Source organism: Neolamprologus brichardi, chromosome 8 (genome assembly GCF_056152115.1).
Source record: "Neolamprologus brichardi isolate AB-2024 chromosome 8, ASM5615211v1, whole genome shotgun sequence".
NCBI lineage: Eukaryota > Metazoa > Chordata > Actinopteri > Cichliformes > Cichlidae > Neolamprologus > Neolamprologus brichardi.
Window position 1 is genome coordinate 17,376,824 of NC_142111.1, and position 60,948 is coordinate 17,437,771.

A 60,948-nucleotide genomic window follows, 5' to 3' on the forward strand; every position below is an offset into this window, starting at 1 on the left:
TAATAAAAACAAAGGTTGATCAAATGGACCAATACGGCAATGCCATGATGATCCATTTGGCAAAATAAATCCATTGGGTATCCTTGTTGGTCTTCAGACAACAATTCTGACGGCTAAAGAACCAAATGGGACAGGCCAAAAAAGAAAAGAAAAAAAAAAAAAAAAAAAAAAAGGATACCAAATATTTGGAGGGGAAAGTTAGTGTAGTTTTATTACATAATAGACATTTGACAGTCAGCCACATACTAGTCTACATATGAATTGTACCTACAAGCAAAAGAATTAATGGTGTTATGTTGCATTATAAAAATAACATATTATTAAACTGGTTTGCAGCATGTTTGTGGGTTTGTGTAACATAATTGGGCCATGATCATTTACAGAAAAGCCTATGCAGATCTATAAAGCTTATACTCAGTAAAATATAATATTCTAAATCCAGTATAAGGTAACTATTCATGACTAAACAAGCAGGAAATGTTTAGGAGTTGAACACAGATCAGGTAAGTCACATCCAAATCAGGCCACTGGGAATATAATGAGGATGTCACGTGAAATTGGATCGTATTAGTCATATTAAGATGCTGATTGAGAAAATAGCTTTCCAGAGCCTTCAAGAATGAATAGTGGAGGTCATAGAAAGCCAAACTTCGACAGTGCAGTCATTTAATCCCCCATTAGAGTTTCCAAACTTGTGTCTAACTATAGCTCTGCATGTGTTGCAGAATATGTGGAGAGCAAAAGTGAACTGTTCATAAAGTTTCCCACTGTGCATTATCACCTACTGCCTGGAAGAGTTTTTCAGTGTACAGTAAAAAAAAAAAAAATGTCCACAGAGAGACATAATGCAAAACCGTCCTGCTCTACTGCTCATGTTTTATTCATGCTTTGGATGTGCAGCGCCTGATTGGGTGTCCTCCACTTTTTTTTCCCCTTCTTCTTCCTCACATTGTTTGTTGTTTTTCATTTGAACAGAATAATGCATTACAGTGTTTTCCATCAAACATGTACCGTGGCGCTGACAGGGGTGCAGATGCTCATTAGGGAAGGAGTTCAGCCCTGCTGGGCCATTTAGAGTGAAATCTAATGTGACACCTTAATGACCTGAAGTCAGCACAGAGGTCTGAGCCAGACACTTTTATGCTGTCTCTGTGTCGTGCATCGTTTCGAAGGAAATTCACTGGGCACCTTCCTCAAATGTGCGAATGTACATACATGCATCTTCCTTGTCATTTGTGAGCTGCTGTGAGTTGATAATCCACAGTTTGCCTTGTGATGGCTCTGCTCTTCACAGAGTCCCTCCTTCATTATTGACACAGGAAAGCTGCTTGCCCACCACCTCACCACCCATGATGACTCATACTGAGCTGAACTCTCCTCTGTTCATCACTTTGCACCAGCCACCCTCCCTAACTCTCCTATTCATTTTCTCCTGACCTACTTAGACATACAGTGTTAGAATTTGGACAGGAACAAATTTTCTGTATATCTGGCTCCGTAATCTACCATACAGGGCAGAAAATATAACAGTGATCTAGTTGATGGAACTGGTCAAGAAGCTGATACTTGTAGATTCAGCTGCATTACCTTTTCTACTCGCTTTTTTATGCTGTTATTCATATTGCAATTTCATGTGGTATTGAAAGTGAAATTCCCGACTTCAGATTCCACTGTGAGGCATCCAAGATTTGATGGCGATATCTAAGCAGATAATAACAGTTGTTGGAAATTCTCACACGCATTTTTGTGTTTTTATTAGTACTGGTAATTGGTAATTCCAAAATGCAGTGATATGAAAATGTTTTAAAGGAACATTAAACATAAAAAATGCTTGGGGTTAGAAATGGTGGCGTTACATTGTTTTTCCAGTAGACCGGCTCTAAATTTACAAAGTTTCCACTTATTTTGTGTTGCCCAGTTTTTGTGTAATTTTGCATACCTCAGCATACCTTTCTCCCTGCTTTCCTTCCTTAATAATGACTTCTTGACAGCCACCGAAACCATTTCTTAAGACACTTCAGTGAACAGTAGATGAACCTCTCAGGTCCTGTGGGACTTTCAGATAATGTCCATCTGCTGTAGATAGTTTCACACCTGCCACTTCTCTTGTCTTCCACTTATCCAGTTTTCTCAATTCTTTTTAACGCCACACTGCACCTCATGCAGCATTATACCAAGTTTAAGCTAATAGCTCTTTGCAAATCACCTTAGTGGTGGAAAAATACATTTTTTTATGCCTGTTAAGCTGTGTTATCCTTTGGAAATTTTCATAGATTTGCCTAAAGAGTGCTAGTAATAAATAGTAACTGCTAGTAAAAAAAAATTATGTAACATGTAGACACAACATGAGCTTCTCACACTTTTGCACAATATTGTATCAGTCAAACATGTAGCAGTAGCAGCAATACAGGGGAGCTGTCTTCAGAGTCAAGCAAGCCATTTGTTAATGAATTTGTGTAATAAACTACTGGAATCCCTTTTCTGTGCATATCTTATTGTGCAGAACAATAAATATTTTTTACACCCATCTGCATCTTCTAAATGAAGATTTATCATAACCACGTAACCAAATGTTTTTAGAGGGTTCCCCTTTAATGTTGAGATTAAAGAAATGTGACACATATAATAAAGCGCTAACTTTTTAGGCATATACCATTGACGAGGCTTCAGATTGGTCCCAAACTGTAGCATGAATCACATCCATTATGAAGCTGGAGTGATAAAGAGCTACGAGAAGAGTTCTACAACATATTGCACATGGTATGGCCACCACAGAAACCTGACCATAAGATTACTGAGTCAGGGTGGGATTGGATGAAGAGAAAAGCAGTTATGCAAACTGTGCACAAATATTAGCTTCCCTTCTGTTTGCCGCACTTTCAAAAATGCTCTTCATGGAATTACTTCATGTGCATTGACCAGGAGATGGTTATAAACAGATTTAGCAGTGTTTCATATAAAGGTTCCGGCCTGTCATCTTCTTTACTCATTCTCCTCATTTCTTTGTTATTATTGTTACCACAGTAACAGTGTGTACACCTTCGTTATCAGCATTTTAGCGTTGGTGCCATTGCTTCAGCTACAATCGAATGTGATAGATCCCAGAGACAACACAACAGCAAAAAGTGTGTATGCCCGTATACTTACTGACTGCATTTTGACTACCAACTGTGTGCAAATTATTTGGCTGTGACTGAAGCCCAGTGAGGGTTTTCTACAGCCATTTTGAGGGTATAACTGAAAATGAGCCCCTGGGGTTTTTATAATACAGACAAACACACATGTGAGACACACACATGCACACATCCTGACTTTGCCAGCAGCTGCAGGTGAGACCTAGTGAGGCAAGTCTTCACTCCTGTCATATCTCATCACTTGGCCAGACACTGTCTTTGACAGCCTCATCAACCACACAATGAAGATACCTGGGGTAAAAGACGACACAGGCTCTCTATCAAATTGCTGAGGAGAGAAGCAACCGCAAAGTGGGACATAATAATGGACATTATGGAAATGATTAAGCACCCAGGAAGTTGGATTATATATATATATATATATATATATATATATATATATATATATATATATATATATATATATATATATATATATATATATATATATATGTACACATTACAAAAATGAAGAACATGTATACTGGTGTGTTGTTTTGAATCCCTGCTTTATTATGCGACAAAGACAGTCCTTGAAGTCAGCTGCTTGGTGCAGGCGGACAGGGTTCACTTCACGGCTGATGATGATTGCCTTTATAAATAATGTCAGTGTTTAGGGTCGAACTAAATGCAATATTCATGTCCTGAGGCGTCTGAAGAGAGCACAAATTCCACTAGCATGACAGAGAACGAAAATAAGTTGCACAAGTGCTCGTTGAGCAAAATTCAAAAGTCTTACGTAAAGAAAAGACACAAAACTGAGGGAAGTTGGCTGCAGCTGACGCTCTCTGCAAACTTCAGTCTTTGTTCCCGACCTTTCATTCATCCAAGTTTTTCTTTTCAACCCGTCTCATCAAAATAAACTGTTTGCCTCGAGCTGCATTTACATGGTGAATAGAGGAGATTCACAAAAGAAACAACTTCATTCCCTGTTCAAATTTGTTTGAAACAACAGCCACTTGCTTTGAATACAGCAGCAAAAAAAATGAAAGAAAAAAAATCAATATCCTGCAAATTGCAAATGGCATTCATTTCAGTAACTCAATTAAATGCGCCCTATTTTTTTAGATTGCAGCCTAGCGATACAAATCATTAGTCTTGCTGCGTTAATTATCCTCTCTCTACTCTGCTCTCATATATATATGTATACACAATACCACTGAAATGCACAATCATACGTATTCTGAGCCTTCCTCAAATCCATTTGCATCATTTGGAAAGCTATTCACACTTTATAGTATGCTGAATATGAGTCAAGGGTTGTTCCCTAAAGTTTCTTGAAATAAAACATAAGCACCACACGGTCTCCTCTGCGGTCGTCCTGGCTTTGTTTAGTAAAAAAAAAAAAAAAAACTCTCCACTTTACGGCTGCAATATTCCACAGCTGGCTGCCTCTACATTTACGTGAAGCGTTTTATGCAGCGTTTTTTCATGCGTACTTCAAGTGAGTCTGAAAGCACAAGCACCACTACCACCACATTTGATACCGTGTTCGTGTTATTTCAGTTTTTTCTCTTGTTAGCAGGTCTCTTCAGACAATCATTTTGTTTGGGGTGGAGGCAGCCACTATTACAATGCACACAACTCTGTGGCCCTTTAAAATCTGTTAGAGAAAAATGAGATATCCAAATCAAGCCCTGAGCCTCTGCTGCAAGAGTTATTTGCAAACTTTACTGAGAAGTCCAGTTTTATGTCATCGAGCACTTACAACACCAGGTTAAGTTAGTCAAGACAAGTTTGGTTTTGGTTTTTGGTTTTTGTTGGTGTTGAAACAGCTTCTCATGTTTTTTTCTGCCTTTGTCTCTGTCCTTATCGGTCTGTTTACTTGTCCCCCCAGCTATATTTTCTTTCTTTTTTTTCTTTTCTATTCTCTGCTCAAAATAAAAAAAATCCTAATAAAGTTCTAATAAAATATGACTATCAAGTGGACCATTATAGCAAATGCTGTAATGTCTTGTAAAAGTAAATCTGATCTGATTGCTACACTGTCGGACACAGCAGACTACTCCGATCAACTCCAATTCCAACTCCTTCAATAACACTAAGCAAAATGTCGACATAATGCAATTTTAGACTGAGATGAGTCCAAGTCAAGTTTTACATCATTTTGATTTAAGGTCTGGTAAAAGGTCAGGCAAACGGACAGAAATATCAGTTTAGCCAAGTCCATCACCTCTTACACTCTGTAGACAAACAAAATGAGCCGTTCGGTTTCTTAATTTTTGAATCAATTACATTTAAATAGTGCCAAATGACTACAACAGCCTAAAGGCACTTTATATTGTAAGGCAAAACCCTACAATAACAGAAGAAAAACCTCAAAAAAAATTACACAACCCCTCATAGCAGTTCCACAATGAGCTGTAAGGGATACTGTTGCAAAGCATTTAAGAATCGCGGTATATGATTGCATAAAGCATAGCATTCACCAATGTTTTGCAAACTCAGTAACCACAGAGCTGTGTACTGTGAGATTCATGTCCTCATGGCTGAGGAACTCCTATCAGTGTTATGTGAATTTTATTTTTTATTTTTTAATATGGGTTAATTTAGTGATCTGACTCTCAGTGGGTCCAAAGTATATTGTTTGCACATTTGCCTAACAAGCAAAAGCTCCATGATTTAAATCTGAGTGCTTTGGGGTTGGTTCAGGAAGGGCATCTGGTGAACAAATCTGCCAAATCAAACATGCAGAGCTACCTGCTGTGGTGACTCCTTGTGAGGAAGAGATTAGCTAAAAATAGTTAGAGATCTGCCTTCCCAGTAGTGCAACAGGGTAGTGCTTTCTTTTTAAGATGAAGTAGGGAGTTCACAGAGGCTGACAGAGATTCTCATCATGTTGGACTTGTGAATGCGGTGGACGGGTGGAAGTCCCATTCCTGTGTCCAAACTTTTATCTGGCTTATTTAAAAAAAGTCCAAAAGTGATATTTGGAATGGATCGGGAAAATTTAAACAAATGGCCATGCGTGACAGGTCCAGACCAACCCTGAATCCAAATTTTACTGTGAAAGGCAAATCCGAATCAAACATCTCATTTGAGATAAGTCCAAGTCAATTCTTACACAGTGATAGCAAACTGGTTGAGTCCTTTAAATTTCTCCATGTGTCACTTATCACAAATCTCACATCTGCAGTCCAGCTGGTGTAAAATTATAGACATTACTTATTCTCTTTAACATTTACAATCACGCCACCACCTTAAGCACAGTGGGATGATTGGATCATTTGCAGATGCCATTTGTGGCTTACTGCAGGAGGTCACAAGCAAGCGCTACATGAATCATTACTATGAAAGGTGAGGTTTAAGCAAAAGGCTGAGAGAGTGGAGGGGAGAAAGGCAAAAAGGAAGTGAAGCAGGGGTGAATTAGAAAAAACGATAGAACATAATAAAAGAGCGGCATAATTGTGACAAGCTTTGACAGTATTATGGAACCAGCAGCAGCATGGCTCCTGCTCTCGGCACACAGTAGCAGCATTGTCCATCTTTCAGATCCCAACAAAGAGCTGGGGTCCTCTGTGGTCCGTTCCTCCCTCCCCTTCTTCCACCCCTCACCAGGGATGGATGTTGCTCTAATGCTGCCCACACAAGCTTGGCAGCTTTCTTTTCTCCCTCCCTCCAAGGACCTTGGCAAGTTCTTTGTACTTATATTTCTTCTATTCTTGTGCTATCTGAGGTTTATTTTAAAAAAGACGAGATAAGAAACACTCCAGGAAGACTTCTACACAGATTGCACATTAAAAATGCCAACACTTCCTTTAGCTGGTGCAACCCTCTGTATATATATTTATACATATAGGTGTAGGTGTGAAAGATGTTCTTCACTTTTCCTGTGAAAAAAGTGAATGACAGGATTTTCATCATGTTATTTTTTTTCCATATTTTTGCAGTGGCATACAGTGATGTTCATGCAGCCACATCCTTTATGCAATGAGAGCATTATAAATGCAGTCCATTTATGTTTTGTCACCACAAAGCCTGATTTAACATAGTGAAAACACATTTTAGAAGAGCTGTGTTTCTGCCACGGCGTTTCTCTCCCTTCTCTATCCCTGCCTTCACTGCTCTTTGATACAAAACAAATTGATAGAAAGGAAGAGAAAAGCAATAGTGTGTCAGAGTGTCTCTCTGAAGAAATGTGGCTTAAATTCCAGAGATTACATTTAACTGGGGAAATGTCAAGGTGGATAACATTACCTGTTACCTATCCGGGGATCACTCTCAACTTGGCAACCAATGAATTCACTGTTAATGGATGGACAAGAAGAGAGGCAAAAAAACCCCACCATACCCTATCCACTGTATTGGGCCATTCTGGCTCTTTGGGTATTTTTTTGTTCCCGGCTCTTGGAATATGTTCACATTCAGTGGCCCAAGATGAAAGTGCACTTTGTGTGACACAATAGTAAACTTGTTCTTAAGTCCATGCACATTTACTGCAATATTCAAGACAATAAAGGCCAATCAAATTCTTATGACCCTGTGTGAATTCAGAAAAATGCGTTATAAAAATCTAACCGGCTATTTTGTCATGTGACTAAATGAGTAAGTTTACCAGGAGGGGTGTTTTTACGAGACAGATTATGTGGGGAATTATTCCCCATATCGTAATTGGCTTTCTTTCAGCCTTACAGTGGAAAAGAAACACTGAACTTGTAAACATCGTAATGTGTAATTTATTCCCACCATGATGGATGCTGGAGCTTAACTGTTAAAGTGACAATTTCCCTCAAACCAAATTTGCATATTTATCCCCTGAACTGTTGCTCTGTTTATCCATCTACATTGATTTGGTATCAGATGGACAGTTTTGAAGGTAGAAATGGCTCCATTGTCTTGAATATAACAGATCCAGACACATTCATACTTGCCTTGTGGTGCTTAAAAGGATCAGAATAAATGAATACATTTTTTTTTTTTTAAAAAAGAGGGTATTTTGAACAAATCCATGACATCTGCACAGAAGGCCATTTGGCCGCTATGTTTTTATTTCCAGAAACAGCCCCTGAGTCTAATATTGAGAGCTATAAAATGTTGCTAGCTTTCCAAAAGATGCAGAAGGATGTGAGGAACACAGAGTGCAATAACATCATGATTATCTTATTTCAAGGTGATCTCCACCCTACTTTCTGGTGTCTCCATCCTAAGGTGTTTCACCTGTACCTGACTGTTTCCCCTGTGTAAACTCTGTTTTCCCCTCTCTTCTCTGCCAGATAATAGAATATGTACTTAGTTTTCCAGCATTGGAGGCACTTTTACGTCACCAAACTCATTTTTACTTAAATAAAGTGCTTAAATTATTACTCCTGCTGAGTCTGTATTTTGTGTATGATTACACAGTATATATATTCTCAACAGACAGTTTATTAGGCACACCTTTCTACTAAATAGACTGGCACTTATATAACACCTTTTTACTCAACTTGAGCACTCAAAGCACATCATACCACAAGTTTAATTCATTTAATCAGAAACATATTTATACAGCACTTCTTTTCTATGCCTGTGTATTTTTTAAAGCTCAAAGTTCAGCATCTTGCCCAAGGACATGTGGAATGAAGGTGCTGGGGATCGATCAACCAGCCCCCTGACTGGTAGATGGCCTGCCCTTCTGGCTCAGCTGGACGAGGGATGGATGGAGTGGTGTGGTTTGGGGAATAGTGGCAGCTGAGGAAAGAGGCACACCTGACTTATTAGGGACCGGAGGAGGACACAGATCGCTTTGTGGTTTTGTAATGCAGTCGGCACTCAAATGGTAAGAATTTTAAAAAAAAACTGTGTGTAAATATCCCATTGTCTCTCATCCTTACTGAGGAGAACACACGGCGTTAGAGGCTACTGCCACAATCAGCAGTTTCTGAAACATTTAGACCAGCTCCTCCGGCACCAACAACCATGCCACGTTCAAAGTCACTTAAATCACCTTTCTTCCGGAGAGATAGCACGCTGTCAACTATCTGCAGTTAACAAGCAGCAGAACAAGGGTACCTAACAAAGTGGAAGAAGAGGAATGCTTTGTTCTGCAGAGTGACCCCAGTGCGGTACGCTGAATGTAGATCATTTGCAGAGTGGATGCACTCAGAAATGAATTATTGTTACTGGCTAAGGCTGCAGTCACATTCTGCACCTTGCTGCCCATCACAGGAAAATAAGACGGTTTGCTTTTGTTTAGGGATCTGTAAAGCACGGTCCACATGTGTTACGCATCATTACAGGCCCTCGGTGATACCTTAGCAAGGGGTTAGGAATAACCTACATTACATGGTACTCCTGCAAGTAGGACAGGTCAGTTCAGCTAAACTTAAAATCACAAAATTTAAATAAATAAATAAATAAAATGCAATTTCATTTATGAACTGAGAAGAAAAATATAGTCAACTAGAAGTAAAGAATCTCTAAAAGTTGGTAAGCTGTTGAAAGTGGTCATTAAACCATAAATTATTATGACTTATAATATATGTTACATTATCCATATTTGTTTGTAGTCAAATGAACCCACATCTTCTTTCTCTATGAGTACTGACTTGTAAGTTAGATTGAAGCAAAGGTTGTTTCTTTGGTTAAAATTTGTTCTACCTTCTATAATTACCTGAGAGTTGTCTCGATCCTTGTTCGAGTGTGGTTACAACGGGTACCTGGCTGCCAGGTATTTCTCATGTTTTTAGTGGAGTCTGTATGTGGGAGAAGAGCAACCTTGAAAAAGAGTCCAATTCTGAAACAGCAAATTGCATCTAGCCAATCCCCACTGGGTGAAAAACACCTGCCGGAGCCCAAACTGCCTCTACGGTCAGCGTTCTCTGTTGGAAACATGATACTGATACTGAATAATGATTCCCACCTCAAAAAAATGGTACAAACAGAGCAATGATGGTGGGTGATACAAAGCCATGTCAGCAGTTGGCAGTCATCACTAACACTAATTGCAGCCTCCGTCCTTTTAGAGGAGAGAAAAAGCTTTTCCAGGTACAACGATGCAATTGCTTGGCCTGGTTTTATCACATCAGTCTGTCAGATTACAGCAAGGCTCCATACCAGTAGCTCACTTTGCTTTTCTGAACTCACTGTCAGGGGCTAGTTTAAAAATTCTAGCACACATTTTTATTTGACATCTATCTCCAACTAAAGTCAACTTGTGGTCCAGTTTTTCTTTTGGGCCTCTGCTGAATCACAGCGCATTTGCCTCTGCAAACAAGCTGTCAGGGTCAGTATTATCCATCTTAGACTGATGTGTGCTTTGACCATCAGTTACTTCAAAACAGTACAAGCTACAAAGCCAATCGAAGTTTGCTGCAGATCGCCAGCACATTTCATTCTACCCTCTGTCACATGAAATTCTTCATCTGATACCACGCAATGAGAGGGAGAGAGGAAGTGAGAGTGAGCTCCAGCTTCTGTCACCGAGCCACACCGGGAGCATACTAATATCAGCTCAGTCCAGCTGCTCTCCACGCTTGGATAGATAAGCTTGATTATGAAGCATTACAGAGCCGCCCTGTCTGACGACACAAACCGCTGAACTGTGTCACAAAGGTGAATGGCCACAATGCGGGGAAGTGACTGGCCAATATGAAACAGAGCAGGATTCAGCTTGTTAGGTGTCTGATTTCTCATTATTCTACCAAGGTCTTAAAAATTGGTTTAAGGGACCATTTTTGATTAAATGTAGCTGTTTATTTTTTTCATGTGAATCTAACTGCTGGTCAGACAGCCTCTGGATGGCAAGAGTCATTTTTACTAGTTGCATCCACATGTGGTTTCCTGTTAATAGTGGATTCAGAAAATGGTTAAGGGCCATTTAGAGCCCCAACCTTTTTTCCGCCACAGACCGGTTCATGTCTGACAATATTTTCACGGGCTGGCCTTTAAGGTACACAACAAAATAAAACCAATACCGGTACCAAGATTTATTCATACCACACAGGAAAAGACCCGGGGAAACCGAGTTAACGATAAAACTAATAAAAAATAACGATAAAAACCAATAAAAACCCCGAAAACCATAAATTCACACCCGTACCAAACGACTCCGGGCCACGGGGTTGGGGACTGCTGATTTGAACCATCCCTCAATTCTTTATACTTTTTACAAGCAGTCATATTTTCTTGAGAATTTTAGAGATTTTAAAATTTAGAGAATTTTAGATTATATATTTACGGAATTTGTTACTGGTAGCGTGTCACAAATAAGAAAAAAAACAGAATTTGTTCCTGAATTTGTGACAAATGCCAAAGGTAGCACAGTTTGACAGGCATAACATAGTATAGCACCAACGACATGATTCCCAAAGAGCTGAAAAATCTGGCTTATCGTGCCAAATCTGAAATTCAAAATTGATGTAATTATGAATGCAAAAACAGCCCATCAGATTTCTATCTGCCATGTGATACCATGTATTTGAATGGTATTTCTGAGTATGACAATGCCAATGTGAAAGAAAAAAGTATACTTGGATTGGAAAACACAATTGGACCAGGTCAGTCATTGATTGGCCTCCCCAAGGTCCGGACCTCAAAGTTATTGAAGCAGCGTGGGATCATCTTGAAATAGAAATGACAAGAAAGCTTGTCTAAGAGAGTTCAGACTCTGTAGATGTCATTTGTCATATTAAATATTGACTTCATGAGTTCATTAAAATTGTACAAATTCCGTTTTTGACATTTATACTGTATTTCCATGCACGTTTGGTCATGTGCCTCATTTACTTAGCAAAATATAAAGAATTAAGATGTGACTAAGATTTTGGGGATTAGGTCCTTACCTTTTGCAGTGCAAAATGTTCATTGTTGATCCAGGTTTAAAGGTTCAAAACCTACTACTGGGACTGCAGAGATCTTTGATGAGGACTTTTGGCTGATTGTTAATATAGAAACTCCTGATTTGTGGAACTTCATTAGTTTAAAAGAGAAATCTTTGTTTTCCATCTTCTGGTGAGGGCTATCCAAGCTATGTCACAACAAAATAAAAACCCCAGCTCTATCGTTGTTAGGTCGTGGTGTGATATTTTCAGTCTTACGTAAGGCCAGCAGACATGGAAAACTCCTATCACTTGGGTGTGACATCACCCCTCAAATAACTACTGTGTATTCTCCTATGCTCAGCAGGTCAAAGTGTTACCAGGCAAAGCTTTCACGAGTCTCATTAAGAGCACCAGGCAGGCCAATCATAAATGCACTGAATTTATGGAATTCATAAAGTAGGGTGCCAAAATGTCAAGGGTGTGCTTCTTTGGTGTTTCAGTAGTAAGCAAGCACACATTGAGAGGACTCTGCTCAAAAGCAGGGTTATTGGAATGTCAACACTTTTAAGAAGATGGATGTATACTTAGAAAATAGAGCGAAGTAGACCTAATCACCCCATTAAATTGCAGTTAACAAAAAGGTCAGTGATTTCAAGTTAGACATGTTCTAAGCAGTTCCAGCAGAAAAGCATTAAGGCAGTCTGAGAAGGCCATTGGTGGTGGATGCGTAGCACAGAACCACATATAGGTGGCTAAAAGAGTGAGTCCGTTTTGAGTTGTATTGTTACATTACATTAATGTTAATGCATCATATTAGTTTAGCTCGTTTTTCAACTGGTTCTTGCTCATTGGGTAATGCAAAATCTAAAACAGAGAGTAATCTTTTGGGAAACTTTAAGATATTTTTTATCCCAGATAAATCAATATGTGACACTATTGGGAGGTCATCCCCACACTGCTATGAAGACAAGCAGATATGGCATATTCCCCTAGCATCACCAGGTCTATGGTATGCTGATAGCCCCAGGCATGGAGCTGAGGCATATATAAGGATGAAGCAGAGGGGGCTGTTTTAAATTCCCCCAGTGGAGGGCCAGTGTGCAACTAACATACCATGAGGTCTGAATGTGCAGCTTCAGCAGGATTCTGAAGGACACTTAAGGATCAAAGCCCCGCAGAATGCCTTTGAATTCTGGAGGTGCATGAGTCAGAATTTAAAGTTAAAAGTCCGAGGGAGCAGTAATGACAGAATTTTGTGAGTGACTGTGTGATTTTATTCATCAGTACTTTCCTGTGAGGGATTTGATTTTAATACAGGAAAGGAGCAGAGGATAAAAGATTATGTGAATGTGCTTCAGTCTAACAATAACTGGCAACTTCCTGTGTGTGAGTGGTGTTCAAAGGGTGTTCCACACATTCACTCACATGTATAAGGAATGTCACACACTTTGTCACGTTTTGACAAACCGGGGAGGAGACTCTGCTGTCACATCAAAAGCTCTTATCATTTGTCCCTGTGTGTGCGCGTGTGTATGCGTGTGTGTGTGTTTGCATATGTAATTTCCTTCCTACCTACCATGTGTCAAAAGGGAATGCTTTTGGGCAAAAGCATAAAACTTTTAATTAAAGTGTCACTCTTTGGCTTTGCTTCTGTCTGCTAGAGATGTCAATGCTTGCTATACATCCTACGCGGCTAGAAAACCCTGACAAATGTAGTCTGCTGGTAGTTTCCCACCTAACATGATAGCTATTATATCATCAGTCACGTTAAAAATGTGAAAACTCAAGGGCTCTGAACTATGATTGAAACTCATCAGTTAGACAGAAAGCCATTTAATGTGTATGCAGTACTTATTTTAATACAGTTCTGTGCAAAGTTTTAGCCACCCCTGATTTCTTTATATTCCGCTTGCTTTTGACAGTTGACAGTTACCCAGGCTTTCTGAAGGTCTTTCAAAGGTCACGTGCAGATGAGGAATAGTGAACATATTTTGAGAAAGGACATTAAAGATGGAACAGCCAGGCAGGAGAGAAAGAGGAAGACCCCAGAGGGGGGATTAGTGAGAAAGAGGTTTGGTGTGAGAGAAGAAGGTGTGAGGGATAGGGTGAGATGGAGGCAGATGATCTTCTGCGGTGACCCCTACATTAACCAGGCAAAAGACTGTGGTAAACAAAATACAAGCACACAACAAAAAAAAAAACAATTTCTCGAGAAAAAGCTGGTGTTTTCTAACATTCTGGGGAAAATAATAAAGGATTCCAGACAAACCACTACAGTAAAATGCGTGTCAGGCACATTAATTATAGTGCTAGCTTTAGTAGGGATAAAGTCATGTGGAAAAGTCCTGAGCCGCACATAATTTCTTTATATTTTGGTTCCTTTGTTGTAATTTTTATATTAGCCCTGAGCAATAGTTTTCCAGGCTTTCTGAAGGTCTTTCACAGTTCTTTGGACGTCGGTTGCTTTTTCATTAATTTTCAGTCCAGTCCTTGTACCTGACCATTTTCAGAGGAATGTTTGCTCTTTGTTAAGTCATGTAACACAAGCGTAGGCGTCAGTCAAACATAAGGAAGGCATTTAACTCAAGAGATTAGCCAATGTTGTGTCTCGGTGGACCTTACTGTGAGACTATCCTGATGGCTGAAGACCTTTCCTCAGCACTGTAGGCATGCCAACATTCACTGACTTGGCTAATAAAAAGAAATGTGACATCCTTTTTAGTGATAAATGAGCTCAGACAAAGAGCAGGAGCAACATTGCTGATTCATATCATCTCTGGCCGATAATGAACGGAAAGGCTTTCTGCCCTCCGGCGACCAAGAGCCGCCTTTTTACACAGTGTTACGCCACGCTACCATTATCACTGACGCTGTGAGTTCTAACAACACTTTAATGCACCTTTGATGCCTTCCATCGTGAGAGACATTGGCAGAAACTGCTGAAGTTAAAAAGTGACATTTCGTGTTTGCAGAGCTCTGTTTACAGAGACGTGGTGCTGCATCAGCCGCAGAGTGCCACTGCGATGCTTAAACTCGTGATGTATCCTTTATGACACTGAGAGCTTCTGTGGCAGCTTGCCCATTCCAGACTTGCATCTCCTTGTCACTGCAAGTCGCTGTTTGATACTTTAGGCTTCCAGTCTCCTTTGAAAGGGTCCTCCAGCCTTGGCTTGCCTACATGCAAACACATTTTTCTTTTGATTCATCACCTTGGGTCTGAGCTGCACTTAGCCCAGTACATCCATCCTTTTGTTGAAGAAACAAACACCATATGCACTGGGTTAATTTATCCTCCCCCCCCCCCCCCCCCCCCCCCCTTCTGTTTCCTAAATGTGCCATGCACTTACTTCTCATATAAACTCTGTCTAAATCCTCTTGTAGGACATGCAGAATGACCTTTCAGTGTTTTGAGGCCTGAGACTCAAATTCCTGTGGGCACCATTATGGTCTCGTTTCTCCTGGTCATTTTTTTTTTCTTTTTTCTTCTCTCCATCCAACAGTGCAAGCTGAGCCCACATCCCTCCCCCCGCTCCTCCTCCTCCTTCCTGCTGCCTCCTCCTCTTCGCTCACCTCAGTCCCAAACACTGTAAACAGTGAGGCTTTGTGTGCAGCTGTTGTGGCCAGTCTGCAGGCTAAAGCCAAGTCCTTATGAGACATCAGTTTGTGTATGGTTTTGACCGAGTTAGCGCCCAGCTTCTTTGGTTGACCTGAAGAGACAAGAGGGCGGCAGTGACTGGTTCTGTCTGCGGCTTATGCAGCCTTCAAATACTCATAGGCATATTTCGGGGCCACGAGTGGCGGTGTGTTCTCATTTTACTGTGGCCTCGGTGTCACGGTAGGCTCATGTGAACCTTGGGTACCTCCTACTGGAATAGTGGCCAAACATGTAACAGTGGAATCAGTGGCAAGCAGTTTAGATTAGGATGAATCATAGTTTGGCTAAAATTAGAATGAGCTGTGTTAAGACTTTTTATGGGGAGTTCCAAATTAACTGCTCGACTGAAGGAGAAGATGGGCGTTTCAACACTTGGAAAAAAACATGTCTGGTTTATATCTGAAGACTTAACAACCTCACAATAACAATTCTGTGATCATCAAAGTTATGCCATAATGTAAAGACAAAGGCTGTCACTGCCTTTTGTTTTGTCTGTATAGTAGTACTCCTACTACTATACTACTCCACCCAGTACTCCTTTAAAGGTAATGTTGACCACTGCGAAATACCCAGATTGTGATCACATTCATTATTAAGTAATTCCTTTGATGTCTCAGCTGTGCATATTCTGAGCATTCTTTGTGTGTGTTTGTATTTTGTATTTGAAGTCAGTTGAATTAATCACACTCTGGCAACAGGCTCACCACCCGGGGTCTCGGATGTAGCCGCCTCTCACCTCTGCTGTGAATCTTTCTTCATTCATTATATCGAAGCGGAGCTCAATCAGTGGAATTCTATTGACTGTAATTACGTCTTTCCAATCAAATACCCAGACAGCAGTGTTCCCGGCTGTGGGTAATAAAATTAAATAAATTTGTTATCAAGTTTATTTTCTAATGGAAATCGAAGAGACGATGCCCAGAGAAGTGAACGGCAGTTAGATGAGTCATCCTCGTCTTGAATTGCTGCCAGACATTTTGAATGCGGTACCACAGCTGCGGTTGCACGAAGAGATGCGCCTAGAAACGTAATACATCAGAGGTACACTTTGATTTATGCTTTCTTCCATGATCAGTTTTCACAATCAGCTCCATCTTAATGAGTCAGAGAATGAAATGGAAAAAAGGACGACAGATAGATGGATATCTGGAGGGTCGGAGCTGAAAGCATGGATCCATGCTGCCTTGTATATGTCTTTATGGTGGTGTAATGGTGTGGGGGATATTTTCCTGGCCACTTAGTGTAAACTGAGCATTTTTTAAACAGCACAGCCTACCTCAGTATTGTCGCTAATGATGTTTATTCCTTTACAACCACAGTGTACAATAAGCATAACGATTACCAAAGAAAGAGTCTGCAAAAAGCTTTGTTGTGTGAGAGAATTAGATTCAGGTTAAAGTGTGTTTGATGACCATTTCCAACCAGACATTATGTTATTTCATTTTTGAACCTCCTCACTGTCAGTAGGATGAGGTAAAGCCCTTGAATGGCATCAGTATTTTCCATCGTTATGTTTAATAACATCAGTTCCTACAAAATTGACCTCTGAAGATCATATTTTTACGGCCTGCACGCTTGTCTACAATCCAGAAATAAATCAGGTGAGGGGGTGACAACTAAAATGACTGGTCTGAGAATCCCACTTGCCCAATGTGCTTCAGGTCTGTGGGGAGGGATGTGTCCTTTAGAGGACCTTGCCATGCCTGATCAATATCCCTCTGGTGTGAACTACAAGACGGTCACGGTGAGAGAGAAAAATAGTCGGTGTGCATTACTCCTCAGTGGTTATGTGTCATTTGCCCTTTAAGATGCATATGTCTCTTATCGGTGCACTCAGTTGTCATAAACTTAATGCAAAAGGTCTATTATTATGAGCAATGGCGGGCGAGCCCAATGTTTCCCCCTGATTTATCTGTGGTGGTGCAGGAAAAACGAATAGCTTGTACTATTGCAGCAGTGCATCGGTCATAATTCTCAAGCTGGCACCTTATTCACCACAGAAAAATACATACAGAGCTTTATAATGTATGCTCTTCTTAACTGCAACTTCACCTGAATTAAATTCCTGGCACGGGACTTTGATTACATCCTTGCTAAGTACCACAATCTGATTTCTCCATTATGTAAGGAACGAATACAAATGGGCTTGCTGAGGGAGAGACAAAGGGGCAGAAAGAGAGCAGGGACACGGGGAGAGATAACAAATTAAAAGAAAGGCAGATGGAGAGACAGAAAAAGGGGGTTAGAGACAAAGAGGAGGTGAAGAACAAAGAGCTGAAAGAGCGGATTTGAGAGCAGCCATGTCGTCTGGTTGAGCCTCTCTTGACCTTCTTGGTATGAGGAATTGTGATGGAACAAACACTAGGCTTTGAATCCACCCCATGCTCAAATGGACTTGGCTGGCAGTCGGCACTGAGTGCATGGCAGGGAAAACAACTCATGTGGCTTTACAGGAGCATCTTTAGGCTTGGCTGAGGTAATCAAAGCCTGACTGGTGCCTGGACCTACGTGTTCCCAGATCCTCTGACCTGTCACTCTCCTGCCAAAACTGGAGCTCATTTGTGGAATATGGTATGCCTTTCTGCCACAGCTGGGTAGGATGCAGGTCTCAGTAGAGTGTGGGATAAAAGTCTGCACATTTCTCAGTGTCACCCAATGATAACCCTTATTTCTCCTGCCAAACTGGATTCCAGTCATATTTTACAAGCAAACTGCACTTTTTTTTTCCCGTCATTTCTCTGACCTCCTTCATGCGAAATAATAATCTATCTTAGATTGTAGTGCTGTTTACATTTGTCTCCTGAGATATACCAGCTGTTTTAACAGTCGATACAAACAAAGACTTCATCATTAGATGATGACCTAAATTATAATTTGATAAAAAGTCTAAAAACGAATTAGCCTCAGTAGCGTAGTTGTGATATATCTGCCTTCCTGAAGTCGTTTCAAAAGGTAATTGTGACGTTTTTTTGAATCTGCAGAAATTTTTGATGCTTATCAGAAATCTTGCTTGAAACACATTTAAATGTCTCAAAAAGTCCTGTGTGTGAACTTCCAGACCTCCACCTAATGTTTCCCATCAATGATAAAACAAAACCTGCTCCGATGGCAGCGACTCAGAGACCGCTGGAGAGCAGATGAGGTTAAACCTCAGGAAAAAGTCAGAAAATAGTTGTGGGTTTGATTAGGAAACATGCTATCTGACACCGTGACTCTTTGCTCTGCAGATGTGGCTAGTCTGCAGTTTCCACTTGAGAATTTGTCCAGCTCTTTTGCAAGCCATGCATTCCCACAAAACATAATTCAAGCTTTCCTTGGAAGAATGATTGTTGACAAAAAAAGCACTCAATACAAAGCCTCTGAAGAGAAGCTGGCCATTAGTATTCCATCACATGTGCAACGCATTGAACTAAACCTTGCGGACTTTATTGATTTCTAAGTGCATTCATTATGCTTTTATGTATCTGACTCAAAGTGACACCTGATGTCTACTGCATATTTTTTTCTAAATAAAGGGTTTGAAATAACATCCATTTTAAAAAGGGTAATTACTGCAGACTAATGTGTTTATTCCACAGTAATTACACTAATAAATTCGCACTGCCTGAAGGTCATATGGCTGAAGTTTTAGGCTATGTTTGTGGTTCTCAAGCAGTGGATCAGGCCCCAGTGCAGAGAAACACCGGGGAAAAAGTGGAGTAGAACTAGTGATGGGATTATGTTTTATATTTAGAGAGTTTGGGATGTAGGACCACTGGGATATGCTGACACTGTAAGCATAAAGTTATTTGATCATACAGTGACTTACAGTATATGTAGTCTTTTCGTTTCTCTTGGTTTTACTGTTGTTTTCTGTTTGTGAGTGTGTGTGGCAGGGACAGGAATTCATGTGACTTTTACTTCAGTCAGCTCACCAGAGATTCTTGCTGTGAGACTACTGTGTTGTCAGAGGTGATTAACCGTCACATCCTGAAATTTTAAATATTTGTTTCAGTGTAGCGTTTATCTCGCACTCCTATCCCTCCTGACTTACAACTCCACATCTGCCCACCTCAGAGCATAAGATGCGCCACTGCTTCATATTTAAGTCATATTTAAAAAGCCAGTTCTCCTTCTCCTCGTCTGAATTGTCACATGATCAAAAATGTGCTGGCTTCTGCTCAAGAAAAATAAAGCTGATATACTGGAATCTGACACTGACCACTTCCAAAGAATAAGTCAGAATAGATCTTTTATATATGTGGAAATCCCAGCGTAGCGCTACTCTGAAGGATTGTTTGTGCTAAAAGAGGGATCATCCAATCTGTGGTTTGTCTGACAGTGTTAAGCAGAGGGTGCATACCTTACTCTGTCAGTAGGGCTCGAATTGTCTCCCTACAGTATGTTTGCCTTGGATAGTTTTTTGGATCCCGTTTCATTTTAAAAAGAGCACAGCACCCTCTAGTGTCACATCTGTGGTCATTGCAAATATTTTAATGCAATGCAACATTTTTGTGACATGCTAAATTAGCCAAGCTTATGTAAGTCATTAGATGCATGTTTGTGGATCTGATCCATAAAAAAAAGAGTAATCTGGATATTTTCCTTGGTTAAACTTTGTCCTTTACAAAGAACAAACTTTGATATGCCCCAATATCCCTGTTGTGTACTGTGACCCAGAACTTTGTCCCATTTCGAATTTCCTAAGTTACAAAGTGAGTACAACCCAGATAAGGTTCATATTTACATGGGATATCTTCCAGATTGTAATCAGCAAAGTCATCTGAATAAGTCCTTGACCTCACTTCCTGACGTGTTGCATAACTGGTGCAAGCAAAGAGCAAGAGACAACGGAAAAGAGATAAATAATTTGAGTTGAATAATTTATTTAGAGCGAAACAGATGCAACAACATAAAGGTAACATTGTAAGATGACAATTTATACATACTGTAGAAATGTAAAACATGAGTACAGTAAACTCTTAACTCCATGCCAAACGAAGCTAGCAGCATAAGCCTTCCAAAGATTCAGCAGTCCTTAAACAATATGATGTCATATAAATCAATACCAAATCCTTCAGTATGAAGTGTAAATTATTACAATCATGTGGGATCATTTCTTCCAGCAATGCACAATCATTTGTATCCTTGTTAATAATTTAGCTTTTGTTTTTGATTTTTAAAAATGTGCTTTTAAGGACGTGGGATTTAAAACTTTTATAAATGTATTGACTTTTAAAGCTCCTTAAGATAGTTTTCATGGAATGAAACAGCAATTATGTCTTTAGTCTAATTAAAAAAAAATGAGTAACAGCAGACTAATAAATTTGTTGTTCACTTACACAAGATAGTGTTCATTCAGCCTTGTGAAGGCTTATTAAAACTAAAATCTTTTGTAACTTTTGACCTTTTCCTTTTTAAAATTAAAATTTTAAAAAGAAAACTCATCCTTTACTTTATTTACAGAGAGTCTAAAAGCAAATATTAATACTATTAACACTGTTCTAACAATTGCACTCTTTCCTGAGGCTGTCTAGTTTGTCTGTTCAGTGTCAGTGTCCTCAATGACGCAAACACTAAATACACAGTACTTTTATACTGTATTTCTACAGCAATGTCCAGCCCGGAAATACTGATTCTGGAAAAAAGAAAAAAACTAGCTACTTGACCGACCACAACTTAAGCTAATGCAAATTAGTAGTCTGAAGGATGTCAGTGTGATGTTCAGTTATTTAGAAAGACATGATGGTTCTTTGGATGATATCAATGCATTCCTCTAGCTCGTCCTCTTTGATGATGAGGGGAGGAGCCAGGCGGATGATGTCACCGTGGGTGGGTTTTGCCAGCAGACCATTGTCACGAAGACGCAAGCACACTCTCCACGCATCGTAGTCTGGGGGAAATTGTTTTAATATAAGTTACACTAATATATCGTTTATACTCATTAAAACAGTGGTTCTCAAACTTTTCACAATGAGTACCACCATAAAATATATGGCTCTTGAAGTACCACCCTTATGACCAACATTAAAGTACAATAGTATTATTTATCACCACATACAGTTTACACAGACAATTTTATTTCTTATATAAATGTTATTTTAACTGTCATTTCAATGTCAAAGTCAGTGATCACAGTTGGCCTCTCTCAGTTTTTATGATCACTGTTCATTTTAAAGCATTATGTTGTAACTACAGCCCAGCCCATGCAGCAGTATATTAATGACTAACCTTATATTGCAGGTTTTCTCCTGATTGAAGTTTGGTCTGTTTACAGCATCCTGTCATGCGATTACATTTGTCCCTACCATCAGGAACTCTCACATTAACTTTTATCGAGTGGAAAAAACGTATTGTTCATCCTCCAGCTTCACTGTGTTTATATTATGCTAACATAGCTGTGTAGCTAGCCACCACCCAGCACATCATTATATACCAGCTAGCCCAACTTCAGTAACCCTACAAACGCCACTGCTGTTTAGTTTTCTGTCTTCATTTATGTCGGAAGTGATAGCAGAGCTGTACGTTTTAATTTTTGCTGTGGCAAATAAGCGGCCGGATTTTTGGCTTCACGACCCTCTTTCATGGTTCCTGCATGTCGAATCTCAGTTCGCTCTTTATGGCATTTCAGCCGATGACACAAAATACTATCATGTGGTGGCCTCACTGGATCCGCTGTCCGCTGTGTGATGACCCTTCTCCGGGATCCAACCACCCAAGGGAAATACACTGCTCTCAAGGCGCTGCTGCTGCGGCACTACTCCCTTTCCGATGCAGAGAGACTCCTCTCTCTCTCGGGCCTGGGTGAAGGTACCGCTCTCGAGCTCATGGAGAGCATGCTGTCCACGTCTTCCTCCGACAGTTACAGGTACGAGCTGGCCTCACCAACTCCCCGCTGCTGGCTGCAAATGATTACTGCTCACTTGCAGAAGAAGCAGATCACATTCTCCTGGCTACCAGGAGCTTCGGCATCCAGCACCGATTCTCCTGGGGGTCTCATCGATGCTGGCTGGGATCGAGGCACCGCGGCATCACTGAGAAAGGGCGTGACAGCACCATGCCGCCTTTGCAGTTTTAAGGCCCAGGGAAACAAGCCCACCAGCGCTCTGTAGCAGCCGCGACTGCTGGCAAAAAAAAAGGCTGCTCTACATAGAGGACTCATGCTCGGGGAGACAAATCCTGGCCTACTCTGGTTCCCAGAAGAGCCTCTGGAACCTCCACAATGCTATGTTATTTGGAGATTTCCCACGTACCACCAGAGAGAGCCCACAGTTTGAGAACCACTGCATTAAAACATGATGGCAACACTCAAGCCTTGATAATCTGATAATAAAAGTAGACGACCGTCGATTAGCTTTGTAATCTGATTTCACTGACTAAAATATTTCAAGTTAGCTATCAAGAAACGATCACTACTATACCTTTGGTCTCTTTGATGACGACTGCATTGAGGAGGCCTTTTCCTCTCACTGTTGTCACTATGTCTTTGGGCAGCTTGTTCAACTGAGCCCGCAGCTTTTCCCCCATCCTCTGGGCATTATCTGCCAGCTTCTCCTCCTCCATCACCTACAAATAAGAGCAGCAAGAGTGGAAAACAAACAGGTTGATTATTCTTCTGCTACTGTCAACTTTATTATGCATTTTAAATTTTATGTTCATTTTATTTAATATGTTTACTCAATAAGGAAAAAAACTTTTGCTGACTTGTTTTACGTATGCTAATAAGTGAACGTAAAGTGCATTTTAACACTGACCTCTAGCGCAGCAATAGCTACCCGACAGCCCACCGGGTTACCTCCGAATGTGGAGCCATGCTCACCAGGTTTGATGGTCAGCATTATCTCGTCATCACACAGTACAGCAGATACCTAGTGCAGACAAAAACCGATCAGGTTAAGCAAAGGTGAAAGGTTCTGAGTCTACTTTGTCTCACAAAATCTTGAACTCTGAGTATTCATAACGTGTAACGAAGCGTGATTGAACCAAAGTAAAATGCTTACTGGGTAAACTCCTCCAGAAAGAGCTTTGCCTAGAATGACCATATCCGGACGAACGTCTTCATGGTCCACAGCCAGCCGTCGGCCAGTACGTGCCAAGCCTGTCTGCACCTCATCAGCAATCCACAACACCTGAAAAAAGCGTGGAATGAAAATGGACATCTTGTTGTCAAACTTAGAAAAACCAAAAATTGATTAAAGATTTTGTTGACATGCCTTTATTTATGCTATTGGTACATAAACAGACCACTAAGTCATTACACAGCTGTTTCCAGAAAAGTCAGAACACTTCTCTTTCAGCTTTTATCAACCACCTAAGAATTAACTACCTCTACTAAATGCCCGCTCTTTGATGTCGACATTCATATGCTTGAAACCATAAAACAGCATGAAGCAAGTTTCAGGAAATATGTGAAATATACTTGTTTTTATAACAAACACTAGACTCCAGTTCAGTTTGAAGGGAAACATTTGTTTCCATATCAACTTGTAGGTAATTGCAACACTTATTTTCCTTTCTGCGCAGGACTTACATTGTATTTTGTGCAAAGTTCCCTGACTTTAGTCAGGTAGCCCTGGTCGGGCACCACCACACCAGCTTCCCCTTGGATGGGTTCCACCATGAAAGCTGCAACATTTTGGTCTTGAAAGGCTTTCTGGAGAGGCGGACAAAAAAAGAAAGAAAACAAAAAGACAAGTATACGATAATTCTGTCAATAAATAAACAGTACTTCAGTCAGTTATTCACCTGTTATGTTAAAAAAAGGTCTGCATTCACAAATTAGCTAAATTCAATGTGTAATTTCTACCCTATATGTACACAGATGGTCAGAGTCTCATAGACTATATTATCCACTTAGCATGAAACTGAAATCTATACGGAAAATCTTGTGCATGAAAAACTGTACCTCTAGTGCAGGTATGTCATTGAATGGGACCAGTTCAAATCCTGGCATATAGGGGCCAAAACCTTCGTAGCTACTGGGATCAGTGGAGCTGGAGATGGCTGCCATGGTGCGGCCCCAGAAGTTTCCCTCTAATCAAGAAGAGTAAAGAAGATGGTGTGTTTACCATATTATTGTTTTTTTTGTTTTTTTTTTTGGGGGGGGGGGGGGGGGGGGGGGTCGTATTTTTTTTGAACAAAGAACATCTGAAAGATACAATTTCTAAGAAGTAACTTGCTTGGTTTAGCTCACTGGTCTCCTAATCCCGTAATAGTGGAGGTTATTGTGCCTGCCAAGTCAAGAAATGGGTCATCTTACCTCATTAAAGTAAACGTTAGTAACGTTTGATCTATTTCTTACAGAATGATGTGTAAGGTGAAAAATAATGGACACACTAACCAAAAGTGAAGTCAATTTCAATGAAAAGAAAAAATACCAACTTACCTGCAAAAATGATTTTTGCCTTGTTTTTGGGAATCCCCTTTACATTGTAGGCCCACTTGCGTGCGAGCTTGCAGGCAGTCTCACCACCCTCAACACCTGTTGCATTACAAAATATTAGAGTCAACAAATCTACTTACAATGACCTTCAAAGATAGCTAGCGCAATAAGGATTAGATGTTACCCGTATTCATTGGCAAAACTTTATCATAGCCAAACATGTTGGTGATATACTCCGCATAGGCTCCCAGCACATCATTATAGAACGCTCTGGAAGTCAAGGTGATCTTAGATGCTTGGGACGTGAGTGCAGCTATGATCTTGGGATGGCAGTGGCCCTGGTTTACAGCACTGTATGCACTGAGGAAGTCAAAGTACCGGTTGCCCCCCACATCCCACACATAGATGCCTGGGAGGAAGGGGAAAAAAAACAGATGGACATGTCAGGGTTAAGTGGTTTGGAGACAAAGTTAGAGAAGCAAGGTTGATATGGTTTGGACATGTACAGAGGAGGAAGAGTGGGCAAATGACCTTAAAGATGGAGCTATCAGGCAAGAGGAAAAGTGGATGATTGCAGAGAAAGTTTATGGATGGCATAGAGTAAGATGGAGGCAGGTGATCTGCCATGTAGACGCCTAAAGAGAGAAGCTGAAAGAAGTAATAATGGTCAAGAAGAAAAGCAAGTTCTCCAGGAAAACTACAGTGAAACCACAAACCTGTTATATTAATTATAGTGTTAGCTTTAATAGTCATAGATCACTGTGGAGAAGTCCTGGACCACACCTAAACTCAAGAAATGAACCGGTTTTATGTCTACACATAACAGACAACTTTAAATTGTATGTCGAGGCACTTTGTTAGTAGAAGTCTGTTGCATAAATATATGTGTTCCCATTTCTTTAGTTGAAACAATGAACAATTTAAAAGATAGTCTGACAGGCATAAAATTGTACTTTTGCAACAACAATACAATTTCCAAAGAGCAATGTGTTGAAATCTGACTAGTTTCATTTTCAAAGACCTCAAATACACTGCCAATGTAGTAAGACCACACTTGGATAGAAAGAACAGACCTCAACACTGTTGAAGCAGTGTGGGATCATCTTGACAGAGAACAGAACAAAAGACAGCCAACAGCCAAAGAACAGCTTTGAATGTCCTTCAAGAAGCCTGGAGAACTATTCTTAACGACTATGCCAAGAAATGATGACAAAGCTTAACTAAGAGAGGCTGTGTTAAAGAGTAAAGGTGGTCATACCAAATATTGACTTCTAAGCTCATAATTGTATCAAGATATAAAGTAACGAGGGGTGGCTCAATACTTTTGCACAGTTCTGTATTGTATTAATTTTATTAGTCATATGCCAAACGTACCTTCTCCTCTCTCCAGGGCCACAGGAAGGGGATGGTAGTTGTGAGCTCCATGCTTGCCTTCACGAGCGTAGATTTCCTCAGAAGTCAACGAGCGCTCAACCCTCTTTTTGGAGGCAGCAGTTGAGACGGGGCGCGTCCCAGAATGGATGCCATAACGGAGAGCAGGTGCGGTATGGATCGCACGGCTCAGCTGGAGAAACATTCCCTTCATTTGTTTTTATGTTGTGTGACACGTCTGCAAGTTTAAGCACAAACTTGTTGTACATATCTGAAACAATTGGAGATACAACAGGCAAACAAAAATGTGTAACAGAAAAAAAAAAACATTCCAAACAGCACCTAAACTGTATAATTGAACCTATAAATAAAATATACCTAAGAATTAAAGACGGTGGAGAAAATGATAATGGCAATGACTGAAATTCATTCCCATGAAGACGTTTGTCAGAGTTGGTATAAACAGAAGTTAAAATGACTCATAGGGAAAGGCATTCACAACAAAATAAGATGACGTCATTGACTTTCTGTGGAATTGTTATTGACAACAGGATTGGAGCGCCTCTTTAGTGCCCAACATTGAGAGAACATATTGTGTGCTCGCCCTGAAACCCCTCAATGAAACTCTCCAAGGAGCATTCCTGGTCAAGTTCTTAAGCCACAGAGAGAAAGAATAAGTCCTTAACAAAACTTGGCAGATGAGCATTGGTTTAGCTCACTGGGTTAAACAGACAGCCTGGGTTTGAATCTACCTGAAGGTCATTCCACATGCCTCTTACATGGGACTTTCAAGATATAAAACATGTTGCAACAGTTTGATTTGGCAGCGTTTTTATACCGGACAGCCTTCCTGATGCAACCCCAAGGAATACATGTTTCAAAATAAGTATTACCTCACTCAGTAATGTAGTTATACAAATTTCAGATTGTGAGCGAAAAACGACTTATTGCATCTCAGGCCTTTGCAGAAGCCGTTGAAAGGTTGACCTTAATAGTTATCCATAAAATACCCACAACCACAATAACAATGACTGTGAACATTTTATGGATTGTGGGTTGTTGCTGTTTATCGTCCATCTGGCACTTACTCAAAGCTTCTATCCAATTTCTTCGACTTTATAATGTTATTAATGGTCGGTTCAAATAAATTAATTAGCTTTGGTGATTTTAACATCATTGTAGACACTGAAAACAACAGCCTGAATAATCCATTAGACCCAACTGGCTTCTCTCAAAATGACTCATCTTTTTAATTATACTCTTGATCTTGTCCTGACAACAAACTCAGAATTTAACAGGTTTTCCTCAGAATCCTTCTGCATCGGAGCACTTTTTGATGACATTTAAATTTACTATTATGTATTACACAGCACTGGGGAACAGATTTCATTACAGCTGATGTCCTTTTGAAAGCGCAGTAACTAAGTTTAAGGCAGTAATTCCTCCAATGGTATATTCTGCCAAGACAATCCAGAGGAGCTAACTAAATTTTACTCCCACAGAAGTCAATTACTTTGCTACTAGAGTTAAATCCTCACTGTGTACAACACTGGATACTGTGGCTTTTCTGACAAATAAAGCTACAAATCTTAACTCGTACTTAACTCACAAATGCGCGCCTTAAAGCAGATAACTTGGAAGCTGGAGAGGAAATAGTGTTGCACTTGTTTAGAAGATCTTTATGTAGCAAGGAGAATTGTTGTATTTCTCTTTCTGAAAAAAACAGCTTTGGATAAAGCTAGGACATCTTGTGACGTATCACTCAAAGAAATGGGACCAACTCCAGGTTTCTTTTCAAAAATGTAGAAAGGCGGACCAAGTAAAACTGCTGAAATTTAGACACGCTCTTTCTCCTCGCCTAGCAAACTAATTACTACTACTACTTATTTCTGCGTCCTTCAGGATCTTACAAAGCTTCAAACAACGTATCGACTATTAAATTAGTTTTCAAAGATTTTGATAGTCGACGTAATCGTGACTAGTCGACTAATCGTGGCAGCCCTACCATCAACATGCAAAAATTCTCAAGATTCTATCATTGATTAATAGGAGAGCCTTCAGCTATCAGGCCCCTCTAATCTGGAACCAACTTCCAGATTGGATCTGGGAGAGAGACACCCTCTCTACTTTTAAGACCAGACTTAAAACATAGATCTTAAAACTTATGGATCAGGTAATCCTGAACCATCTCTGCTTCACTATCCATGGTTTATACACCACTATTGCATTTACTGGTTAAAATAGAGTTTTTCCTGACCACTGTTGCTAAGTGCTTGCTGACAGGGGGGATTGTCTAAGGGTTGGGGTTTTGAGGTGACCGTTTTTGTGATCTGATACTATATAAAAAAAAAACTGAATTGAATTTATAACTACTGCGAATATACTCCAAGTCAAGTAACTTTAAACAAGTTGTGAATGTTGTTTTTAATTCAGATGAATATTCCTTTTAAAACCCCATACAAATGTCAAGATTAATTACAGTTACATTGGTTAGTTGGCTAACTCACCTGAGTCTGTTTGGGAGTGTCAAACAAAGTGTACTTTGATATTTGTTTTAGGGAGAAATGAGCAGACAGCTTCAGTTGAGTTGAGATAGGAAATAGATGACTTATTCACAGGGGCCATATATTGGTAATCCAACATCCCAATTACACCGTGTTATGCCAAAGTTTACATAATTTAATTGTAAATAGAGACCTTAGTTATAAAACAGGCAGTAGCTGGGAAGACTCTCAGTCTTTCTGTGGTATTTTTGGAGTGCTTTAGTACCATGTTTGTACTATTTTTTGTCTGTTTTAGTTTTCTCTCATATTTTGGGTAAATACTACTGCTAAATTGTTATGTCTGTTACACATTATGCTATTCATCATTTTATATATTTTAGGGCAATTTAATATACAGCATTACAACATATTTTGTAAGGATTTTGTAAGGTGTTTGAAACATACGTGTTTGTTACATGGCCTTCATTTTTATCACAAACATGCAAAATGATCACATCTTTCCATTTTTTCCCCACCACTAGATATGAAGAACATAATGAGATAATTAAATTAAAGTAACTAAATTTTAAAACCAACTGCACTAGTTTTAATATCCTAAAAGAGCAACAATTGTCTCTGAGGTAAATCAGAACAATAAAGATCCCACATAATATGAAATAAAAACACCAGGATTTTTTACCTTAAGTACAGTATTGAATCAACTGAGTTTAAATATATAGTGGTGGTAGATTTTAATGACACGTTTGTATTATATTGGCAAAGTGGAATGAGGCTAGTCACATGAACTAGCCAGCTAGCTAGCTAATTAGCTAACTGCTATTTGCTAGCTAAGGTTAAAATTTCTTTTGGTTAAAGGGATACTGCTTAATAATAATGTTTTTACATGGCCTTGGTCTTCTCTCAGCCTCAGATAATCACAAATAGACGAAATGTCATAATTTTCTACAGTAAAAATATAGCTAATAAGATAAAATAAAGATTTAATCACCATTTCTGTCAAACAATGCTATCCAAATTAACTGTAGTTATCACTGCCAGGTGAAAGGGCCTCAACTAGAATTAACACAAATATCCAAAAACATGAGATGGAATTTCACCTATTACACCTATACTACGCTGAGAAATAGTATCTTAAATGCTAATATAATATGATATAGTAAGCATAATATGCATTTTATGTTTGCAGTGAGCTTTGCACGATAACAAGGTCGAGGATAGAATCTAACTGCTCATTAACTTGTTTCCTTACATAAATTCAATACAACAAGTACATCTATTAATTAACTCAATGTAAGGCACATGTGTAAACATTTAAAATCAATAAAATCAGAAAAAACTACTCACTTACAGGTCAAGAACAATTGACAGCACAACAGCCAAAGTTGTGACCCTCCCCACACCTTTCCCCTGCTTGGAATTTCAGATTCATCAAAACAACTTTAGTTTCAGCCCATTTTGTCCTTTCATAATAAAAGTCCTTAACATTTCACTGTGCTGTGGATACAATGGCGTACAGAAGTGCATTCAAGCAGTTTACTGTAGATTTTATAAACTTTTCATTTTTATTCATTAAGAAATAGATTTGGTTTTTCTAAATAAAATGATTATGGTATCTTTCAACAAAATATGGGGATTTAAATAAAACACTACATAAAAACTCCATAAGGTAGCTAAAAATAGCTAATTCCACAAATTTGTGGGAAAAAAAGATCTTTATTCATTTAGTGTTAGTGTAATTTTCTTCGGGGTCTTGTTCATGAGTAAGGGGAGATCAGCAGAGGATTGGTGCAGCGTCAGCAGTCATGCAGATGCTGTTGTCTAACTGAAAGAGCCTGTTAATGCATAAAAGGAACAGTTTGATGGCAGCAAAACAAAACCTTAAGCAAGTTGTTCTAAGAAGGCATTGGTAAAGAATAAAGTTAAAGTAAGTGTTTTGGGGTAGTCAAGTGAAACCACGACCTAATAAAAAACTGTGGGAAAAATGAGCTAACTTACAAGCAGTCAGACTTTCTTGTAATTTTTAACGTGGTCTTGAAGTACTTCATTCTTTCTTTGGATACTGTAACTAGCCCTTCTCAAATTAATGTTTTCTTGCTCGTTAAGCAACTTAACACTGATCTACGAATCGCTCCAGCATAAAAGGCACCTAACTAAAAGGATGAACCCTTGTGTCTGTTGCATCTACACGTAACAAAGAACCAATTTTTGAAAATATCTTTCCACACTTTATTACCAGCAGCATGTCAGGAAAAGAAAAAAAAATCATAATTTGTTCCCATTTTTAGTTAAATCTACAAAAATCTACAAAAAATAACAATGTAACAGCTTGACATGCACAAAATGGTATTGATAAGACACCCAAAGAGCTATTGCTATGGTTTGCAGGTCATCCGTAAAACTGTGGAGGATCTGTCATGGTTTTAGGCATCATATCAGCCAGTGGTTTTGGGGATCTCAGCAGAACTGATGGAATTGTGAATGCAGAAAAATACTGTCACATTTTCAGCCACCATCTAATACCATCTAGAAAGCACCTGATTGTCAACAGCTTCATTTTTTAGAAAAAAAACACAGTGGAACACTATTAGTATATCATAAGCTGATATACTGCAATGTGAAACTCCACAGACTGCCTACACTGTAAAATGTAATATTGTGTTTAATTAAAAATATTAAATAGGCTGAACTCAATTTTTATCAATTTGTTATTAGAACTCAATTTAAATAAGTTACAAGTACTTTTTATGCAAAAACGCTGATAAACTCAATTTATTTGAGTTGTCTTAACTTACAAAAACTAAATAAGCTGGAGGTTTTGCTTCTTGGTGTGGAAGGATGAAAGATGTGTTTTGAAAATGCCACGTGACTATCGTCCTCCCTCCCACTGGGATCAGTCAGCATGTTCATGGTGCCAGCATTTGTTATGGAATATGTTGAGCAAACCTGGAGAAGCATCAGCTCAAGAGATTATTGTCATTGCTGTGAATCTTTACCTGATACACTGACTTGGTGAGTAAATGTTTACTCTTATTTAAACTGATTTTGTGGCTGCTCTTAGTTTAGCCCCAGGTTTATAATCTTGCTAGCTAGTTAGTGTTAGCCTAGCGTTGCTGCTGCCGCTGGGCTCATGTTACTTAAAAATTAACACAGCCTTAAAAACCTTACATAAAACTATGTCGGTGAAATTTTCTGTTGATTGTTTAAAATAAAAAAGTGAGATAAGAGCACAGACAAAATTCTTCAGGAGGTGCACCCGTTAGGGGTGTGGTGTGAGGGTATTTTCAATCCATAGCCATAACTAACTAACTAACTAATTATATATCATGTTTAACCTGAGTAGCAAAAGACCGCAGGGGGTTGAAAACAATAAGCCAGGAGTTAGTTGTTCTGGCGGACTCTATCGAGCCTTGACCTCCTGGTCAGCTATCGCGCTGGTGGATAACAGAGCTCTCTGAAAAACGTGGAAGCACTTTTGCAAATATGTGATATTTTGATAAATTAAGTAGATATTTGAGCATTACACAGCTACATTCTCACCTGAAAATATCTTAAAAGGTTATTTTGTGACCCAGAAAGGGTAGTCTGGGGAAAAGGAGGATCGCATTTGTCAGCCACCGTTATCAGAGCCTGTGCGTACTTGTATGCGCGGCAATGGCGGAGGAGCGCGGCTAAAAAAACGTATTACTTTTTCTGGGTCACAAAATAAACTTTTAAGATATTTTCAGGCGAGAATGTAGCTGTGTAAAGTTCATCTGTTCAATTTATCAAGACATCACATATTTGCAAAAATGCTCAGACGTTTTCGGAGACGTCCATTTTTTTCATGCTTTGTGGCAGCTTTTGAACATCTGTGGCATCTATTAATGTCAAATCTAGCCTTTATTTAACAACATAAGCAAACTCTATGTTACAATGATTGCACAGCCATTAAGGATCAAATCAGTTTCTGAAAAATGTTCTGCTTTTTCTCCCTCTGCTTGCTTCTTACTGTCTTTGAGGCTCGGGACCAGCACTCCTGCAGTTGGACAGAAAGACATCAGTAAGTATTTTGGTTTTCCAATATATTAGCAACTGTCAGTGACATTTATATTAATTAGGCTGAACTTTAATCATACTTTAGATCAGCCTGTTTTACTTATTGTTTTATTTGTGCTTTGGTTTGGGGAAGTTGTTTCTGTACTGATCTTTTCCTGTCTTCTGTTATTAGACTTGAGATATGACTGCACTATGCTGTTGCTGGTGACTCCAGTTAATTCTACAAGACATGCTGTGTAAGTAAACAAACAACAACAGTTTGGTTTGCATTTCTTGAAAGATCACATCCCCCAAACTTAGTTTAGAGGGTCTACACTGTATATAGTGAAGTCTGCAAGTTTTCTAACAACAAAATTTGTTTTGTGCCCAAATTATTTTGCACATCATTAGAATGAAAGTTATTGGCCATGTTTGCATAGCCCTTTTTAAAATGATGCTTTCATGACATTATTGTGTGTTGGGTGGTGGTCAGGGCTATCCAGACTGACAATTGGGACATTGAATGTCACCTCTCCAGTGGGGAGGGAGCCTGAAATTGTCTAAATTTGAGTCTGTTTTATACCAAATGCAGAAAAAATGTTTTAAGAAAGCAATTAAGTTCATGTTCCAAAAAATATGATTGTTTGCTTGCAGGACAACAGGAGAGATGAGTCCTCCGTCACACATGGTGTGGTCAGTGAAGATGGTCGCCTGCAGGTTCAAGCTCATTGCATCTCCAACCCACATCCACTGCCACTGTACTTAAGGGAAGTTAAAGACTTTCTTCTGCACCTACATTTGGATCCCCTCGATCCATGACAGTCATTCAGGCAGTAATGCCTGGACTGGAAACAAGCCATCCTTAAAATATTACAACATTCCAGCTCATGTGTTGGAATGCAAAACAAATGTGTTGTTTAAATCAGAGACTGCACTTGTGACAGAACAACAAATATTTTATTTTGATTATATAAGTAATGTAAGTACAAAACAAACTTGAGGTAGGCCTAAACTTATTTTCAGAATAATTACATCTGAGACTTTGTTTCATTGTAAGATTATAACAGTGATGGCAATATAATTGTTTGTTGTTCAGCAGAACAGTGTCCAGTATGTTGGCTGTTATACTTTGTTGTGTTTGAAAATAAAAGTTGGGCTCATTTTAACATCATTACAAAAAGTGTTGTTAATTATTTTTAATTATATTCAGGTTACCACAAATTGTTTTTTCATTTAGTTGAACTTGAAATGTTTGTCAGTAGGTAAACAATTAGTACTGTACAGTCAGAAATGTCAAGCTATTCTTAATACTGTAAACTTGCACTGTATAAGTTGTCCTAACAGTCATCTTAAGTAAGCTTTCCTTAATTTTTTTTTGAGTTCTGGGAACTAACAAGGCTGTACAGTGTACTCAAAATGAGTAAGTTGCCCTAACTTGGTCATCTTACGTAAACTTGATCCAATTTTCTTGAGTTCTGGGAACAAATGAGCTTGTACAGAGTACTCAAAATAAATAAGTTGTTCTAATTTAGTCATTTTTAGCTAAGCTTTACTCAATTTTTTTGAGGCAACGAGTTTCCTCAATTTTTTTGAGTTCTGGGAACTAATTCAATTTTACAGTGTAGGCTTTACGGGCCTGCTGAACAATGCTTCCCTTTCAAAACCAGCACAATGTGTTGAATGTAAAACACTCCCATACTAAAGGCAGGTTAACAAAAAAGTAATCCCACAGCAGTATGGCAGCTGTTCTAGACTTTTCCACTGTTCATGAAAATAGGCTTTCTTGAATATAGGTGAGAAATACATGGTAAAACAAATCACTCTGACATGTCTCACATCATTGTTCATTAGAGCTTTTGTCTTTTCGCTGGAAAGTTGTTGTTGTTGTTTTTAAGTTTTATTACAGTTAACTAAAACTACACATGTAATTTTACTTTACCAAAATAACTACGAAAAAATATAAAAATAATATACAGGAAGTAACCTAAGCAATACTCTTTGTTGGAACAACCATCATTTAATTTGCTTATTGAGAGTTGCAGTTCTTCGTGAGTTAGCTTGTAGTTTAATAACTATTGTAAACCTCTTTAATATCGTATCACCGACAAATATCTCCTTATTTATTATATCCCTAACTCTATTACTAAGAAGACAAACTTGATAATGTTATTGTAATAACTCTAAAATAATATAAGCCACCTTCTGAGGGAAATCTATTATTACCTTATTACCTAAGTCAATATGATTAAACTAACAAGAGTGTAGACAGCAGCTTTAGCATGTACCTAGACTAATCAAAGGCAGACAGCAGTGAATAAACACTCTGTAAATTGGAAGGTTTAACGTAATGACACTGCACGTGTCCCTGCTGATGTGCAGCAGACAGCATTAAAGCTCCTTTTAGGTGAGCCATGATAGGCTGTCGTGGGAGCTGCCTCCGGGATACACCCACCAGCCCCAGCAGGCTAAATAAAGATGGGCAGTTAAGAGTTCTTTCAGATTATGTATATTTTCTCAGTTCTCCAAAACAATCCCGGATTATACAAACCTGTATCGTGGCCCTGAGACATGAGCTGCAGCGATCTGTAGTTTAAAATGATCGAGTGGTTAAATGTGATGCTTATCAGCGATTCATTATGAATTAACACAGGTTCCTTATCTCATCTCGCCCCCCCTTAAAACGCATTTAAATTGCTGCAGAGACACAGGTGCTTTGTTTCCTTTATGTAATACTGGATAGCAGAGGAACATGAGCAACTTCCGGATGCCAAATTTTCATCCCTAAATTATTTAAGAAAAAAATTCAAAAAGAGGAAGGAAAAATAAAAGGAAGTCAGACAGTACCAGAAGAAAGCCGAGCGTGGTCAAATCTCTCTTTCCAAGTCGATGATGCTTGTCCTTTATAGACACACCGGCTGGTAGCTCTTCTGTTTTGTGCAGTGGGAAGGCAGTGTCGTGGCTCTTTCAATGCGTGACTGCGTCACGGTGAGATGGGGTACGCCTACATGTTGCAATTCACGCAGTAATTGCATTATTACCAGACAGCAAGTATTATATCACTGAAATAAAAATGTATTTTTCATTCTCTTTAGGTATTTTTATTAATTCATGAATAAATAAATTACTTTTTTAAAATTAATTTCTAAGTTTATTTTTAATGTTCCGTCCAGAATTTATTGAAAGCACTTCGTCTGGGATCCAACGGTGAGTCTAATTATACTTAAAGATGTACATTTAAAAAAATACTGTTTTGTATGTTTTCGATAAACACATTAACTTCACACGTGCTTTGCCACGTGCCGCTTTACATTACACGCATGCGTACTAATCACTTCGCCATGGCGGACGCTGGCTGGCCGGGCTGTGCTAAGAGTTTAAAAGGTGTCATTTTGGACCTGTGTGGAGTTTTATATGACAGCGGGGAGGGCGACGGAGTTGCAATTCCTGGCTCGATAGAAGCTGTGAAAAAGTGAGTGAAAATTTTCACGTAGAAATTTGATTAGCTTTACTTCAGTTTGCATAGCTGTCAAAGTCCGTCACTCAGACTTAATGATGTATGTGACCACCTGCTTTGCCCTCCTGACCTATTGAAAGGCTCAAGGAATCCGACTTGCAGCTGCGATTCTGCACAAATGAGACCCAGGCCACCAGAGAGAAGTTTGTAGCCAAGCTTCGAAGATTGGGCTTTGACATCTCTGTATCTGAAGTCTTCCCTCCTGCGCCTGCAGCCATAGCTGTTCTCAAAGAAAGAGGTTTACGTCCTCACTTGCTGGTGCATGATGGTAAGGTTCATATTTGAGCATCTAAAGTCTTCAGACCACTTTTTAGTTGATTGTGTTCTAAGAATGCACTTGGAATAAATGCACATTAAAAGCCCTGGTATAATATATGTGAGGAGTACATAAAGGGTTTTTTCTGTTACATTCTGGTGTTAAATTCTAAACTGACTCATTTAATCTCAAGTCATCTTGAGTGTTCTGCTGGACCACGTCTAACTTGGCTATTGAATGGAACTTAAATTGTCTCATAAGTAAAACAAGACTTGTCTTATAATAATAATATTATATTATATATAATATGATTTACTTGGTAAAGTCTCCCCTTCTGCAGCATAAGACATTACTTATTCTTACAAATACCTGGCATGAATCCATATACAGTATATAACATATATTTGATGTATGAAACTAAAATTTCACAATAATCATTATGTCCATTGTGCCCAAATTTTAAATCATAAAATATTCAGACTAATCAAAGTGGGTTGAGCTGAAAATTATTTAATAATTTGATGATTTTAGATGCATAACCCATTTATGACTGACTTTGCTCCTTCTCTGCAGGACTTCTCCCGGAGTTTGACAGTGTTGACAAAACCAACCCAAACTGTGTGATTGTAGGAGATGCAGCTGAAAATTTTTCCTATCAGAACTTGAACGAGGCTTTCAGGGTCCTCATAGGTCTGGAAAAGCCGGTGCTTTTCTCCCTGGGCCAGGGGTAATTAAATATAGCCAACCGACATTACTCTATTGCTTATTCCAAGTAACGCATCATTATATAATGAAATGTATTTATAGATGTTAATCTTTCTTCATAGGCGATACTACAAGGAGATGGATGGTTTAAAATTAGATGTTGGTGTTTACATGAAAGCTCTGGAGGTAAAATGGGTGCACCGATATTTTGATATATTTTTTTAGAGTTCAGTGGAAATAAATAAGTTATTTTTAATGTTGACTTTTTTGTTCTTTTTAGTATGCCTGTGATTTAAAGGCAGAAGTAATTGGAAAACCTTCCCCGACATTCTTCCAGAGTGTTCTCAATGATATGGGCCTTAAACCACATGAGGTATGCAGCAATACATGGCCCTGCATGTTCACAGAGCACAAGTTAGGATGGAAAAGTTTACTGTCAGTTGTGCAATAAAGGCCAGCTGCCTTTAGTTCTTGTTTTGCAGCTTTGCTTTGTTGAGCTTGTTCCTCTGTGCTCTGACGCTCCTGTTACAGTTTTTCCAACAAATTATGAACCAATGACACAATGTTTTTTTCTAGTTTTGCATCTGTACTCTACCACACTTTAGTCACATATAGCTAAATTTACAAACTTTCAGCTTTATATTTTTTTATTTTCTTTTTTAAAAATAATAATCCTGTCATCATGTACTTTAGTTGTTTTCTACAGTCTTTCAGGCCTCTTGGTGTTGCTGAGCTATCCAGTGTTTTCATTCATTTTAAGAATGTACCAGAGTGTTGATTTAGCCACTCTTAAAGATTTCCTATCTCTCTGATGGGTCTTTTTTGTCTTTTAAGCCAAAATATGGGCGTCAGTGGTTTCAACAACATGTTATTAATATTTCAAATGACAACTAAAAGCTGCACAATACGATTTCAACACATCGAATCAACTATATCACTATATCAGCTTTTGTTTCTTATAAGTCTGATATCATATGTTTCATTATTGAAAGTATTTGTAAGAATAAGTGTTGTGTTGTATGAGAAGAATGCAAAAGAGGACACTTTAACAAGTAATTTATATTATGACACAAGTTTTGTAATACTTGTGAAATTATAATATATAACAGATAAACATGGTCTTTTGATTTGATTTTAAAATTCCTACAGGTGTTTTTTGTTACTTTTTCATGTAGAGGAACACATGCACTGCAAATCCAACACAGACACAAGAATGTTAACAAAAGTTTCAATAATCTCACTATAAGTTTCACTCTAGTAATTTTCCTTCTTTCTCAGATACACAGATGTATTCACAGCTAACTTTGCCATCCTCTCCAGAGCACTCATTTACTCACCCAGGCTCTTTTCCTTGTTTGTCGAGTCACCCACTTAAAAAGCTCCCACTGTTATTCTCTTCTTTGTTTCTTTAAGAAATGCCTTCTTAGAATCATTGAACAACGGCCTGTTTGGCCCAGTCAATTGATACTGCACTCCTCCTGTGTTCAAGGAACACCCTGTACCAGCTCTGACTCCGCTTTCATCAGCTTCCCCTCCTTTCTTTGTGCCTCTGCTTCATTAATAAAGTAAAGTAGTTCCACGGTTTGACCTCACTGAGCATGCAAAGCAGGTCTAGGGTATGGATGTTTTTAAAACGTGTCTGCACTAGGTTCTCTTAGGAGTCTGTGGCCACCTCTTTTTGCCCTTGACACACTTACATTGATGGAGGAAAAAAAGCTGCTCCTGTTTGATCTTGCGAGTAGCTTAAGTAGTCGTATTTTATTTAAGTTAGTGGTGCTGGTTGAATTCTTAATCCCTGTTTTTGTTTTAATTCTCTGCACTATATTTGTTCTAATGTGTCTCCTTTTTGTTTTTCTTGTGTTGTAGAGAGCCCATCATGGGTTGCTCCTTTATTTTTGTCCTCATCCCCCTTTGTGGCTTCTTTAGTGGGCAGCGGTGCAAAAGGTTGGTCACCTGAGTCAGTTGGGATGACGACTAAGCAGTTTTTGAAAGGAAACATGAGTAGAATGGAGGCCTTGATGAAACTGATCTCCTCAAGCGCTAATGAAGCTTAGTAAGGAAGCAAGAATATCAGAGAATAACTTCTGGCAGCTCGGTGCAGTAATGATCTGTAGTGTATCCAAACGTTCAAAAACATACTGTAGTGGTATTAACAAGTGATAAAGTTGGTTAACCACAAAGGGTCAAGTATTGTGTCATCAGTTGCACGGATTATGGAGCTGCTGTTTTCTCTTTCTTCTCCCTTCTCACGTTCAGGTGCTGATGATTGGAGACGATCTTTTAAATGATGTAGGTGGGGCCCAACATTGTGGAATGAAAGGTGTGCAGGTGCGGACTGGCAAGTACAGGTCAGTGTTATCCTAAATCTACAAATATGCTATGTGAACTGTGATTTGTCTGTGTTGGGTAACCGTTTTATCTAACGGTTACAGTCAGTATGTTCTGTCCTGAATAATCCATGTTCTTACTGTCTGTTTTACTTATCTGTTTAATTATATGGTTTTTAGAGATAAAAATAATAGAAGTAAATATTGTCATTGGCCATGTTGCTGCTACTCTTCTTTTTATTTCATTTTATTTCATTTAATTTTTTGTTTCACAGATGGTACGTAAGCTGCTTATTAACAAATATCTAATAATTTAATCACATAGCAGCAAATCAGTGTATTTTAGGCATGAAGATATGATCAAGGCGGCCTACTAAGGTTGAGTTTGAGCATCAGAATGGGGGAGACAGGCAATTTAAGTCACTTTGATCGTGCTGTGGATGTTGTTGTGAGACAGGCTGGTCATAAACTGCTGATTCAATGGGATTTTCCCACGCAACCAAGTGTGCAGTTTACAGGCCCTAGAAAGAGTAAATATCCAGTGAGCGGCAGGGTAAAAAGTACCTTGTTGATACCAGAGGTCAGTGGAGAGACTGCTGGAGCCGATAGGAAGACAGTAACCGTTAATCCAATAACCACCAATTACAACGAAGGTATACAGAGGAGCATCTCTGAATGCAAAACACATCAAACCTTGATTGACCACACTGGCTGCCTCTCTTGTAAGCTAAGAAAATGAATTCACACACAAAAATCTCTGAGCGCAATGTTTCCAGCACCTTGTTGTATCTATGCCACAACGAATCAAGGCAGTTCTCAAAGCAACATGGGGTTCAACTAGTACTAGCAAAGTGTACCTATTAGGGTTTCTGTGAGTGCATTTTAAAAAAAAATGTCTTTGCAAGAAGCTGCTTAGTTTGTCCACAAGGGGGCAGCATTACACCAGATTTGGGGCGCTATGTTTCCTTTGTAATGAACAGCCTTCCTGTGAGTCAGCCACCATATTCTTAAATCCTCAGATTTGTTTATTTGATTGAGAATCTGCCAGAAAAAGCTTTATTCTCTCCACATGTAGATGCTCGTTGCCCGCAAGGTCGCAGTCACCAAAGGATTTATAGTCCCAAATCTGGGGAGTACTGGGGCGCCTTCCTTATGGTGTAATTACGGAAATTTATGGTTGATTATTTTAGAACCATGTGGTACTTACAGTTTAAAGAAAAGAGAAGAGTTTCTGGGTGTAAGAGAGGATGTTGGTATAGAACTACATTATGCCATATGTACTGTTTACTATAATTTTAGTATGTCTGCAGTTCTGGTAAGTAATATAAATGCTTTACCCTTTATATGCATGTTTAGGGATATGTGAGAAAAGTGATGACGTTTTTTTATTTCTACCTTACTCTTGCAGCTTATGCAGGTTTTCCCCAAAGTAAAATAATTGCTACAAACAAAATTGTGGGCTTTTAATGTTTACCTTTGTCTTAACGTGAGTAACCCTTATGTAAAGATGGATAGCTAGCAACTGTAGCTGTCAGATGCATGCAACAGAATAAGAATATGGAAATATTTAAATTGGCTGCAAACCACACATCAATCTGACGAGTGCCCTTCTTTATTACCTGCCCTGCCAACGTAGACTGGCATGCAGGTTGCGGTCATGTGACCAGAGAACGCTGAGTAATCTGCTTGAGCATCACTCAGCATTAATCCTTAGCTAAGAGCATGGTCACTCATTATAAAAGCTGCCCTCTGTCTGGGCAGTCATTCGTTCAGAGAGAGACAAACCTGCACATCTCTGCGGCAGTATGCATGTTTAGCTTAGAAGCCAAGTGGGCTGAACTTTTTCTACTGTGGAGTCTCAGTGGAGTAAGCACATGAATTCATCTGGTTTGTGTGACTTCATGCTTGTCATGTCTTCATGTTTGTGTGCTGACACTCTGAACAGTGTCAATTCAACTAAACAGGATAAAACAGATTAAATTATATCACTGCCTAACCATGTTTTGTGGAGAAGGCATCTGGTTATAGATTATCCAAGGCAGGGATAGCTCAGTAGGTAGAGTGGTGGGCCCCATGATCGGAAGGTCGGGGGTTCGACTCCACTGAACGGTTACCCTGAGGTACCCCTGAGCAAGGTACCGTCCCTACACACTGCTCCCCGGGCGCTGCATTGGTGGCTGCCCACTGCTTCACTGGGTGAATGGGTTAAATGCAGAGGAGCAATTTCCCTATGGGGACTAACACATAACACATACACATACATACATAGATTAGGAGAGGAACATGTGTGAAACTAGTGTTGGGTTCCATGACACGCTGTTTACCAGCTGTGGATTTATTAGTATTATCAAAGGGGTTTATCTGGGGAGAGCTGAGCAGAGCAATATAATGACTCAAAGGAAACCAAAACTGTTATTATGAATGATTAAGAAATCATCTGTGTTTCGAATGTATTGCTGCAATAGCAGCTCTGAACAGCACATCATGTGGGTGTGAAACAGTAATAACAGAAGAGCCTCACAGTATTTGTGTATTCTTTTGCCCACAACTAGGAACAGAGTATAAAGGCTGTTCATTTATGACACCTAAAGCGAACTGTCTTTGTTTATTAAACATGGGAAACTTAATAATAACCCAGAACTCGGCGTGCCCAGACTTGCTGACTTTACACGTTCTCTGAGAGGAAGAGGAGTAACTTTGACATTAACAGTGTTTCAGTGGGAATTTGAGTAGTGGGGGGAGACTTGAGATTTAACATTGTTTAGCTAAACGGGCCCGGTGAACCCAGGCTCGCTTTGAGCGACTATAAACCCTCAGTCATAACTGTGAAAACACAGCTGTTTCCAAGTCAACCAGATGCTGCGCAGGCCTCCAGTTCCCATCACACTCGGAGAAATTACCGATTCAAATACCCCAGACTCGGTGACAAGACAGGAAGGGAAAAAGATACAAATCAAATTGTATCAGCTTGTGTGAAAATGCTTTTCACTTGACATACTCATAGCTCTGGACAACTTTAAGCTTTTTTTTTTCTTTTCTTTTTTTTTGAGTGTCTACTTTTAAAAAATCCTCTCTAAAGTTTTACATCCTTTGAAGTTGGTTCACAAGCCGGTTTTGTTTTGTTTTTGTTGGCTGCTTCAGGGATGAAAAGCCAAAATTGTGCCTCGCTCATTCTGAAGCTATATGTGTGTCTTTGACCTTTAATGTGTTAAAGCTAAAGTATCAAATAGAACTAAATGGATACATGTTATAGTAAACCTATACAATAAGAGGGTTTTATGTGCACTTAAGTGCTCACTTTACTGTTAAATAAGATGTATTTTCTTATATATGTGGCTCATTTTGATTAAATTCAAAAGTGGAGCTAGCAAAGTGACTTTGCCGGACTAGTTGGTGAGCTATAGGCACAACATAAGGGCATTTGTAATTGGCAGTTCTGCTAGCAGTCAAATTTCCCTTGTTCTTGTATATAACGAGTGAAAGTTAATGCACCTCAAGGGAGCCAGAGAACCCTTTGCTCTTTAATGTAGACCAGGTTTGCAAAGAGGGGCCTACCACTGAAAAGTGGGTGGAAATTACACTGAGTATAGAGATCTGACTGCTGATGTTAATCAGCTGCATGGGAACAATCCACAGACACTGAGCTCTGCTCCAAACCCCACTCAGGCTTTCACTTCTCTAGTTACATGCTTAATGGCAGTCAGAACATTATAGCTGTATATGAAATTTCAGTGGTTACTGAATACCATCCATATTACGCTTTATCCATAACTGCTGTTTATGCTATTGGAAATCAGTAATCAGTAGTTGGTTAGGTTTCAGGTGTAATTTTAAAAACACAAATTAAATTATTGTTCTGATGAAGCTCTGCTGTGTGTAGGAAAAAGCTCTTGGACTGATGTTGGCCTGAAATGCAGATTGTAACAATAATTGATTGGACAATTATGCATAATTGTACTTCAAAAAAAACACATTTTCCTAGCGAAATGGGCCAATTATATGCAGCATTTGGTATTAAAGCTAATGGATTTCATAGTCACATGGATTCAAGCTGTAAACCTGATATTGACTAATTATCACCTTATTAACTTGTTAGGAAACACTTGCCAGCTAACATGAAGCAGCTTTAACATTCATTTGGAGTAATGTTTATGGCCAGCTGATAATCGCAAGTCTATGCAAAAGCAACACTTCTTCAGAGAGCTGGTGTCTGGGTCCTTGGCTGCTAAGTGTTACGCTCATCACCAACTAGGCACTCAATTTGTTTGTCTGCCATTTGGTATCGGGAGGAAACATTTATCTGCCGCGGGAGTAAACAGGATTGACACAAGCAGCGAAGCTGAACTGAAACAGGGAATTTTCTTTACGCCTAGAAACCAAAACAGCGACCTGAAGTAAAGTGTCACAACTGCAGGTTTGTCCCAACCATTTTGCTTCTTTAATAATGGTTCAAATGACTATAAAGTGGCCATATCAAGCCTTTATTATCTGTATGCACTGTTACAATAGTGTATGCTCATATTAAACCTAGACAAAGTCTTAAATTAAAGGTCTGCGTATGTAACTGAGAACAGCATAGGCTGATATCCTTGTTTATGAGGGGCAGCCAATCAAAAGAAAAATAGCTTTAAGGAAGGTGAAATGGTTTTATGGAGACGGGTGACGACCTAAGAGCTGCATAAAAAATAATAAGGATTACCTTTAATTATGAAACATGATGGAAGTGAGCATAAAGGGCCACTTTATTATAAAAGCAATATTAGCGAATGAGTGGTGGGTCAATCTGGTTTTTTTGGTAATTATTTTGTGGAAGTACAAAAAAACAAGTAAGCTGTGAGCTTGGTGTTTATAATTAAAAAAATGTTACTGAGCAGTAAGGTTATGAGTATGATGCCCTTGTTTTCCTCTTTCAAGCGTATGTTACCTTTTTTCAATAGTGATCTACAGCAGCCTGTTCCTGTGACCGATCGTGTGTTCTTTGTTTCTGTTCTCTTATCTTCAAGGAACTGCATCAGCACAGAACTGGGAAGCTTTGAAGCTTCATAAAAGCAGGTTCACATCATGCTGTTTCTGCATGCAGCAGTGGTAAACCAGTTTAATTGCTACTGCTGTTTCCCCATGTGCTGCGTGTGCATACACCCTCAGCGCTGGCGTGTGTGCTTGCGCCGGGGAGAAAGCTATGCAGCAAAGAGTGGGATACCGGCACAGCTTTGATAGGTGTTTTGAATGGGCGCCAGTGAGTTGGAGGAAGCCCATAGTGGATTCCAGTTGGAATCTGGCAAAGAGCACACAGCAAACATTTTCACACAGCAGCAACCATCGTCACAGTGGTTTACACTATGAAACTCTCTCTGCGGCTAACGCTTGGCTGCTAATGGGAATGTGTGGAAACAAGCAGGCTGAGCCAGATTGAAGCTCTCAAGATGGAACTAGTCCCTGATGATACAAACTATGAAATAGTTTGCTGAAACCGCACCCTGGTTCATGCCCTTTCTGTCTGTGGCCGTCAACGAGGGACGCAACAGGAAAGAAGCATAGCGGGGTTGGAGGGGGGGTTGGGTTAGTGGCCATGTGCTTACCATACATAGATTACTGTCCCTACAGTAATTTTATGGCTTGCACCAAGCCAATGCTCTACTGTATTTACTAAAACAAACATGCTGACATATTTCAAAAAGTTGATTCTGTTCATCTGGACGTAGCGTTTTGTGGGAGAAATGTTTTGTCACTCATCCAAGTGACTTCTTCAGTCTCAGCTGACTGCAGGTTTCCCCAAATCTTATAAACAGTACATTTGCATAATGACTGAAACCAGCCCACTGAAGGGACAATGGGCTGGGAGGTCAGTTCCTTAATCATAATTATGCAAATTGTCATGACCATTGATCAACACCCACTGACCAAAACCCACTGATCAAAGACCACTGATCAATGGCCATGAGTAAAGTGGCCCTTTTCAAGCAACTTAAAGAAGTCCAGACGCTTTTCTTTGCAAGCTCCTTTGACGGCCATGAGTACCATTCACAGAGAGTTGGGGAATGGCTGCAATCACAGCATTGTAAGATGGCGAAAGATGTACCCTTAGGCCCCCTTCTTGATTCAAAGATGGTCTTTCCCTTTTCACGTAAATGGCCTCCTTGACTCTGCGCTCAAACCAGCGTTCCTCCCTGTGGAGGATGTGTACATCCTCATCATTGAAAGAGTGTCCACTGGCCTGTAGGTGTAAATAGACTGCGGAGTCCTGGCCTGATTAGGTAGCTCTTCTGTGTTGTGCCATCCGCTTCGCCAGAGGTTGTTTGGTTTTCACGGCGTATAAATCCTGGCAATCCTCCTGGCACTTAACAGCGTACACTATGTTACTCTGTTTGTGTCAGGGGACCCGATCCTTGGGGTGGACCAATTTTTGGCGCAGCGTGGGATCACAACAAGTTTTTGCTTGGGCAGCGGTTGTCCTTATCTCCTGGATCGGCTGGAGCTTTCTTTAGGTGCCTTTCCCGCTTTGACAAAAGTCCAGCTGGGATAACCACATTTACTCAGGGCCTTCTTGATGTGCTGTTCTTCTGCCTCCCTGGCCGCTGTGTCAGTGGGGATGATGTTTGCTCTGTGTTGTAGCGTCCTGATGACACCCAGTTTGTGCTCCAGTGGATCATGAGAGTCAAACCTTAGATACTGATCCATATGTGTAGGTTTACGGTACACGTCAGCTTTTAGATGTCCCCCATTCCTGATGGAAATCTCACAGTCTAATAAGGCTAACCTGCCACTTTTCATATCCTCCCTGGTGAATTTGATGTGTCGACCACCGAGTTAATGTGATCCGTGAAATGTGGTACGTCCTGAGATTTGATTTTCACCCAGGTGTCATCCACATATCTGAACCAATGGCTTGGTGGTGTTCCAGGGTAGGATAGCAAAGCCCTCTTTTCCACTTCTTCCATGTACAAATTGGCCACGATGGATGAAACTGGGGAGCCCATGGCACACCCATGTTTCTGCCTGTAGAACTGACCCTTGTATGTGAAGTAGGTGGAATGAAGACACAGTTCCAAAAGCAAACACACTTGGTTGATGCTGAGAGAGGTCCTGTTGCTGAGGTTGGTGTCATCCTGTAATCTCTTACGAGCTACCTCCAACGCTTCCGTGACTGGGATGCAAGTGAAGAGAGATGTAACGTCGTACGAGACCATGGTTTCATCTGCCTCCATAATGACATCTCTCACCTTCTCAACAAAATCCAGAGTGTTCTGGATGTGGTGTTCAGAGCTGCCCACCAGCGGGTTGAGGATTGAGGCCAGAAACTTGGAGATGTTATAGGTGACAGAGTTGATCATGCAGACAATCGGTCTTAAAGATGCACCCTGTTTATGTATTTTCGGTAAACCATACAGACTTGGTGTAGACTCCCCTGGGTACAGCCTGTGGTATGAGGTCCGGTCAATAGCCTTGTCTTGTTCTAACTGCTTCAGACAGTCTATCACCCTCTTCCTGTAACCACTTCCTGGGTCTCGTTTCAGGGGCTCATAAGTATTTTCATCACTGAGTAGTGACAAAATCTTCTCATGACAGAAAGTACTATCATGAGAAGACTGACCTCCCAGCCCATTGTCCCTTCAGTGGGCTGGTTTCAGTCATTATGCAAATGTACTGTTTATAAGATTTTGGAAAACCTGCAGTCAGCTGAGACTGAAGAAGTCACTTGGATGAGTGACGAAACGTTTCTCCCACAAAACGCTACGTCCAGATGAACAGAATCAACTTTTGGAGATTTACTTTCCTGGATGATTGAGAATGCATCAAGATGCTGACATATGCATGTTTGCAAAAGAACATGCTAAAGAAAGAACGGTTCATTAGTTCAATGCTGCATTCATGGCCCATGTTGGCACAGTGTAAAGAACAGGAAAACCCCATGTTGTTCCAGCGTTTGAGATTCCACCGATCATTCCAGAAATATCTCCACTCCTGCCTTTGTGTGTGGGCACACCAAGTACAATCATGTCCATAAATATTTAGACAGAAGCACAGCTTTTCTACAGTTTTTGCAAGCGTAGTAGAAAGAGTCAAAGACAATGAATTAAAATGTTTCACAAAACATTTAGAATGACATTTTTCCTCATTTTTTGTGGCTTTTTAATAAAAAAAAATAATAGAAACAACAGAGTAGCCTCTTTTAGTTAGCTGTTGCTTTGCATCAATATAGAAGAAGTGTGTGGCGGATGTTGCCTTTTGAACATATAGCGTATACGAGGGTGTAAAAGCGTACTCCTGTCTATCAGCAAGCGCGACGAAAGCTGTATGTTCACCCGCCCACAACACATTCGCCACCAGCATGTTTGAAAGGCATCTAAAGGTGAAAAAGGGTGCCAACTTGATTCTTGATGAGAAAGCCCGTGAGAGAACACTCTTGACTCTCTGTGCAGTCTTGGTCTCCCAGGTCATGTGTCATTTACTAGGTTTACCTTTGATATCGCTCTGCTGATTTTTAAAATGTATTTATTTTTGGCTTTATGAGCCTCAATAATAGCCTTTTCATGTGTTCAGTCACCTAAGGGACACACTGTGGGAACTCTGAGCTGTGTGCTAGCTCCTTTCCGCATGAACTAGTGTTCACATACCTTACCTAGGAAACAATTTGAAAGAAAACCTGCTTGTGTTGTACCCACAGGCACTGTGTATGGTATTATATGTCTTACAAGCAGTTCTTTCAATATTGTTGTAAAATGTACTCAAATTAAAGCAATAATTTTGCAGTTGTATTTAGTCTTTATTTTAGTTTAGGCCGAAGGTGTTTTCTGTTATTCTTATGTAGCAACTTTCTCCAACTGGGATGTTCTGTAACTGTCAGATTCTTTGACTTTAAGGCTACTAGACGGATATTACAGTTGACGCTTAGGTAAACTGAGATTCATGAGAAGTGAGTGAAACATGATAGTGTAGTAATGAGATAACTAGAAGAAAAGCTAACAGTTTTTGAAAAGGCTCTTTGACAGACAAGAAAAACGGTAATGATCATGGCTTGGCATATGGCATATTTCATGAACATGGATGTTGTCAATGAAGCTTCTATGAGCTTGCAACATTGTGCAATGAGTAATATCCCTGAGGACATGCAGTTCTCATCCGATGCGTTAGTATGCAAATATTCCAAGCTATGATTTTAACTGCTAGTATGATCAGAACCAACAAGTCTGAGAGTAGAAAAAGAATTTGGCTTAATCCAAAAGTGATGGTACAATTAATCTGGGAGCAAGCACCAAAGGATTTTAACAGCTTAACAGACTACAATACACTGTACAGTTGTCCCCCAGCAGACCATTCCAGAGAAACCTTCCCAGCCCAGACTGAACTGGCTCTCTCTGAGTGGCACATAACCTGTGATTAGTGTGGATATCCTGAGCAGATTTCCACTGAAACCTGTAATGAAGTCTTGAAAATAAAGCCATTGTGAGTGCAGTGAACGAAAGGAAAGACAGCTCATTAAGAAAGCAAATGGCCAATCAGCCTCAGCAAACACAAGAGAAGGCTTTTCAAGTAGAAAAATGTTTGCTGTCAGCTTAATATAATAAAGTGGACAGAATTAGTATAATAACCCCAATATTACTAGCATATTTAGGGCAGGTTAATTGTATTCCCGCTCCCTAAGAGGCCACATGCTGTAACTTGGCACTATTCCTCATAAATCATTTGCCTGTATTTGAATGGCTGTCTAATAAAAATGAAGTGATCCAAATTTAAGTTGGACCTCCTCCATATGTTGATCAGATCTGGCAGTTTGACTGAAAATATTTGCTTTTAAATCTATATTGGCATGATGTTGAAATTGATTATTACTGGACTGTTGGTGCCAGTTAGCTTTTATCTTGTGGTCATTTCTGGGATGGCTCCCAGATACATTATGTATTTCAGCTTAGCTTAGCTTTCAGTCCTCCTCACGACATATAGATCAGCACATATGATAATGGTCATGGTTTCATGTACGACTGCAAGCCTTCCTTTTACCTAGACAGTTATGAAATGTAGATTACCTAAGATAATGCCTTTAATTCTCTCCTTCAAGCACACTAAACTGAATTTAATGTGCAGTCTTGCCTGAGCAGGTTACGCTTGAGTCACAATTTTCGCTTTGCGTTGTCTTGATCTGTGCAGCATTTTGCTTTGTAGAAAAGAGTGTAGGCACTTCATAGTGTCTCGTGTAACAGCGCAGTCCCACACCCTGTCCTCTTAACCACTCTTAACACATTAGTTTTGTCTGTGTGGGAAGGAAGCGAAGTTATCTAAGTGCACTCCTCGCCGCTGAGGCTGTGGGCTGTGAATTTGTCAGCTACAGTGTTTCTAAATGTGTCATTTAGGTCTGTTTATCTGTGCACCGCAAGAACACTGACTCTTTACACCAGCAAAGGGATGCGTGACATGTGCACAACGTGGCCTTTGAGCTAAAGCTAAATCCACAGGGGCCCTCTTTTGTGTCCAAGTCCACCCAGATGTTCCGAGGAACTAAAGCTAGCACGTTCTAACCTGTTAGCTTCTTTATATAGAAATGTATAAACCTGACTGTACAGAATGGGTTGTATATAAATCTGTGTTCATTTCTTATTAGACTGACAGAATAAGGCATAATTCTAAATACGAAAGTAATTTTGACATAAGCATACAGATAAGCACAGTGATGTCTGACCAGCCATTAACAACTCTCAGCATCTCCTTTGTCAGTCAGCAGCAGGGCCTTGGCAGGATGCATGGTAAACTGGGATAAATGTGTGTTGCATAAGGTTCCTATTTCCACTGTTGGATTTCCCTTCTATTTAACCAATAACACATGAAAGCTGTGTTTTTATTAGTTGGATTTCTTTTGCTGCATGTTTCTAGAAATGGGTGTTCATTTCCACTGGGAAAAAAAAAGACTCGCTTGTTAGTTCTTGCTCGTGCTAACAGCTACTTGAGACCCATCATGCAATGGGCCACTTCCTAATTTTCCATCTTTATGCCCAGTGTATTCCAAATGCTGAGCGGATGGGCCTAAATTGCAACTGCTTTATTTATCATTCTAGTTTTTCACTACTGTGGTCAGTCCTTTTAAATTTTCCAATTGTAGCGTGCAACCAAAATTAGCCAATCACTATGCCAACTGAAACTGTTATTGTAAAATATTTGTACAAAATTGTGGATCTGAATTGATGCAAGCATACTTGCTCCAAAAAATAAATGCTAATTTAGCATAGTACAGTGTTTCCAGACAATCCATACTTGGTAAGATACAGATTTGTGTAGCTATACTTTGGCTATCCCAAAATCTTTTTTTGTATTTGTTTCTTTGTCTACCAACTACACGTACACAATCAGGAGTTGAGCAACCAAACTTAACACAGAACTACATCTTAAATCTGTCAAGGTTCTTACCTATATCACATATTTTGATTCCATCTTATTGCTTAGCAACCACTTAGCACGTACTTTTAGCAATTATGCATCTAAATGCATAAAACAAGTCTTAAAACCACCATAAAAGTTTTATTTCATGGCAGCAGCATCAAATTAAAAGACATTGTAGAACCTTCAGCACCACCTGAGCGTATCCATATGTTTGAACCTGTGTAGATTAGAGAAAATCCAAAATAAATTCAAACTTTCTTTCAAAGTCAAAGATGTCCCATTGTAGACTGGGTGACAATTTCACTATGGAAGAAGAAGAGTTCACATTAATAATCTAAAACCCCCAAATTACTATGATGTTTATGACCATGATGGGGATATAAAAACTATACATACCCTTTTCCAGTCTGTTTTGGCATTCCAAATGTTTTTACTACAAGCATCATTATCCCCAATTACACACCCATTCATAAAGCACTTTTTAAATTTTTATTCTGACATTCACACAGTCTCACTCCAATGAAAGCGTTGGGAGGCTCAAGGTTCAGTGTCTTGTCCAAGGACATTTCTACATACAAGCTGGAGGAGCCTACATTCACCCACAATCTGTCAGAAAAGCATCATGTCAATTTTTTTAAAAACATCAACAACTTTAAATGTATGTGTAAAAAGCTGTTAGGTAGTTTCCAGGTTGCTGTAACCCCCCCCCCCTTTTTTTTAAACCAGACAGTCTTACTGTTTGTTATACAGTTAAATATAGAGTTTAAATCATTTACATGGGGTCCTGAGTTTGCTGCCCTGTCTTATGTGACAGATAAGAGAGCCCTATGATCAATTAGCTAGTCATAAATCCAAGAAGTAACAAAGCTGAACTGAACAGTTGAAAGGCAAAGTGAGACTCGTCTTCAACAAAATCTCAAAAGCTTGTTTCATTTTTGTTTTTTGTATCGTAGTAATGTGTAATCCGAACACCTGATAGTGTGTCATATATTGAATTGAGGTCATAGATTGAAGTGGCAGTAGCTCCACAAAGAGGTTATAGAAGCCTCCCCACCCATGGGTGTTAGCTTCCCCCTGCCTGCAGGCTCTTTTAAAGCATGCTGTGCGTTATAAGTCAATGAGATATTAATAATTAACCTGAGCTTTTTTTCGCAGTGAGACCAGACTCCCACGGTAAGACAAAGGAACCAAGCAGGCCTCAGTCACTGAGCTCCTTCAACAGTACTTTTCCACCCATGAGAAAGAGAAGAGGAAATGAGTGAGAGTGGGAGAGTAGAGCGAGTTGTAGCCCACAGATGGCAGGCTGAAACATGGCACTGCCTCTTAAATACACGAACAGAGACCCGTAGCCGTTTCAATGGGGAACCAATCCCTCTTGCAATTACCAATTGACAAGCTGCTTGGCTAGAGGGATTTGGGCCTTTGCCTGGATTCTGCTGTAACCATTTTTTTGTTATGATTCGTTTTAGCGAGTGAGTATGCATGGTTGTACTCGCATTTTCTTTATCTGATGCAGGTGACTCAGCAGCACCTCAGAGCTAGCATAACACCCATGCGCCCTGAGATATACGCACAAAAAGACGATTCAGCAAGTCATCAGCAGTGCTGCTAATAATAACAGCACACAGATGAAAAGAGTGTGGTTAGATCTGGGTCACGTAAGGCTTTGCATATTTAGCACAACACTGACAAGGACAGCTGTTAAATGTAGAAGAAGGTAATCGCTTCTTATAAGCTAAAATTTATATATATATATTTTTTTTACCTTTGCTCCCACCGGATCACCTAAGATGACTCCACAAATTAGCACCTAAACCATAGCAGCAAAACCTTTTGTAATTCATTAAATAGATTTCAAAGCGATGAACGTCACACCAAATATAAAGAGTCAGTCTAATCTATAATGTCTAAAAGTTTATGTCTAAGTAGCCGTTGAGGACATAAAAAAATTTGTGGTTTGCATCCTGTTCACGTAGCATTGGATGTTTTTGTTATTGTGAAAGGCAGAAAGTTTCCAGTAGGTGGTTTTCAGCAGGTCAGGATTCTCTCTCACACACGCTCACAGTCATCACTCGTACTCACAGGAGGTTTTCGTACAGCTACAGGATGGAAAAAAATAATCAAGTCGCTCTTTGCGCCGCAACCAGGGAATCCCCTTTTGTGTCCAGCTCGATTGGAAAGAACCGTTAATCTGCGTAAAGTGTGAAAACCATGCCGCAGCTGTTTGCTGATCGTGATTCAACATTATGCGGCCTTTTGTAAAGTGAAGTGATAACAGTCGCTGCACTGCCACAAACTCGGCAGAGGATGTGAAGGCTTCAAGTCAGCATCTGTCACTTCTGTTGCCATAACATGCACGTAACATGGTGGTTTCCTGGTTCAGTTGGGCTGTTTTTCCTAAGAAGGCGCAGCTGTATTATTTCAAGGATGTTATCTGTGCTTTGTACCTATCAGGTAAAAGAGAACAGAAAGATAGAAAAAGCGAAGCTCGGAGCGGATTGTAATAAAACCAGGCTGTAGCATCGCTGGTGTCGACAATCCCCGCTACATCTTCACTCGGGCTTGTGGCGTTTTATTTACAACAGAGTCAGTCAAACGGATCACATTTTCACCCTCCAGGCCGACACTGCTAAAGCGGCACCGTGCAGCAGGAAACACGAGCAGCTGCACACCTTTTCTCCCTGTCCCTGGGGTGAAGGTAGAGAGCTTTGTCATGTGCCTGCATCTTATGTCACCCACACGGCTTGGCTCAACATAAAGGCTATGAATGTCATCAAGACGTGATCTCCCTCAGGTTATGCTTAATATCATCGTCTTTATAGTGGAAAAAAGGCTGCGTTTCAGCTCCTGCTGCCTTCACTAGTCTGGCATGAAAACAACACACTGACCTGGGTTGACTGTTTTTCCACCTTTCACTTGCAGAGTGACTCTTTACTTTCAGTGTTATCTTCCCTGTGTTGCTAGGTGGCAACTCACTTTACACAAAGCCTACAATGATACCCTGTAGCTCCTATTTATTAGAGGAGCAGTGTGATAACAGTGTGATAACTATGTCATTTCATTGACTTATTTGCTATGTGATGTCTCTATTGGTAAGCTTTTATTGGTTATTCCTGTTTCTTGCTGTGGGTTTGTTTTTAAATGACTTTATGACTTTCAGCACACTTTTTTTGGTAACTTCAGCCCTCTTTAGAGTTGTGACTTTTTGTGACAGATTTCCAGCTGGAAAATTCTCAATATGACTCAGAAAGCCAAGTCATAAAGTATGCAACGTGGCTGAAATATTGAAATATTTGGCTGAATTTGTCACACCCATGTTCCTACTTAAGAGTGCGCAAACACACTGATCAGAAGAACCTCCCAAAGTTAAACGGTACTGCTTTTAAAGCCTACACTGATTAGCCAGCCTCTTTCATTGCTAACAAATGCTAATTTCTGTCTAATAGGAGCCATATTTCATGTAGGCAGTTTGGGTGGTTTTATACTAGCTTATGGTTCTTTGACTACACCATTAATAGCAGCCATTAAAAGTTAGATCAAAGCTTCAAAGTTGCCTTTTGTCCTACAGTCAAATCACAGGAAACCCAGATATTTCTAGCTTGAGTTGCTCAGTATGTAACCGCCTTCACACCAAAATATCTCCGAGAGTTGCGCGCTGCTAACCTGATTTTTTTTTGTTTTGTTTCTTCATCAGTATTGTGTCAAGCAAAATGCCTGCTCAGCAGAGGTGCAGAGGTTAAGAGACAAGTATAAATCGAAATCGGGTATATGTGACGGTTTTGCTTCCCTCTGTGCACGAGGCGAGTTAAGCATTAACCAGCGAGAGAGTTTTCATGCTCTCTCACCCTGCGGTCAGCTACCTCAGGAGTCAGCTGAATGCATCTAAACGAAACGAAACAAAGGTGAAGCCGCCCTCTTCTCCTCAGGTTAAACAAGAGTCCTTTTCTTTATTTCTATATCTTACCTCGTCTCTGTGTGTCTCTGACTCACAGCACTTTCACAAACAAATGCACTCACTACATGAGTCATTCTTATCTACTTTCTTTTCACAAAGGAACAACCAGTGCCTGCAAATAAAGTGTTTTTAATAGTGCTAAGTGTCATGTTTTATACTGTATATATCATATCACACTCTAATCACTCACAACTGATTTGTTATTTTGGAAGCAAGTCCTGTGACAACCTGCAAGAATAGCTTTAAAGGATCGACAGCATTAGAGAACCCAACTTTAAAGCTGCACTTTTCCTTTTTGATCAGCATTTAATCTTCCTAGAGCCCAATGTCAGGTCTTTAGCTGTCTAAAACCAAAGATATTCAAATTTTCAGCTGTCAAAAAAAGATTTGGAGCCTGCAAGTGTTTGACATCTTGATTGATGATTTGCTTGAATGTTAATCAGCTGTCAAAATCGTTTTTGTCAAATCGGCTGCTGTGCTTGTTCACCACTAGCCAAGCTCACTGCTCCTTTTGGATTTTTTATCTTCTTCTTTTTTTCTTGCACTACTTGCAGCACAAATCGTGTGATCATTTACTAACGGTCTGATGAGGCAGTTTGCTCTTTCAGCGTAGGGGCAGCTGTGTTGTACTAAACCCTTGGCTGCTCCCCACCTCCTGCCTCATAGCTGACCTCATCCCTACGTGATGGCTCTGCAATGTCAGTCAGGCTCAGGGACCAAACCTATCTATTCACGTGTATTGATATTGCATTGACCTGAAGGACAGCAAGCCGCAGATTACCTCACCGGTAACACTAGCTGTATTGTGCTGAATTTTGCATGGTCACATTGACCTGGTTACTTCTTCATTATTCATGGGAATGGGAGGAAGGCTGCAAAATGAATACACACACACACGCATGCATCTATGTATGCCTATCTAAAAGATGGAGTCGGGGAGAGATTTAAAGAGGCATCAGGTTGAAAAGACAGTGAGTTTAATACTTTTGGCTTCACTTCTTGAAACATAAGAGCCATGTGGCCTATGTTGCTTGTGCGTTCATGCCTGTGCGTGCATGCGTGTGTGAACTCAATCAGTCCTCGGGCAGAAAAGGGTGCGGGAGTAATCCAGCACAGGAGACATAAAACCCCAACCATTAGTGGACCAGCTCACATAACCCAAGCACTGGCAGCTGACAGACGTGCGTAAACACATGGCACTGCTTTGCCATATTCAGCGTGGCTTCGGCATTCAGCACCTCTTCCCCCATTTCCACCACCACAGGCCTCTTCTTTCTGTCACTACACTTGGGCGGCTCACAAATATTTGCCATGGGGCTCTGTAAGCTCTCAGAAGTCAGGATTAATGGTGGTGTGTGCCTCACACCCAGGGCCTGACAAAGAGTCCCCATCTGGAGTTCCAAGCCGTGACTGAGGAACAGAGGCAGCACACAGAGCCCGGTCAAGGCGGCCGGTGGAGGGGGGGGTCTATAGGCACCACTCCATAAATGAGCAGGACTCCAGAGCAGTTCTGATGAATGAAGGGGCGTCTCTGTCTTTTGATGGAATTGGGAGGAAAGGAGCTCCTCCGTGTGAGCTTGGGCCTAGTGCCACACCAAATGGATTACATTTCCACTACCAGCTGATTAAACAACCAAATCTGCATCCATCACTGGGCCTTGATCCAAACAATGGTAGCAGCCAGTGTGGAGGCTACAGCCTTGCCCGTCTTGACCAAGTCCACAGCTTTCCCACAATTTAGGAAATCATGTGGAAACAGGATTATGGGTAGGGTAATTTTGGGCATTGGCCTGTGACCTTTTGATGTAGGGTACTTTATATAGGAAAAAATGTAAACATCATTTCTGTGTGCGTGCTGTAAATACAATAACCCTTTCTGTGCAATCCATCCAATTACAAATGTAGAACAAGACTGTACACAAGTCTGAGGCAGGTAAACCATTTTCAGCACCTTAGCATTAGTTCATTTGCTAATTTGTCCTAAATGCAGAGTAACGATTAAGCTGATGAGAATGTCAGGGGAATACTGCAAGTGTCTCTTGCACTGGTGTCTCTAAATGTCTTAACAAAAATTTGAGGTCAATGTAGTCCAGGGGCCACAGAGAAATGAGATTAGCACAGCTGAACAGCAAGTTTGGAGAAATCGGTCTGTTACCATGTGTGGAAGTAATGTGTTTTGTTACAGCCTCACAGATTAACAGTATATTACGATTTGATCCTAACCTTGATACAAAACAGCACTATAATTGTGGTGTAGTAGCCCGCAGATATGATAGAAAGGTGTGGTTATGGAGCCACCCTGAAATACCTTCAAATCAGCTGATATGTTGGGCAAAGGATGATGACTGTGGATGTACTCTGGATGTAGTCAAAGACATTCAGAGGGTAGGTATGCTTTGGAAAGGGTGAGATTGAGGCAGATGATACACTGTAAGGGGAGCAGCCAAAAGAACTAAAAATACAATGCTGTTAAACAAGCTCTTAACAGAACCAGAGTTACCACACAGGATGACAGTTTTGATAACAAACTTTCTTTTTCGTTTCAGTTGTGTTTTGTTGGGGTTTTTTGTTTTGTTTTTATCCCCCCACATAATGCATTCAGCGTTGTTAATCCACTCGACTGCGTCAAACCGCTAGTCCTTGTTTACCATCCCTTTTGTGCTCAAGATTTCCTTCTTCCTGCGATACAGGTCCTCAAACCTGTGCATTTGCTTCTCCTCCCTCAGGCCCATTGATGAGAGGCACCCGACGGTGACGGCTGACGGCACTGTAGACAACCTGGCCCAGGCGGTGGACATGATCCTCGGTCAGAGGGGGCACTGAACACCAGGCAGTGGACACTGAACTCTAGCTGATCAGCAGTACCATTAAAAAGTAGCTTCTGAAAGTTTTCTTTGTTATGGAAGTTAAATTAATTAGCCCATGGCCTCTATAAACTCTTAACAGCCAACTGTTTTGTCACACATGGGAAAGACTCCCATCTGTTGCTCTGCGAAGTGTGACACAAACTGGAATGAAGTTTGCAGAACAATTATCCCATCTGCAAGAGATAGCGTTGAGCATGCTTGAGCTGTACTGTGTATTTGTCAGTACATGATTGGCATAGATAAGATACCTCAAGATGACACGAGTGTGCCGTAACCAGCTGCTGACTGACAGTTAAAAGGCGAGAGAAATGCAGTGTTCAAGTTCCCACAGTCAAATTCTCCGAAGAGCTACTGTACTCACAGTTTGCACTAAACATTTGCTGCACTTTAACGCAGAGTAATTGTTGTGCGTCATGTGATGAAAACAGAAAACGTGCACGACCCATACAGAGCTGAAGAAAATATTTGATTTTTTTCTTTGATTATTATAAATAAAGATAATTTTCGACTCTGTGTGAAAATGTGTGGAATCTCCATCAGTTTGGAAATTTGTCTGAGTCATTGTCAGAGAAAAGCTCAAGGTCTTAAAGCACTTGGGGAAAATTCAGCCTTGGCTCAGGTTTAAACTGGCATTCATATCGGAGAGGCTTTTGTTTTACAATAATAAATCGCTGGAAATGGGAAGTGAGCTGGTCTGAGAGATGATAAACGCAACCACTGCTGAATGCGATAAATTATGCTGATGCTTGGGCTCATGTTTCTCTCTGTGTAAACAAAAATGAAACCGACACTCCATCAGATTGAAGAACCACAGATCTTCAACTGCTTATCTTTATTTACTTGACTTTAAGCGGCCTTTTACTGGAGACGGTCCTGTCATAGCTTCTCTGTCAAAAGCCAGTCATTACACCACGGTATCCACACCGAGGGTTAATAAAACGACCATGACCGAAAAAAAAACGAAAAAAAGATTGGTTATTGGGCTTCAGTGTCACAGTTGGATCGTTGAGATCTTTGGAAATGGAGCGTAAAACAAATGATTCTCAATCGTTGCCCCCAAGGTTCCACTGTACCAAATAAATTCGACAAGAAAAAAAAAGCTCATTTTCAAGTGATACATTGAGGTCTCTTAGGTTTATTTCACCATTAGCAGACACAAGCTTGAGTATGTCTGGGCATTCAGAGGTAATGAAATGTTATGCAGTAGTATGAAACTGCAGCTTGACTGGTTGTACCACTCCTATTTGCAATTCAGAAATAAATGTTAATGTGCACAGAAAAGCACTTGCAGCTGGTACCCAGTTTTCTAACAGCCTGCACATTGTTTGACCCTGTGTTTTGTACATTATGTTACTGCCTGCTGGACTCGTATTGAGCTATTAAACATGCATTTGAATACTCTCGAATGAATTCACTTGGCTTTAACTAGGTTATTTTTCCAGTTAAGGGAGGTGAAGTATCTGAGGGATCTAGGCCACAGTTTACAACACACACATACACCCCTTTTGGCAGGTTCGCCATCACTAGGTCTTAAACTCAAACACACACACGACCCAGAGCTGGATGATTGTTAACCTCACCTCTTAGGCCAGCCTGAGTTTAGCTGCCAGTTTGACATAAGTTACAAATTAGCAACAGTTTACATATCGTGGCTGTCTGCACTGGTAAACAGCGATATACTGTATTCCTAATGGGGTGCAGTACATTGATTCCTTTCCTGTCGCTGCACAGCAAGATTGCTTTCAGATAATAGAGGTGACCTCATTTTGGGAGACATGTCTGGGCATGTAGAGTAGGATTTCACTGTCATGGGACAAATTGATAGACTGGCAAATCCTTGTCTCACCAAAGCTGTTATGGAGATTAACGTGTAAAGGTGATTGCTACATCAGTTTGTCACCTTTGGGCGTTTTTGGTATTGTATTGTGTTCATTACGTTAAAATAACTGTATTGTCTTGTACTTCAATTTATGCTAGAAATGAAATAAAATACGCACAAAATACGCAAATTTTGAGCCACCCCTTATTTCGGTATATTTTGCGATGAAGTTTTGAAATGGCTGCTGGGATTTATTTGCAGTGTTTTTCGGATCATTTTGATGCTGAATAATGAAACTGTTTCCAATCAAATTCTACCCAGATGGTATTATATGGTGGATCAAAATCTGCATTCATAATTCCATCAATTTTAACAAGATCTCCAACATCCCTGACTGAAATGCATCCAAACCCTGACAGAGTCTCCACAGTGTTTCACAGATGGCCATAGGCACTAACTGTTGTACGTCTCGCCTGACCTTGTCGTACATACTGCTAACGATTTGAAACGAATATTTCAAATTTGGATTCATTACTCCATAATTGATTTGCAAAGATGTTTTTTCTGCCACCGATTTTTCAGTCCAGTTCTTGTGTAATTTGGCATACCTCTGCCTTTCCCCTATTTTCCTTCCTAACTTTCCTTCCTTTTTGCTAGATTTATTTTTCCTGTTTTTTAGTCGTGACCTAAAAAAACTTAGCAGATAAGTTTTTTAAGCCTCCCACTTCTTCTTTTGTCCTCCACTTGTTCAGCTGTTAAAAGACACACCACACCTTGTTGGTGCAAAAATACTATCTACGCCTGTCAAACAGTTATTAGGAGCATTTTTTTTCTAGATTCATCTGTTTTTGTGACAGGCTGCTAGTAACAAAGTGACTAAAGATACAATTTCAATTTGTTCTTTGCTAATTTTTCAGTTATGTGAAGATGCAACACTGGTTTATCCTTTGAGCTAGGTGCTTTTTAAATGCTTGAATGATTCACAGGTAGTGTTAAGTGACTTAACAAATAGGAAAACCCCTATTTCCTCCATTTGCTTAAATGTAAATAAAAGCTGAGAAATATTTTTTCCACAATGATGCCTCTTGTACATCATCTTATTATCTTTTGGGAGACGCCTGTGTCATTTCCAGTCAAAAAATAACTTGCTAGTTGAATAAAAGTAACTTTAAGTCAAAATTTGCCAGGGGTATGAATAATTATGGGCTTGACTGTATATATGCGCATACATGCACAGAGAATTGAATCTGTAATTTCCCCTGTACGTACATAGAGATCTCCACTAAGGGGCTAAATTAGGTTAAACTGATTAGAAGTCA

The 60,948-nt window shown here is 39.9% G+C and overlaps 2 protein-coding genes across 2 annotated transcripts; one reads left to right on the forward strand and one right to left on the reverse strand.

Moving 5' to 3' along the window:
- Positions 1 to 20,411: 20,411 nt before the first annotated feature.
- On the reverse strand, positions 20,412 to 35,788 carry oat (ornithine aminotransferase). The gene is made up of 10 exons (XM_006791065.3): positions 35,661 to 35,788; positions 26,302 to 26,536; positions 25,112 to 25,336; positions 24,931 to 25,026; positions 24,451 to 24,578; positions 24,076 to 24,198; positions 23,546 to 23,674; positions 23,300 to 23,413; positions 22,967 to 23,111; positions 20,412 to 21,438 (listed from the first exon to the last, which is right to left on the reverse strand). The coding sequence occupies exons 2-10, from the start codon at positions 26,510 to 26,512 to the stop codon at positions 21,278 to 21,280; spliced, it is 1,332 nt and encodes a 443-aa protein (XP_006791128.1). The 5' UTR covers positions 26,513 to 26,536; positions 35,661 to 35,788; the 3' UTR covers positions 20,412 to 21,277.
- A 345-nt stretch (positions 35,789 to 36,133) lies between these two features.
- lhpp (phospholysine phosphohistidine inorganic pyrophosphate phosphatase) lies at positions 36,134 to 59,811 on the forward strand. Its single transcript, XM_006791064.3, has 7 exons — positions 36,134 to 36,285; positions 36,411 to 36,598; positions 37,160 to 37,313; positions 37,414 to 37,477; positions 37,572 to 37,664; positions 39,548 to 39,639; positions 57,670 to 59,811. The coding sequence occupies exons 1-7, from the start codon at positions 36,134 to 36,136 to the stop codon at positions 57,764 to 57,766; spliced, it is 840 nt and encodes a 279-aa protein (XP_006791127.3). The 3' UTR covers positions 57,767 to 59,811.
- The last annotated feature ends 1,137 nt before the right edge of the window (positions 59,812 to 60,948 follow it).

Coding starts and splice junctions, on each gene's coding strand:
- oat (XM_006791065.3), bottom strand. CDS start 26,512: ATGAAGGGAATGTTTCTCCAGCTGAGCCGTGCGATCCATACCGCACCT. Junction 25,337..26,301: donor GGCCCTGGAGAGAGGAGAAG/GTACGTTTGGCA, acceptor CCTTCCTCCCAG/GCATCTATGTGTGGGATGTG. Junction 23,112..23,299: donor TAGCTATTGCTGCGCTAGAG/GTCAGTGTTAAA, acceptor TCTTATTTGTAG/GTGATGGAGGAGGAGAAGCT.
- lhpp (XM_006791064.3), top strand. CDS start 36,134: ATGCGTACTAATCACTTCGCCATGGCGGACGCTGGCTGGCCGGGCTGT. Junction 37,314..37,413: donor CTTTTCTCCCTGGGCCAGGG/GTAATTAAATAT, acceptor CTTTCTTCATAG/GCGATACTACAAGGAGATGG. Junction 39,640..57,669: donor GTGCGGACTGGCAAGTACAG/GTCAGTGTTATC, acceptor CTCCTCCCTCAG/GCCCATTGATGAGAGGCACC.